The sequence below is a fragment of the Heloderma suspectum genome, chromosome 2, assembly GCF_057233095.1.
Source record: "Heloderma suspectum isolate Gila_16-S chromosome 2, 16-S_ref, whole genome shotgun sequence".
Lineage (NCBI taxonomy): Eukaryota > Metazoa > Chordata > Lepidosauria > Squamata > Helodermatidae > Heloderma > Heloderma suspectum.
In genome coordinates, this window is record NC_139459.1 from 404,416,844 (window position 1) to 404,470,639 (window position 53,796).

Genomic DNA, 53,796 nt, shown 5'->3' on the forward strand with positions numbered 1-53,796 from the left:
GAAGGCCAGGATCTCTTCTCGATCATCCCAGAGTGCGGACACGGAATAATGGGCTCCAGTGACAGGACGCCAGATTCCGGATGAACATCAGGAGAAACGTCCTGACTGTCAGAGCAATACCAGAATGGAACCAATTACCCAGGGAGGTGGTGGGCTCTCCCACACTGGAGGCCTTCAAGACGAGGCTGGACAGCCACCTGTCAGGGATGCTCTGACTTGCGGATTCCTGCATTGAGCAGGGGGTTGGACTCGATGGCCTTGTCGGCCCCTTCCAACCCTACTATTCTATGATTCTATGAACCGAACAGCCCTGCTGCTAGATCAGTCCAAAGCCCCTTTTGGTCCAGCATTCTGTTCCCAGTGGCCAACCAGATGCCCCAACAAGAAGTCCACAAAAAGGACAGGAGCGCAACAGCACCCTCTCACTCATGTTCCCCAGCATACCACTTTTGATACTGGAAGGAGCACACAGCCATCATGATTAGTAGCCAAATGGCCTTCCCCTCCATGAGTTTAACCCCCTTTTAAAGCTGTCCAAATTGATGGCTGTCAGTGCATCTTGCAGTAGCCAAATTCTAGTTTTCAACTGTGCGCTACATGAATACTCCCCCCCCCCACAATCACCTTCATGGGATGACCCCACTGGGCTCTAGTACTGAGGAAGAACATCTCCCTGTCCATCAGCACCATGCAAAGCACTGGATTTCTTTGCATTTTCAGCCCCAGCCCTTTTGCCTTCAGCCCCATCCACAACTGGACTGGGCCCTGAAGAGCCTCTCAAAAATCGAATACAGCACTCATCTGAGCTTCCCTTCCCCTGCTTTACAGGATTTGGTCTTCCAACTGGTGGGGCAGGACCCACTACTAGGCTGCAGCCTGACCCAAGGCAGGTTGTAACATCAGCACTGCCACCTACAAGTATATGGTTAAAAAAAGTAACCACACATTAACCCAAATGCCTGTCTGGAGTAAAGGTGGGTCCTGGGTCTGACGTCTGGAAAGGCTGAATACTGCTTCACCGGAATGTAGCTACCCCACCATCAAGTTAACTGTAGGTTTATGGAAAACTCTGCTGCTGAACTTCCAGTAGGGCAGCAATGGAAGAATTCTGCTTTTAGGGGTGTTGGATAAGCCCACAGAAACAGTGGAGTGTGTTCTTGTGGGTATGTGCATTCCAGTAGCGAAGAACCCACATTACATTTATTATTCTGCGCTGCAGCGTCTGACAGAAGACTGCAGGTTACTTTGAGATTTAGGAGAGCACTATGCAATTTTTCTGTTCATGCAAGGACCTGCTGCAATTGTCTGGGGGATTTCCCCATATCATGCTTTGCACATAGAAAGTGGCTGAAGTTGCTTCTGCATGGGATACACTTACTCATAAGGAACACCACTTCATTTAGGCATCACAGCTTATAACTATGAATTAAAATGGAGCCTTTACGTTCAGAAGTAATGTTCCTTTGCCAGGTAGGGTGACCAACAAGGGAAGAGGGGACGGCTGAAGCCTTCTTGCCCTGGAGTGGGGGCTGCCCACATGCCGCTCACAAGTGGACCCTAGGCCTAATCCGGAAAGGCTGTTCAGGCCTGCAGAAATAGCACTCTGTGTGTTTGGGAGGGAGCGGCTGCTGGAGCAGATCCTAAGCAGAGCAGCCAGCCATCAGTTTTGTGGGCTGGGGGAAGAGGGCAGAAGCCTCTAGGGATTTAGGGCTGGCAGTCAGAAAGCTGTAGACTTTGGTCTTCAAGCTTAGCATTCTTAGATGGCAAGAAGAGCTGCCTCTTCCCCACCCCCTCCACTCAGTCCACACCAGCCTGTATAATATTTTTTTTTATTTACATGTTAAAGAACCAGAAGGTTTAACATACAGTAAGATGAAACACAGCCCTAGAAGGAGGAATGGGTGAGGGGGGATAAAAGGAACAGTAGAAAAAAAAATATACAGTCAACATAAAAAAAACTCAAGAGGGCCACCCCCAGAATAGCCTCCCTTGAGGGGCGAAGAACATGCTGTCTCGATTTTGCCCAGATACGTACACAGTTGCACTCACTCCAGATCCCAGGGAAAGCCAACAATGGGAAAAAATAAAATAAATAAAAGAACCTCACACGCCAACAGGCGAGTAAGAGGAGGCAACCTTTCCCCACATGAGTCTCGTCTCCACTCAGTGCGCCATGCCTGAGCATCTGGGGCACACGCACACCCCATGGCAGTCCCTACCTGTCCCTCCAGGGAAGGAGCGTCACAAAACCAAACTTGCTAAACGCTTTATGAAAACCACAAGTTTTTTTTTTTTTTTGAGTCAACCAAAACAGTAAAACACTGCCCCCCCATTGCTGGAACAAACTGTAACGTCAGAGTGCCCCACGCCACAGCACAAACACAGCAGGGCCAGCTCTCGCCCCATGGTCCGAAGGATGGAACAGGGAAGCCAGCTGCGGAAGCCTCCCTTGCCTAGCTGCAGGGGGAGCCCATCGTGCAGTTCTCTCCAGTTCTGGTCCTGCAGAACCTCTTCCGAACATGCTTCCCACCGGCCTGCCTGCCATTTCGCTGCCACCAGTCTGCCTAACTGGAATCGGAGTCGCTTGTGTCTGAGGATGACGAGGAGGAACTGGAGCTGCTCGAGTCGGAGCTGGAACTACTGGCACTCAGGCGCGAAACAGCCACTTGCTGGGCAGATTCTGGCTTCTCACTGACTGCATGGGGAAGAAAGCGGCAGGGGCTATGATTATACAAAAAATCCCACAGATCGGGAGAAAGAAAAACTGCCCAGAACTGACTTACCCTTCTTGGGGGGCTTCTTGGCTGAATTCAGCTGCCCACTGACATCCTGCAATCGCTTCTCCAGCTCCCGCTTCTTCTCCAGGGCCAGCTCCTCCTTCGTCTTGCCCACCGGCTTCTTCAGGGCTGCAAGGGAGGGACACCTGTTGAGGACTAATGCAAGAGGTCTTCACGCTGCACCATCGCCAAATACAGTCCAGGCTGGTTCAGTCCTGCTTGCTCACCTCCGCATGGGCCCCATTCAATGCCCTATTACAGCCACGAATCTATGCTTGACGGTGTGGGCAGAAGTCTCCAACATGGGGAAAAATATGGCAGGGAGCAATGCTCAAATGCCCTACACCACTGTGGTCTGCTATATGGCCTTTGGCTGCTCTCTAGCAGGCCTTTTCCCAGCTGAACAGCAGTATGGGGACAACTACCTTCATCAAGATTGCTGGGGTGTGGGGAAGGCTCTCCCCACCCCACCCACAGCCAAATGGCTGGCTATATACATGGACAAGCAGGAAAGAGAAAACTGTGTCCCTGCCCACTCTCAGCTCGGGCCCCACCTGCCACATGCAGCCCCTGATCACCACCCCGAGCGGGATTGCAGTCTCGACCCTGAAATGGTTGCCCATCCTCCCCTACGTTTTCCTTGTCCTTCCACCATGGCCTAGCAAAACGAAAAAGATTAAATTTGCATAAACTTAAGTATACAGGTACCAGAGTTCAGCTTTCCTTGGCTGGATGTAGAATACACCCAGCCTACGAACAGGCATGAGGACTGACAGTTCATAAGGAGTCAAAGCTCACAGAAGCACCAGGCTGGAAGGAGCTATGGGATCTTCACACCCAACACATTCCCCTAAAGCAGGACTCTTCTCATATTAATTCCCCCCAACACACTCCTCAAAAAGCCTCCAGGTGACAAGTATTACAGAAAGCAACAAAAAATATTATCCTGGATCATTAAGCAAACTGACTGGGGGGGGGGGGGGAGAGAGTCTATTCTCTTCTATCAGATGTTGGGCAGCACACCCATCCGCCACCACTAAAATACAGCATCTTTGTGACCATAAGCTACAGGTCACTGCCAAGAAGTCTGTCCTCCCAACTGTGCACTGTGGTGGCTTTGCAGACTGTGCTTCTGTGCCTGGCAGGCTGCTCTAAGCAGAGCTCTAGACAGGAGTCACAGTAAGCCTCTCCCTGGCCTATTCTAGAAGCAGCTCTACGTGGGATGTAAGCCCGCCCAGCAGTGCTCTTCCTGTTCCTACAGTCAGAGTGGCTGGAGGCAATTCCCCAAGGCCTTGACTCTCTGCATCTGCAGCACCCTTGCCACTGCTCTTTGAGGCCTCTCCCTCCCCACTCACTCTCACTGTAGGGCTTGCGAGGTTTCTTGCGCAGGCACGACAGCACGTAGCGCTCCAGTTCCCGCAAAGTGGAAGGCTTGAGCGTTTCAAAGTCGATCTCAATCTCCTCTGGGTTGGAGTCCCGCAGGGATGGCTCCCGTGACTGGATGATGTGCACAACCCGGCCCAGCTTCTCTCCCGGCAGCTTGTTGATGTCCAGGCTGAGCTGCCGCTTCTCATCATATGTCATGGGCTTGCTCTCCTCTTCCTCCTCAGAGTCATAGAGCATGGGGACCGGGGGAGGAAGGGCCTTCACACTAGCCTTCTTGGAGGTTCTAGGGAGGAAGGCAACAACAGGGCCACGTTAAGCATGTGTCAGCTGCCCCTCACCCATGGGGGGTTATTGTGCTGGGACAGAGCAGCAGCTGTCAGACTGTCTTGGCTTATTCACACAAAAAATTCGCCACGGTCGATCCGCAGGGGAAAGAGAGTCATCACGCAGCTGTAACAACTCCCTCCCTCCCCTCCCCCAGTTCACACCAAGCCCCACTCACTTGCTGCTGCTGCTGCCACCGCCACCGCTGCTGCCACTGCCACCAGCTGCCTTCTTAGACTTCTTGAGCTGGGCCTGGTGAGCCCGGGCCTCCTCATCTCCCCCCTTGACTTTGCGCTTCTCGGATTTCTTCTTTTTCTTCTTCTCCTTCTTGTCACGCTTCTTCTTGGGCTTGGACACAGGTCCCTGGGAGAGTGCCGCAAGCTGTTCATGCACTGCCCGCAGCTAGTGAAAAGACAAGGAGATGAGACACCATGAGGGGGCTCTCAGTTCCAACTTAGCAGCTTCCTACATCACAGGGAGAGGACAAGGACTGGGGCAGAACCACTTTTCAGACGCCGTCACTGTATCTAGTCATTTCTAATGCAGTTTTTAGCATTCTATTATTGATGTCACTGTTCCAATGTTTTATGTTGCTTCTCATATTGTTTTCTGAATGGTTGTACACCACCTTGGTGGTTTTCAGAAAAGTGGTATAGCTATACTCTAAATACTCTGCATCCACATCTCCCCACACTAACCCCTGGAGAACATGTCCAACACAAAAGGACGGAGCCAGGTACGTCACCTCACCTGTTCCTGGAGCTCGGCTAGCCGGTTGGCTCGCTCCTCCTCCGAGTCTGAACTCTCCTCACTGTCTGATGAGCTCTCGCTGCTGCTCTCGTCTTCGTCCCCCTCTTCATCGTCATCGTCGTCATCACTGGAAGAATCGTCTGTGGAGGACTTCATCAGGAGCCCCGGCTGTGGGAGTGACGTGGAGGGGGGGTTGATGTCTATGGGTTCATCTGGCATCTTGGCATAGCTGAACTCGAAGACATCCTGCGAGAGGGCAGCAAAGACTCTAGGCTTGCTACTGTGGGACTGGGACGAGGAGGGGGACGGGACGTTTATGGGCCGTTAGCCACTCTCTCCACCAACTCACCTGCAGTTTACGAGCCATGGCTACCACATCATGATCAGGTGGGTTGTACTTGTAGCAATTGGAGAACATCAGTCGCACATCAGAAGCAAACTCCTGTGCATCATGGTACTCCCGGTTCTCCATCTTGCGCTGAATCCACATAGGGCGAGGAAGAGAGGGAAAACGACAAGGTAAGCAAAAAGAAGGAAGAGCACCACCAGAAGCTGACGCTTTCAACTGGAAAGAAGGTACATAAACCTGAGAACAGAACTAGGGTCTCAGGTAGCAAAACCTGAACAGAAACGGTCCTAGAAAAACAGAATCTTTATTTCCTAACTTTCTAGCTTCTACGGTTGCAGAAAGCAGTTTAAAAATACAACACAGTTCACATTAAAACGTAGTGGGACTAGGTAGCAGGGATGGGGTGGACCCAGGGTCTCAAATATGCTCATCCTGCCCAAATCTTTCCCTCCTCCCCCACATAGCCAAACCTTCCTTTGCCAGCACCTTTGCTTCACTGTCACATGATCCCCCCACACTACACGAGGCTTACTCATATGTTAACATGACCTTTTGCCTCCTCATGCTATCAACTGGCTGCAAAGACCTCTTGAGCAGAGATTACCTCCCATGCCCTTGCACTGCACTTCTCTACTGCTGGCACTGAAGCAGCAATATTTTGGCATTGGAAATACCAATTTCACATAAATAGCCCTTTAAAAAATAAATGAGGGATTAATTCTAGCAATACAGGTTTTGTGCATACAGTGCACATGAAAGTCAAGGAATTTGGGGCTGTAACACAAGTAGGCAACCTGGTGCCCACCAGATGTTATGGACTACAACTCTCATAAACCCCAGCCAGCATAACCAAGAGTTGGGGAGTAGTCCAAACCATCTGAGGGCACCAGGTTGCCTACCCTGGTCTATGGGCTTAGAAGAAACAAAGCCCACAGGTTTTAACTTCTCAGGGTTAGTTTGGCTATAGAGCCAACGGCGCTCCCTACAAGGGAACTGCCAAAGCCAAACTCTTGTCTCCCAGGCACCTGGCCACTGCCCCCCCCCCCCACCTTGATGGTGCTGAGGTCCATGGGATGTTTGATGATCTCATGGTAGTCATGCAGACCCAGAGCAGAGGCATCGACTGGCTTGTAGAAGGGCCAGGCGTAGGCCGCATGCTTCTTGGACACAAGCTCCTTGAGGATGCCATTGCAGTACTTCAGCTGCTCCGTCAGCTTGCCCCTCTTGGAGGTTTGGTGCTGCTGCGAGTCGGGCAGGTCTTTGCGGGGGGGCTTGATGGGGCGTCCACTCTCCCGCCGGGCAGGAATCTTCGCTGCCTTGACCTCCGGGAGGGCAGCTGAGGGGGAAGACTCTCCACCACTAGTGGCAATGATGGCTGTGGGGGTTGGGGTAGTAGTGTCTGCTTTCCGCTTCACGCCTTTCTTCTGTGGGGACACAACAGAATGGCTTATGGGCACTCAAACAGAAAAAGGTAGTGGGACCCCACCTTCCCTCCCCAAAGTGCAGGAATCCTCCAGTCCAGGACAACCTGGGCAAGACCCGGGCAACTTCCATTCCAGGCCGCTTTCTGGGCTTCCTGCTACCCCAGACAATTGGGCACTGCTTGACCCTGCGCATCAGGCTCTTTCCCAGCGTTGCCCGCCAACCTGCTTGGAGGAGCTCACCTTGGCTACAGGTTGTGCGGGGGCAGGCACCGCAAGCACTGGCTGAGAAGAAGCAGTGGAGTGCAGCGGCTTGAGGAGCGGCGTGGAGATGACTGACGGGTGGGGGATGCTGATGATTGTGGTGGGGATGTCTGTGCTTGCGGGGAAGAGCTGAGTGTGGGACACTGAAGAGATGGCTGGAACTTGCTGAGCAGCTGCACTGGCTGCTGCTAAGAGTGCTGGGGAAACAGAAACCGGCACTTCTGAGCAGAGACAACCCCAGAAGACGCCACAGCAAAGACTGTGCACAGCCACTGCCTCCTCCCAAACCAGCTACCAGGCACCCGAGCCCACAATCCACCTGCACCTCCAAGCCCACCTCTATTAAGAAACTACGCTCCTCTCCCACCCACCCACAATCCTATTTGGGGCTTTCCATTCTGCTCCCCCTGAGCCTTGGCCCCCTGCCCCACAGTTACCTGCCGCCCGAGATGCCCCCTTCTTGTGGCTGTTCTTGGCTACAGTGATCACTATCTCTTGCTCCTCCTGAGGCATCTGGGCCACTTTCTGCAGGAAGATCTTCTCCAATGTTTGGGCCATCAGCACAATATCATCCGTGGGCTGCAAGAAGAGAAGACGCTGTCATCGGGAGCAGAGGGCACTGTAGCCTGTGTCTGCGGGAGTCCGTTCCTGCTTGGCTACTCAGTACCCCCCAATCCCTAGCAGTCTTTGTAGTCCTTCACCTTACAGCTGCCCCCCCCCCCCCCCGTTTCCAATCACTCTCCAGCCTATGTGCCCTGCCTGTCCCTCCCCAGCCATGTGCCCGCTCAGTATGAACTTATACCTTCCGGATCACCGCAAAGGCAAGTACACTAGCTGGCTGACCCCATTCTGCACCCACCTTGTTGTAGATGTAGCAATTGGTGAACATGGTGTTGAAGTCTTGCATGCACTCCGCTGAACTCCAGTAGTAGTTGTTTTCCAACCGCCGCTTGATGGTGCCCATGTCCATGGGCTGCTTGATGATTTTGTGGTAGTCCTGGGGGTAGAGAGAAGCAAGCAAGGCCAGATAGTGAAGCACACAGCAGACTGTTCGACCTGCCCCCCACTCCCCAACCCACACAGCATGGCACAAATGCAAAGCACTGGGCCAACCGACGTCCTGTTCAACGCCTAGGGCGATGTAACATCTAGGCACTCCTGCCACAAGATGCTGGGGTGGGGAATAGTAAGCAATTGATTCTGAGCCCCAAGGCGCCTTTGCAGCCTGCAAGAATCCAGGTGAATGCAAGGAAGAGAGAGAAAATGACTCTCAACTTGCTTAGTCAGTAAGGGATTTTTGCTTCTTTCCTTGGGGATGTCTAGAGTCTACATCTCAAAGATGTTCCCGGAGGACAGCCATTCTAGGAAAGCCTGTCCTGCCTCAGAAATACCATCTTAGAACCCCTACTGTACACGAAGAAGCTAGGCAAGCATAAACCTAGATGGATTTTACCTCTGGGCTTTTACTCCTTAGGTGCCACAGGTGCTGGCCTTTAATTTGGGGGTCACTTGATGTCTTCTACAAAGTCATGGATGGGAATCTGCAAAACGCATTCAGGGCACAAGAGATTAGATTGGGGGGCGGCGTGAGAGCGCAAAAGCGGCTGCATAGTCTCATCCATACCTTTGTAGGTGGCATTAGGGAGAACTGGCTGCTCTGGGTGCAACCCCTGGACAGACCAAGAGCCTTACAGGTTTCAGGGTTATAAACACAGCTAAGCTTCTAATATGGGTGGAGCAAAACTAACTAGGGATCTGGACCAAGCACTGGCAGATGGTGGAGGGCAACTCCAAGCCAGTAGCTACCACACAATGAAATAAGCAGAAGCCAGAACTAGACACAGGTGGCAATAAAGGAACACCCTGAGGCTGTGAAGCAGTAAGAAAGAAACCTCTTACTACAAAAAAGAGGCATGCTTCCCTCGCATCACTGCAGGGGACAGCCTTTCCTGCCAGGTGGGTGAGCAAGGCTTGCTCAAAGGGGACACTGTCAGGTGTGTTGCCCCACCCCTTGTGCTTTAGTGGTGCAGTTCAACTGCCCAGATGTCTACCTCAGCACACAGATAAAACCGGAACTCAGGCTGTGCGATGGGCACAACGTGACCCAATAACCATGGCAACCAATGTATCACAAATACACCAGATCCTCTAGCTCCCCCAGCCCATCTCCCCCACCCCGGGCCACCAGCAAGGTAAGAAAGGGTTGTTACCGGAAGGCCCAGCTTGACGGCATCCACAGGCTGGCGGAAGGGCCAGGCAAACTGGTGCTTCCAGAGGGCTTTCATCACCACTTTGTGGAGGTACTGCAGCTGGTTGGTGACCCTGCCTGGCTTCTTGGGGTTTGAGACCTCTGGGGGTGGCGGATTGGCTGCGGTCAGCTGAAGGGCTGGTACAGACGTCATGGTGGGGCCCTCGAAGCCCTCGTAGAGGAGCGATGGCTTGCGGATCCGCTTCCCTGGTGTGGACTCCACAGCCAGGCCCACGAGACCCACATTGCCCTCCCCCAGGATCCTGCAAAACAGGAACAGACGTGCCATTACCGAGGAGCCGGGACCTACCTTGCTTCCAGGTCTCGCTAGCGACTCTGCTCCCCAATTGTGAGCCAGCAGCTGCAACACGAAGGGCAACCAGGGGGCAACCACCCACCCCCCGTGCAGGGAGTGCTGTTCTCCCTCCAAGTCCCCCTGGAAAAAGAAATATCCAGTTGCGGCCACCGGTACAGCAAGCCTGACATTACACTGATGCTAACTTGCCTCTACGCAACTGCAGTGGATGGGACCCAGGGGAAACTTCCGAAGGCAGGCAACGTTAACTGCTGAGCCATCTGCACCCACTCCTGTCTACCTCAGCACATCGGCATTTCCCGGTTGCAACATTACACTTGATGCCCCACAAAACCGTTACCCCAGTCACTACTCAAACAAAACTCTAAATCAAGAAGCTTTTGCCAAGAAAACCCAATCCCCTCACAGGAAGCCCACCAAGGAAAAACAGACGCTCTCCAAAGAGCTCCCTCCTCACTAAGCAACCCAAGGATTCACAATTTGGGTTTTTCCTCAGAACAAGGAAGCCACGCCCGCAAAGGAAAAATGGGATGGGGGGGCTTCAAAGCCAACACAGTCCCACAACTGGTTAGAGGATGAAAATGACAGGTTGGCATGCTGCTATCCAGTCAGAGACAGACAGCAGCCATGGGGAAATGAATGGCTGTGAAAGCTTGCACACTCCGGATCCAACTAATTGACAATAAGCACTAAGGGGTTAAGCCTAGGTGGGTTCTGGGTTCGGGTGGGGAGGAAAAGAAACAAAGGCCTTGTGCAAGTCCACTCGGGCTACAGACCCAGAAGAGGGGTTTCAAACATGACACACACACCGAATCTGGAGCCCACCAAGCTGCAGAGTCAATAGCATTGCTGATTAAATGTACAAGCAGGGGAACGGAGAGTACCCATGGAAGCAGGTCCTCCCCCACCCCAAGCATCACTTGGAATACCCACAGCTGAGGATTCAGAACAACCACACACCCAGAGCAAGCCTCAGTCACCAGTTGCCATTCAACTTGGCTAGCTTCTTTGGGAACATACGCATATTTTTATTAGGTTTATACCCTGTCTTTCTTCCAAGGAGCCCAAGGCGGTGTACAAGATCCTCCTCCATCTCGCCATTTTATCCTCAACAACAACCCTGTGAGGTAGGTGAGGCTAAGAATCAATGACTGGCCCGAAGTCACCCACTGAGCTTCTAGGCCAAGTGAGGATTTCAACCTGGTCTCCCCAGCCATTGTGCCAATAAATAAATGCTGGAGTGGGGGTCATCACCCAACAAAACCGTGTTCGCCCGCAGTGCATTGGGAACCCAAGGGGGAAAGTGGGAGTCACTCTGGGCACAGGGTCCAGGGCAATGCAGCTGCACCAGGTGGGCCCAGTGTTGTTTATCTAAAAGATTTCAAGGCCACCTTAAGGGTTGTCCCTTTTGTAACTCCAACTCCTTTAAAAGGATCCTAAAACCTGAAGATGTGATGGCTGCAATCTAGGCAGTGCTTGGGGGTGGGGGAGAAGGCTCTTGAGGAGTAGCCCTGAAACGCTCCCAGACTTCTCAGGGGCCGATACGCGGGGAGGGAGCTCAAATGTTGCTAAGCAATTGTGATGTCAAACATGCCTTCGACACCCTAGCCGGGAGGAATCCTCGCCAGTTTAAAGGCAGCGCCAGTCACGTGACACAGCACTTGCAGGTATGCTCCATGCTCACACGCAAGAATCGGAAGTCCTCCCCCCACCCCTGCCTCGCGAAGGCACCCCAAGACCTCACGGCACAGCTTCCCTCCCTCCCTCCCCTTGGCCCATTCAGAGGCGGAAGCAGCAGCAGCAGCAGCCGCCGCCGCCGCCGCCGCCGCCATGGCGGCACCCCGGGCCCACCCCGGCGCCCCCTCCCGCTGGCCTTCCCCGCCCTTCTCCAGGCGGCGCGCTCCGGATTACGTACTTGCCGTTGGGGTTCACGTTCTGCAACATGCCTGCAGGAGCACCACCAGCAGCAGCTCTTCCCGGGGGCCCGGCTCTCTCCCGGGACGGTCCCGCTCCAGCCGCCGGCGCCTCCGTGGCCTCGGGGAACCCCCCCACTTTGCTCAGGTGGCTCGGCCTCGCAGGGGGGAGAAAACACCCTCGCTCAGGGGTGCATAGCAGGCCCCCTCCCGCAGGAAGGGGGAGGCAGGCAGGCGACCGGGTTCAACGCGGACTCTTTATTTGGGGAGGGGGCGTTATTGCATGGGGGGAAGGGGGGCCGTTTCCTCCCCTCCGGTCGCCCCCCACTGCTGATTATTATTAGGGGGAAAAGCTAATAAAATGGCGGCCTTTGCAATTCCAGGGCACTGAGATTGGTGGGGAGGGGTCCCCTCCTGCGACCCCCCCCAAGGACCTCCGACCTCGCCGGGACGTCGGCAATATAGGGCTTCCCGGTCTCCTTGGCGCCTGCCGCGTCCGGAGGTCCCGGTCCCCAGGCGAGTCGTCCCAGTCTGAGGCGCGGATGGCACTGGATTGTACTGGGATTACTGGCGGCGCTCGACCTTTGCTCTCTCGGCGGGTGGGATGGGTAGGGGACAGCAATCGCTACGGAAGCCAAGAGGGGGATCCGCCGAGCCGGTAGCAACAACGATGGCCGGTGACTGGGGGCCGCCGGGCCAGGATGGCTCCCGATTGAGTCCGCCCACCCCTACCCGCACTCTTTCGCTCTCGGGATAGAATCCTTCCTCCGCTCCAGCGAAATGGCGCCTCTCGGCCTGCCTCCGATCGTCCTTATATAGAGGCTATCTCCGCTCCGATTGGCCATAAGAGGCCCTGACATCACCATCCCGCATAGGCACGCCCCTTCGCCGGCTCGGCGGAGCCCACTGGGCGGAGAGGACACAGACGCCGCCTGGCGATTGGGCGCCGCTCAGATCAATCACTCGCCCCCCGTCCACCTCCTGTTGTGTTGTCCGGCCCCGCCGTTCCCGGCTGCCAGCTCACGCATTGGACGGCCCTGCCATTCGTTGCCTCCCGATTGGCCGTCCTGTCACGTGGGGGCGGGGCGACGGTTGGGGAGCTGCCGTTGGCTGTTGTGGTTCTCTGCTCACCGCGGGGGGAAGGGAGGAGGAGAGGAGGGAAGCGCCATTTTGTGGCAGCGAAAACAGCAGGGCGCGGAGCGGGCGAACAATGAGTTGCGTCGCTCCCGGCCCGGCGGCCCTGGCGCCCCCCAAAGGGACGCCGTTCCCGCCGCCCCACAACACAAAACAGGCCACGGTAATGGGGAGAGAGCGTGTAACAGGAAAGGGGGGAGATTCCCCTCGGATTCCTCTTCCCGCCAAAACAGGAGTCGCCCTTGACACGCACCAGAGGCTCCCGCCTCAACGCAGTCGCCCAGGCCCCTCTGAGGGAGCGGGTGGAAACGCCGAGCCGCACGAGCGAGGCGCCCGTCCGATGCGCCTCGTCGGGAGGGGGCCCGAGCCCCCGCCTCCGGCGAGCATAACGCCGCCTCGGCGGCCGCTGTGACGCATGGCCCCAGGCCCACCGCGTGAGGAGGACACACGCGGCGCCCATTGCACTTGCGGGACAAGGCGTTCAGGGCACCGGCGGGCCCGCCGGACACGCCCCGCCAGCAGCCGTCACCGCCCGATCACAAACGCGCGCTCTCGCCGAGTCCGCGCTCGGGCCGTGTGCGAAACGTTACGCTGCTCGGCGTGACTGGCTTCGCGACATCCCCAACAAGAACACGCATCCTCCCCCCTTCGGGCCGCAGCTCACACGAGCCCCTCGGACGCGCGAACCGCGCCGCGGGGCCCCAAAAGCGCAGACGGAAAGCGGGCCCGCAGCCCCGTCGGAGGGCATCCTCCGTCTTCCCAGCCGGTCGACCTGTATCGTGTCAGCCCACCGAGGACCCGCGCCAGCCACTTTCCCCCCGCCGCCCGCCCTCAGCAGCTGCTAAGCGGCAAGCAGCAGCACTCCGCCGGCAACGCCGGACCAAGAAATCCAGACAAAACTGTGACGAAGCCGTGGCAGTCATCAAGTCCCGTTGCCCGCACATTTCGAAGGTATCGCCTGTGCCGCAACTCGCGTCAACCCCCATGTCCTGCAACAGTCGCTCCCATGTTCACCATGCAGCATCCCACTTTCGTCCATAACTCTACGGGAAAAAAACCCAACCCTGTCGGGACAAGCGTCCCCTCACTCCCCACTGACGCGCACGCCGACACTCACTGACCCGCTTTGTGGCCTCCAAAACCCTAGCTTTGAACACAAGGACGGAAGGGTCTTGAAGGCCAAACATCAAGCATTTCTGCTGCCTATCAACGCGGAAACAGTCTAACCCCCATATCTGCCCAGGAGGTACTGACCCATTCCCCCCCAAACTAGGAGTGCCAGAGACCCACACACAGCTGCCTTCTCTTCCCCCTGCCCCCGCCTTTCCCACGGCCGTCGTTTCCTTGAGCAAAAGTCTGGCCTCTCCTCCCCGCCCAAGCAGAAAGGATGAGACCAGGCCCCTTCCTGGGTGGCATGATGGCATTAACCTCCACCCCCTGCCTCTGACAAACATGTGGGGTGTGTCAACTTCCCTTGGACTTTGGCCCCTTCTGGGCCATTAAATAAAAGTTTCGTGTCCAGCTTCCAACGCAACAGGAACTATGGTGGGGTGTGGGTTTGCATTTCACTGTATGTGCCTGTTGCCAGGCAGTGGCCATGTTGGGGGCCTCCCGCCTCTTTAAACAGAAGTAGCTTCTGAGTTCCTCTCCAGAGGGCATGGAAATGGGGATGGCTACTTGGTTAATTTGGGGGGTATGTCCTGATACGGTTTTTCACCCCTTCCTTCTCCTTCCAGATGGGGTCTCTCTATAGCAAAGGATAAAAGGTTGCAGTCAAAAGGGGACAAGAGGCAGGGTACCACTGTCAATTCCACTGCCATCACATGCATGCACACACACCCCAAATCGCCAAGGATTTCCTAAAGAGCAACCAGCCTGCAGTCTCCAAAAGAAGGAGACCATCCAACGGGTGCGCGTGCCCCCTTTGGAAACACAGCTGGATTGTTCTAGAAAAAGGGACAGTCCTTTGAGATGAGTCACATCCTGGCACAGCCACACAGCTTTGCTGAAAGAAGATCTTCTGTCCACAAACGAGGCACCGTGCAGGGTCAAAAGCGGGGAAGGACAACCCCTCATAGGTTTAGTCAGCCTGCAACTGCCCCAAAGCGCCTAACGGCATTGCTCACTCCGTCTCCACCCTGCCTCTCCACCGCAGCCATTTTGCAGGCACGCTTCTTGTCTCCATCAGCCAAGAAGCAACTCATTCAGACACTAACCTCCCCCACAAAGCAGCCTCTCAGAAGAGGATCAACTGGGCAGAAAGTTAGGGGTGGCGAGCGGGAAGGCGGAAGCTCCTCATTTCTTTGTGCTCTCCAGTCTCTCCACCCCTGCCACCACCCAGCCTCCGCTCTAGTCCAAGGCCTGCTTGCCTCATGCAGCAATGACACAGCATTTCCACTGCATCCATATTGGAGAGGGAGGGAAACACCCCAGACAGCTCTCATTTATTAAAGAATATGAAATAATCTCTCCCCCACCCTCCCACCATGGAACCTATTTTTTGCCTTCACCTCAATGCTTACTCAGGATACCCACCAGGCTCCAATAAACTGGGGGATTATTGCACCATTAAAGTCATACACACAAACCCCCACTCAAAATCCCCACTGCCACCTTTAAATATAAGAGATCAGATTCTCTGCTCATCTCAACCAAGATTTTGACGAATTTTCTGTAAATCTCATTTTGAAGAGTGCTGTACATTGGGCCTTGGATTATTGTTTTAAAGGCTCAAGGTCAAACACACACACTGTGCCCCAAGGTGATGCCCAGACTTTGGGGCACTCTCCCAAACTCCTCAAAGTAAGAAAAACAAAAACCGCCCCCCCAATTCTCACCAGTTTTCCTTGGAAGACAACCCCCCTTTACTCCTCTTTTCCTCCCCCCCCACGACCCCAATTCCAGCTTCCCCCCACGACCCCAATTCCAGCTCCCCCCCCGAATTAAGCTTTGAAAACAGATATTCTCAACCATCCTCCCCCGCCCCCATGACAAAACAAAGCCCAACTGGCAGATTGAGATTTACCCCAATTCCTAGTAGGCATTTTCAAAAACAGCTTCTGCATCATTGTAGCTTTAAAAGAAACCTGGAATGTGCCACAAGACACGGGGGGGACGACTCTCCCCCCCGTCTTCGGAAGACGCCCCTCCTCCCCCCCACAAAAATGGGGGTCCCATTGTCAGGCGCCACGTGACAGCCAACTTCTCCCTTTATGTAAGACAGCTGGCCCTTTAAACAGCCACCGCCCGTCCTCGCTTCTGATTGGGCGGACACAGCAGAGGAGGCGGGACAAGCGGCCTGACTGACAGTTTCCTCTCCCCCAGCCGCGTGCGCCTTCGCCCTCTGGAAAGGTCACGTGGCGAGAAGGCACTCACCCCATTGGTCGTCAGCAGGAGGAGGAAGCGGGCGCGCGACCGCGACGGCCCCGATCCGAAGGATCCCATCTTAACTAATTCCGGCGAGTTTAGGCGTCGAAGTAGAAAATGATAAATAAAACATCCAAAAAAATTTTTTAATCCAGCCAACCGCCGCCTCAGCCATGGCGGGAAACCGCAGTAGCGTCTACGTCAGCGCGCCCTGATTGGCTCCCCATCGTCACGTGACCGCCTCGCGACGTTCTAAAAAAAGCCCGGATGGTTGCTGGGGGGGGGATTCCAAACCCCCTGCCCCCGCAAGAAGAGGCGGCGGCGGAGAAACCCCACGAAGCCGGTTGAGGGGGGAGGGGACCAACCGACTCCCCCCTCCCCCGCGGAGGTCTCGCTTCGGGGGTAACGTCAGCATGGCTCCCGCGACGCCCGGGGAGGGCGACTGCGCACGCGCTCTCCTCCCCTTCCCACCCCTTCTCCCTGGGCCGGGGGGCCTGAGCGTGCGCAGCCGGTGCTGCGTTGGCTGCGCTCCGCGGCCGTGACGGTTGTGCGCTGCCCGCGGAGCTGCGGTTGTCGGGGCGCATGGACGAACACGCGCACGGCGCCTCGGTGCCGCGCAGGATGAAATGAAGTGCCTGAGAAATGGAGGATCGCGCTGCAGAGGATGGACCTTGGCCCGGTCCCGCCCGGCTCTCAAGGCCTGGTGCAAGGAACGTCCATTCAGGAAGCCGGTGCCCCACGTTTTAAGTGGGGTGCTTATTTTTCCCGCCCGCTTCACGCTTTGCAGCAGGTTGCAGTGACGCAAAGAGTCACACGCGCTACGCGGCGGCTGTGGCCCGCTAACCAGTTGAGCTTGCGTGAGACCCCTTTGCTTTGCAGTTTCAGGCAGCTGGGGGGAAAGGCATACGCTCTCTGCAGCCAGCCGCTCTTTATCTGGCTGATGAATGGGTCTTCCCCTGGTGTGATATCCTTCGAGGGATAGCCCCTAGGCATGTACAGAATGTCCTTTGTAATAGAATGGCCCTGAGCTGTCTGCCTTTCCCATACAATAGTGAGGAATAAGCCCGTGGCATGTGCCGAATGCCTTTCCTTGGCCCCAAGCACTGTACCCTGCCTTTTCCTTATTATAAGAAGAATAGCCCCATAGACTCCTATCTGGCCGGATGAGTGGTCAAGCAGACCTGTTGCGTGGCTGGTTCTTGCCCTGTTGTGGGATGAGGAAGGGAGGGCTGTACCCTTTTATAATTTAGGGAGACGCCATAGCTCAGTGGTAGAGCAGATGCTTTGCATGCAGACAGTCCTGGATTCTATCACTGTATAGAAAAAGGCCCTCTCCACCTGAGATTCTGGGGAACTGCTGCCAGTCTGAGTGGGTAGGCCATACTGGGTCAGATGGACTCGTAGTCTGACCTGGCATAAGACAGCTTCCTATGATCCTAATGGCTGTTAAGTTATTTCCATTAGGAATGATCTCTGGGCATGTGTAGGCTGCCTTTCCCTTATTATAAGAGCCTTGCCCCTGGGTATGTGCAGACTGCAATTCCCCTATTTATAAAGCACCATCAAGGGACATGAGTCTTTACAGAATAATAGGACAAACAACAGCAGATGTCTCTTCCCCACTCAGAAACTACTGCCAGTCAGATCACCATTTCCCCTTCCCTAGCTGCACTCTGTGCCTTGAACAATTGCATAACAGGCAGAAGATCAGGGAATGCAGCTTTGGTATCATTCACATCTCTGCTAGAAAGGCATTTGTTGAACATCTGCCTATTTGGCAGCTGGAACAATTACCGTTTCATACTAGAAAAGAAGTGGCAACCAGATGTTGGGGTGGGGATTCCATTGCTGTCTAAAAGGTAACCACTTGCTTTTTTTTAACAACTGCAAAGTGTAGTAAAACATCAAAAAGAATCACACAAAGCACAGGGCATGTGTACTTGGACTAGACTGCCTTTGTTGCCATTCAGTCTGGCTCTCATGAAAAAGGTGCCTTAGATTACCTGTGCATTTCGTACCTGGAAGAGGCGCTATATAATATTTATTTATTTATTTATTTCATTTTTATGCTGCCCAATAGCTGAAGCTCTCTGGGCGGTTCACAAACATTAAAACCAAACAACACACAATAAAACAATTTAAAATATATAGAACATTAAAACCACAATATAACAATACAACCACAATAAAACCTAGCAGCAGTACAGGAGTTTAAAATACAGATTTAAAACAGCAAAGATAAAAATTTAGAAAGCTAAAATGCCTGGGAAAATAAAAAGGTCTTCACCTGGCGCCGAAAGGAATACAATGTAGGCGCCAGGTGAACCTCACTAGGGAGCTCATTCCAGAGCCGGGGTGCCACAGCAGAAAAAGCCCTCCTCCTAGTAGCCACCCGCCTCACTTCCTTTGGCAGGGGCTCACGGAGAAGGGCCGCTGATGATGATCTTAAGGTCCGGGCAGGCACATATGGGACGAGGCGATCCTTCAGGTAACCTGGCCCCAAGCCGTTAAGGGCTTTGAGTGTTAACACCAGCACTTTGAATCGGGCCCGGAAATGGACTGGCAGCCAGTGCAGCTGGAAAAGTACTGGTGTAATATAAGCTCGCTGGCCAGTCCCTGTTAACAATCTTGTTGCCCTATTTTGGACCAGCTGAAGTTTCCGGACCGTTTTCAAAGGCAGCCCCACGTATAATGCATTGCAGTAATCCAGACAAGAAGTGATCAGAGCATGGATAACTGTCGCTAGGCTCTCTCTGTCCAGATAAGGGCGCAGTTGATATACCAGCCTAAGCTGATAAAAAGTGCTCCGTGCCACTGAGTTCACCTGTGCCTCAAGTGACAGTTCTGGATCCAAGAGCACCCCCAAACTACGAACCTGATCCTTTAGGGGGAGTGCAACCCCCTCCAGAACAGGTTGAATATCACCTAGCCGGGCAGACGAACCACCCACTAACAGTACCTCCGTCTTGTCTGGATTGAGTTTCAGTTTATTGGCCCTCATCCAGTCCATTACCGTGCCCAGGCACTGGTTCAGAACAGCCACTGCCTCACCTGGTTTTGATGAGAAAGAGAGGTAGAGCTGGGTGTCATCCGCATATTGATGGCACCTCAGCCCACACCTCCGGATAACCTCCCCCAGCGGTTTCATGCAGATGTTAAACAGCATGGGGGATAAAATAGAGCCCTGTGGAATCCCGTGGCACAATTGCCACGGCACAGAGCAATAATCCCCCAGCACCACCTTCTGGAATCGGCCATCCAAGTAGGAGCGGAACCACTGTAGTGCAGTGCCTCCAACTCCTAACCCAGACAGCCTATCCAGAAGGATACCACGGTCGATGGTATCGAAAGCCGCTGAGAGGTCCAGGAGAATCAACAGGGTTGCACTCCCCCTGTCCCTCTCCTGGCAGAGGTCATCCCACAGGGTGACCAAGGTAGTTTCCGTTCCAAAACCAGGCCTGAAGCCCGATTGAAATGGATCTAGATAATCCGTTTCATTCAACAGTGCCTGGAGCTGTCCTACAACCACCCGCTCAAGCACCTTGCCCAGGAAGGGGATGTTGGCCACTGGCCTATAATTGTTAACATCCTCTGGGTCCAGGTTAGGCTTTTTCAGGAGTGGTCTAATTACCGCCTCTTTTAAAGTGGCAGGCACCGCTCCCTCTCAAGGAGGAATTTACATCCTCCTGGACCCAGCCAGACATCCCCTCCTTGTTTGATTTAATAAGCCATGAAGGGCAAGGGTCAAGCACACAAGTGGTCAATCGGACTTGGCCAAGCACCTTGTCCGCATCCTCAGGCCTCAATAACTGAAACTCATCCAATAAAACTGGACCAGACGGTGCTCTGAACGCCTCTACCAATGGAACTGCATTAATGGTGGTGTCCAATTCATGACGAATCTGAGCGACTTTATCCTCAAAGTGCCATGCAAACTCGTCATAGCGTGCCACCGAGGGTTCCACTGTCTCTCTCCCTGGCCCAGAATGTAACAGGCCGCAAACCACCCGGAAAATCTCCGCTGGACGACACTGAGAAGATGCAATGCTGGTGGAAAAGAACTGTCTCTTTGCCACCCTCACCGCCACAGAGTAGGCTTGATAGTGGGCTCTTACCTGTGTTCGGTCTGACTCAGCACGAGTTTTCCTCCACCTGCGTTCTAGCCGTCTCCCCTCCTGCTTCATTGCCCTCAGCTCAGGTGTATACCAAGGAGCTGGCCGGGCTCTGCTCAGAGGGAGAGGGCGCCTGGGCGTGATCGTGTCAACCGCCCGAGTCATCTCTGCATTCCACAGAGCGACCTGGGCTTCGACAGGAGCACCAGCCATACCAGCGGGAAAATCCCCCCGAGCCCTCTGGAATCCATCGGAATCCATTAACCTCCGGGGGCGGACCATTTTAATAGGTCCCCCACCCTTGCAGAGGGGAAAGACCGCCAGAAGTCTAAACCTCAGCAGGAAGTGATCTGTCCATGACGAAGGGACAGATGTTAATTCCTCCACTTTCAGATGAGAAAACCAGATCAAGCGTGTGTCCTTTTGTATGCGTTGGGCCGATGACATGTTGGGACAGCCCCATGGTTGTCATGGCGGCCATGAAGTCCTGAGCCGCCCCGGATACAGCGGCCTCGGCATGGAAGTTGAGATCCCCCAGGACCATCATCCTAGGGGTCCTCAACACCAAGTCCGAGACCACCTCCATCAGCTCAGGCAGGGAGACTGGTGGGCAGCAGGGTGGGCGGTACACCAACAGAATCCCTAATCTGTCCCGGGTACCCAACACAAGGTACAAACACTCAAGATCTGCACTCGAATGAGCAGGAAGCCTGGAGAGGGAGATTGAATTCCTATCGACCACGGCAACCCCCCCTCCCCGGCCCTCAAGTCGGTGTTGGTGCTGCACCGAGTACCCAGGAGGGCACAGCTGGGAGAGAGTGACCCCTCCCAGTTCCCCCACCCAGGTCTCAGTAATACATACCAGGTCAGCCCCCTCATCCACAATCAAATCATGGATGAGGGAGGTCTTATTTTGGGCCGACCTGGCATTCAGCAGCAGCACCACCAGACCCGAGGGCAGACTGGTAAGGCTGCCAGGAACCATCAGGTTGGGGGAAGAACCAGAAGAGGGGACAGCTGTAAGGTGTCTAGCCCCTCTTCTCCTCAGCTGGCCTGTTAATCCCCCAATGCCATACCTCCCCCTGCCCGTGACCACAGTTATTGTGGCCCCTCCCCGACCCCCTGAGTTGCCCAATAGTCCTCCCAGGCACATATTAAAATGTTAGAGTATAAAATGATTCAACAGTATAAAAGAGATAAAAGAGAACAGCAGCAAAGAAGGAGCAGATAAAGTCCACGTTTGCCCCTTTCCCCCTCGTCTTAATAATAATAGAAGAATGCATGGCGGGGGGCAGAGGGTGGAGATGATGCCCAGGAGTATTTCTGTTTACAAGGGCCAGCCTGCGAAACACAGCAAAGCAGCGCATGCTCACGAATCACGCACTGCAAAATCATCAATAGGCCTGCAATATGGAAGGGCCCCCCAGTGTGTCTTTCAGGAGTACGCCACAGCTGCAAGCACGCCACCGATGCAAAATGCAGCCAAGGCAACCAGAAATGCTGCAGAGCACGACAATGAGCACCAGCCGTACTCCGTGCAAAGAAAGCTTTCAGCAGGAAAAGGGGGCAGGTCATGCACAGAATGCAAGGGCCCCAACCTACAGAGCAGAAGACTCCTCCAAGCAGACGGATGCATTTAACGCTGCAGTGTGCGTGAGAGACCCCAGCCCCGCACAGAGGGAGAGGAGCAGGTGGGAAAAGAGCATAATGCAGTGAAAACCTCAAAGCATGATGCGAAATGATGAAACCCAGTGAAACACTGCTCTGCGACCTAGGAGGCCGCCTCTCAAATAGTGGGAGGGGTGTGTGTGATAAAGGCACTCGGAATCCCATTGGTCCAAATAAAATCACATTCACAATTGTTTGCAACAGACAGGACGATTTACAGTCTTACAACAATCCCACAAGATAGGTTGGGGGCAGTGGAACTTAAACAACTCCAGGGCTGAGTAGGCTGTGAGAGCTCTAGTCTGTGGTGCCAAACCCATAAGAGCATCCAAAGATGCCTTACACTGTCAGACCCCTGGTCAATCTAGCCCTGTATCGTTGACACTGACTAGCCGCAATGGCTCTCCGGGGTTTTAGACAAGAATTTTTCCAGCCCTAGCTGGAGATTTATTAATTGTATTACGTTTGTATACTGCCCAATAGCCGAAACTCTCTGAGTGGCTCACAAAAAACCACAAAGTACAACATAAAACAATAGAAAATATAAATGCTTAAAACTACAGTACAAAAGTACAACCAGAATAAAATGCCAGGGACTGAACCTGGGATCGTCAGCAACTGAGCAGATTGATACCCGTTTTAGCTTTGGCAAAGTTGCTACGTGGTGTACAGCAGCCTTCTCCAGCCTGGCTGGGGCTGATGGGTGTTGTAGTCCAATACTTCTGGAGGGCATGAGGCTGGGGAAAGCTGCCATAGAGTCACAAGGCCACCTGATGTGATCATGACCAATGTGAGATTTGAAGCAGAGATGTCTCCAGCCCTGCAAATGTAGTGCTAAGCACCAATCCAAGTCACTTTCCTGCTGCGCTAGCCCCATATAAAAAGCCATCTTCAGGATCACATGGTTGTAACTGCATATCATCAGACCGAGTTCTACTCCAAGGGGTCTGGGGGCAGCCTCAGAACCCAAGTGCATTTCCTGGGAGAATCTGGGACAATGCAGCTTTTCCCGCTGATAGGGGAGGGAGAAAGTACATCTGCCAAAATTATCTTTCCCATCGTTTGGAGGAAACGATGGGATATAAATGCAACAAATCAAATAAATAAATTGGCCATGTGGTGTGCTGTGCATGTCTCATGATTTTACACAAGAGACATCCCTGATGCTGTGCAGTGTTTTCCCAGTTGTCTGTTGTAGCTTGTAAGCTCCTTGTGGGCAGGGACCTTTGTAGTTCTGCCTGTAAAACTGCAAGGCATTGTGGACATTGATGGCACTGTACAAATAATGCATAAAATAATTTCAAGGGGGTTTAATTTCAGAGAAGGTGCACTGAGATACTGACAGGAAGAATATAAGCAGTCCCTGCTGGATCAGACTGTGGGTCCATCTCGTCCAGTATCTGGTTCCCACAGAGTGGATGGCCAATTGGTACCTCTCGGATGCCCACAAGCAGGGCCCAAAGGCAACAACCTTCCACTGTTGCTTGTTCTAGTATTCTGAGATAGGCTGCTGCTGAACATTGAGGTTCCATTCAGCCATCCTGGACTAATATCCTCTTCGTGAATTTGCTGATTCCCTCTACGCTGTGACAGCTCCATGCACTTCGTCCCTCTGGTAGCACCTCCTCCTGTCCACAAAGTGGGAGGCACAGGCCTCACCAGAAGCACTTCCCTTTGCTCAGGGAACGGCCTGGCCCACCACCATCAGCGTCCTCTAATACTCACCCTGCAGATGAGAGATTTGGGTTGTTTTTTAAACAAAATAAGGAACATGCTGAATGGAGTTTAACAAAAGGTCACTCAGAGTATTCGTCTGGCTCAGTATTGCCCACTTGGAATAGTTCTGGTAGCGGCTCTCCAGGGTTTCACACGGAGATCTTTTCCATCGCCCTGTACCAGCCCCAGTTGTTAGAAAAGGAAATGTGGCTTCTCCGGACTCCTTACAAGGAACAGAGGTATGAACAGATTAAGTTCCTCCTGTTTTCCCCAGCCTCATCTCCACCTTCATGCAAAAGCCACAGGTTTAATTGAAGGGCAGCCAAGTGGCACTGGATTTATTGGAACTGCTCCATCCCCCAAACAGGATTTCCTACTTCCTCCTCCTGGGAGAAACCGTAGGGGGGGTACACCTGGATGCTACCCTGTGGTTACTCAGAAAGGGGGTGGTGTCCCATTGTTTTTCACAGGGTCTTTTGCTCCTAGAGAAATGGCATCAGACAGCAGCCTCAATGCCATTGAAACGCCAGCACAACAGGCAGAGTTTGAGCCAGTGAAGCTTTTATATATTTGTTTGTTTATTTATTTATTTATTTATTTATTAAGACATTTCAGCTTTTAAAAAGGTCTCCAGATGACTTGTGTGTGACCTTGAAATTTCCTCCTGGTACACACACAAGCTTGTACTTATGACTCATTGCAGTTTTTACAGGCATGCACACAGAATGGGCACCCAGAAAAGGGAATCTCCAAAAGGACCAGGAAGTGAGAGTGAAACTCCCCTCCCCGCAACACCCCTTGTGGTCAATTTTGGCAGAAAGAAGTACTGTGGGGCCTGGAGCTTCCCAGGAATGTCCAACTTTTGTTTTTTGCAGGCTTCTGTGCCTTTCATGGCGTGCAGACATTTAAGGACAAATTCATGTAGGAATTAGCCATTGTAGCCTACCTCTGAATTCAGTTGCTGGGATGAAACAGCAGAAGGGGTCTTTTGCCTTCATGTCCTGCTTGTTAGCTTTCCACTGGTTGCTGGGGGGGGGGGGGAATCTGGTTAGACAAATTCATGGAGAATAAGGCTATGAATGGCTACTAGTCCTGATGGGTATATGCTACCTCCAGTATCAGAGGCAGTATGCTGGGGAATATGAACAGAAGGATATGCACTTGTGTCCTATATTTGGGCTTCCCATTAGAGCCTCTGGTTGGCCACTGTGAGAACAGAAAGCTGGATTAGATTAACCCTTGTTCTGATGCAGTGTGGCTCTTCTTATGCTCTTATGGTTGGCTTCTATGGGAAAACTGGAATACTGGACTAGATTTGTCTATTTTATAATAACAAAATACGTAAACTGCTTTGCTTCTCCACGTAGAGATGCCTAAAGCAGCTAACGAAATGAAAGGAACAACGTCTAACAATAAACTAACAGTAACATTTCAGTATCAAAAAGATATCAAAAGAGCAGTAGTAAGCATACACATACACCCCCACCCCACCCCCACGAAAAGCAGTACAGGCAGAAAAATAAAGGAACGGAGCAGGATAGAAAAGTTTTCAATTGATACCAGAGCACTGGCAAAGAAGGAAATAGCCTCACTTCCTGAGGCAGGGAGTTCCACATGTTGGGTGCCATTACAAAAAAGGCCTTCTCGTACTTCAGATGGACTTCAGCTACTGAAAGTCCTGTGAGAGAAAAAGAGGGGGCATGCCTATGATTGCCAGTGCTCATTCTCTCCCAGGAAAGGAGTTTTTGCAGCTTCTCAGGGCAGCTTGTCCATTACTGAATGGCTAGAGCACCGCCACTGAAAAAGCCCTGCTTCTCATGCTCCCTCGGCTAATGGCCTGAGACATGGCAGCACAGAGAGGAAGGGGTTCTCCAGTAGACACTGTTTACTTGGAGTTCCAAAAGTGACAAAGTCCCTCACCAAAGACTCCTGAGCGAACTGAGCAGTCATGGAATAAGAGAACAGGTCCTCTTATAGATCAGTAACTGGTTAAAGAACAGAAAGTAGACAGGAGGAATAAATGGTAAATTCTCCCAATGGAGGGAAGTCATAGAATCATAGAGTAGGGTTGGAAGGGGCCTACAAGGCCATCGAGTCCAGCCCCCTGCTCAATACAGGAATCCAAGTCAGAGCATCCCCGACACATGGCTGTCCAGCCTCGTCTTGAAGGCCTCCAGTGTGGGAGAGCCCACCACCTCCCCAGGTAATTGGTTCCATTGCCGTATTGCTCTTACAGTCAGGAGGTTTTTCCTGATGTTCAGCCAGAATCTGGCTTCCTGTCACTTGAGCCCATTATTTTGTGTCCTGCACTCTGGGATGATTGAGAAGAGATCCTGGCCTTCCTCTCTGGGACAACCTTTCAAGTCCTTGAAGAGCACTATCATATCTCCCCTCAGTCTTCTCTTCTCAAGGCTAAACATGCCCAGTTCTTTCAGTCTCTCCTCGTAGGGCTTTGTTTCCAGTCCCCCGATCATCTTTGTTGCCCTCCTCTGAACCCTCTCCAGCTTGTCTGCATCCTTCTTAAAGTGAGGTGCCCAGAACTGGACACAGTACTCCAGATGAGGCCTAACCAGTGCTGAGTAGAGGGGAACTGGTGCTTCCCGGGATTTGGAAGCTATGCTTCTATGAATGCAGCCTCAAATAGCATTGGCCTTTTTTGCAGCCACATCACATTTTTGGCTCATATTCAGCTTGTGATGGACAACAATTCCAAGATCCTTCTCGCTTGTAGTGTGGTTGAGCCACGTATCCCCCATCTTGTAACTGTGCCTTTGGTTTCTTTTTCCTAGGTGCAGAACGTGGCATTTATCCCTATTAAACGTCATTCTGTTGTTTTCTGCCCAGTGCTCCAGTCTATCAAGATCACTTTGAATTTTGTTTCTGTCTTCCAAAGTATTAGTTATCCCACCCAATGTTGTGTCATCTGCAAATTTGATCAGCACTCCCTGCACCTCCTCCTCCAAGTCATTAATACAAATGTTGAAGAGCACTGGACCCAGGACTGAGCCCTGCGGGACCCCACTCATTACCTCTCCCCAGTTTGAGAAGATCCCATTGAGAAGCACTCTTGGTGTCCAATTCTGTAGCCAACTGTGGATCTACCTGATCGTTGTTTCATCTAGCCCACTTTGAGCTAGTTTGCTCATCAGGAGATCATGGGGCACTTTGTCGACAGCTTTGCTGAAGTCAAGGTATATTATGTCCACATCATTCCCACAGTCCACAAGGGAGGTGACTTGATCCAAAAATGAGATCAGATTCATCTGGCAGGATTTGTTCTTGACAATCCATCTTGGAGTCCAGTAATCACTGCATTGTTTTCAAGGTGCTTACAGATGGATTGCTGTATCATCTGCTCCAGAATTTTCCCAGGGATTGATGTCAGACTGACTGGTCTGTAGTTCCCAGGTTCCTCCTTTTTACCCTTTTTGAAGAGATGGACAACATTAGCCCTCCTCCAGTCATCTGGCACTTCCCCCGTCCTCCATGATTTCTCAAAGAGAATAGACAGTGGCTCTGAGACTTCTTCTGCCAGTTCCTTTACTACTCTAGGGTGCAGTTCATCTGGCCCTGGAGATTTGAACTCATTCAAAGTCATTAGGTGTTCCTTGACCATATGCCTATCAGTCTCAAGCTGCAATCCTGCCCCTTCAGCCTGTACTTCGCCTTTGCCAGGGGGCTTATAGACCCTCTTTCGGGAGAAGACTGAGCCAAAGTAGGAATTGAGCACCTCTGCCTTTTCTTTGTCATCTGTTATCATTTTGCCATCCTTAATAGCTGAACCACCATTTCTTTCCTCTGTCTTCTACTATGCACATAGCTGAAGAAAGCTTTTTTGTTGCTTTTAGCATCCCTCACTAATCTCAGCTTGTTCTCAGCTTTAGCCTTCCTGACTCCATCCCTGCAGTTCTGTGCTACCTACCTGTACTCTTCCTTTGTTACTTGGCCTTCTTTCCACTTCTTATATGTGTACTTCTTTGTTTTCAGGTCATCCCTAAGCTTTTTGTGAAGCCACATTGGCTTCTTCTGTTGTCCTCCACCTTTTTTTCTTGTTGGAATTGTTTGTAATTGTGCCTTGAGAATTTCCTTTTTTTAAAATAGCGGGAACCCACAGGAATGGGCATTAGGACCAATGCTTTTCAACCTGTTCATAAATTATCTGGAATTAGGTGTGAGCAGTGAAGTGGCCAAGTTTGCAGATGACACCAAATTATTTAGGGTGGTGAAAACAAAAAGGGATTACGAGGTGCTCCAACAGGATCTCTCCAAACTGGGAGAATGGTCTTCTAAATGGCAAATGTGGTTCTATGTAAGCAAGCGTAAAATGATGCATGTTGGAGCAAAATATCCCAACTTCAAGTATAAGCTGATGGGTTCTGAGCTAGCGGTGGCTGACCAGGAAAGAGATCTTGGGGTTGTGGTGGACAGCTCAGTGAAGATGTGCAGCTGCTGTAAAAAAGACAAGCTCCATGTTAGGCATAATTAAGAATGGAATTGCGAATAAAACTGCCAATATCATACTGCCCCTATACTAATCTATGGTGCAACCACACTTGGAATACTGTGTACAGTTCTGGTCACCATACCTAAAAAAATATATTGTAAAGCTGGAAAAAGTGCAGAGGAGGGCAACTAACAAGATCCAGGGGCTGGAGCATCTCCCCTAGGAGAGAAGGGTACAACAGCTGGGCTTGTTTAGCTTGGAAAACAGGAGGCTAAGGGGAGACATGATAGAGGTCTACAAAATGATGCATAGTGCAGAGACTTTTTTTCTCCCTCTCACATAATACTAGAACCCACGGTCATGCCATGCAGCTGATTGGTGGGAGATTCAGGACAGATCAAAGGAAGGGCTTCTTCACACGGTGTATAGTTAAACTATGGAACTCGCTACCACAGGATGTGGTGATGGCCACCAATTTCAATAGCTTTAAAAGGGTGTTGGACAAATTCCTGGAGGAAAAAGCTATCAATGGCTACTAGTCCTGATGGCTATGTGCTACCTCCAGTACCTGAGGCAGTGAGCCTCTGTGCATCTGTTGCTGGGGAACATGGATGGGAGTGTGCTGTTGCACTCATGCCCTGCTTGTGGATTCCTGGCTGACAGTTGGTTGGCCACTGTGTGAACAGAATGCTGGACTAGATGGACCCTTGGTTTCATAGAATCATGGAATAGTAGGGTTGGAAGGGGCCTACAAGACCATCAAGTCCAACCCCCTGCTCAGTGCAGGAATCCAAGTCAGAGCATCCCCGACAGATGGCTGTCCAGCCTCGCCTTGAATGCCTCCAGTGTGGGAGAGCCCACTACCTTCTTTATGTTGGGATGGCCTGTGTTTGAGACAGGCATGGATTGAGGGGTGAAAGTCTTCAGGAATGCCATGAAATGTTCAAAGCACTTCTAGTGAAGTGATCTAGTCCTATTGCAAGGAAGAGCACAGGTGGGATTTTGTTATTTCAGAGGTTATTTTCACCCCTTTTAAATGAAAATAATCAAATGTATATACAGATAACCTATTTGCAAAAGTGGCATTTTGAATCCATGTGAGGTGCCGTAATTAATGCCCCAGAAAAATGCCCAGAAACAAATGCCCCAGAAAAAAAGAATTCATTGATTCCATTACTACCTCACTGCCTTCCTCTGAATTGCTTGATGTGTTTCTAATAGAATAACTGCTTTTAAAAATCATGTTTACCTCAAGGTGATAAAGAGATAACAGAGAGATGGATGAAAACAATTACCACAAGGGCCTGAACAATCGCATTTTACTGAGAGGAGATAAAAACCAAGCACCATGGCCATATTATTACTGTAACTGCCTACAGTTTGCCCATTGTGAAATAAACAGATCATGAAATGAGGGAAGAAATTTTAAAACACACATTTGTTGTTGTTCAGTCATTCAGCCGTGTCCGACTCTTCGTGACCCCATGGACCACAGCACGCCAGGCCTTCCTGTCCTGCGCTCTCTCCCGGAGCATGCTCAAGTTCATATTCATTGCATCGGTGATGCTATCCAGCCATCTCATCCTCTGCCGTCCCCTTCTCCTTTTGCCTTCAGTCTTTCCCAGCATCAGGGTCTTTTCCAGAGAGTTTTCTCTTCGCATTAGGTGGCCAAAATATTTGAGCTTCAGCTTCAGTATCTGTCCTTCCAATGAGCACTCAGATAGAAGGTGGTTAAAGCGATTACAGCCCAGGCTGCCGGACTTAACTATAAATTATTCCTTATTAATTAATCGTGATTTAGATGGAGATTCAAATTCTCTGGAATTTGTTGTAAGGCTGATTTCAGCTTCAGTGTGAATAAAGTGCTGTTAATATTTTAATGATAGTCTGCTGGTTTGCCAATCTTTTGTGCACGCATCTACTCGCCTTTCATAGCATCCTCCAGATTTACTGACAGCTCAGGCTTAGACATGGGGTTGAAATCTCATAACTCCAGGTGGGGGTCGATTCAGCAGGGCTCTTCTTATGTCCCTATGTCTGCCTTCTTTAGAAGAGGCCCCCACCAGCCTCTCAGCAGGACTTCTTGTTCCCTGCCTGGGTTCTTTGGAAGTAAAAGCAGGGTGTGAGAACGGCCACGGGGAGGCTAAACCCACCTGCCTCCCAGGAAGAACTTCACGGCAAGGGGAGTCCCACTTGGCCCCATCCATCAGCCAGAGAAGGAGCAGCTGCCAGGAGGTTGTTTCCCCCCTTCCCTGCCGGAAAGAACACCTACAAGAACTTTGAAACTAGGAAGTGGTGCCCGCGTTTTGCATTTTTCCTCCTCTCTCTCAATCCCTTTTCCTTTCGCCCTGTGTCTTTTAGATTGTCACCCTTTTGCAAGGAATGCCTTATTTCTTATCTTTGTAAGAGGCTCTGGGAGCCTCTTTTGGCCAGAGAGTGGGGTAAAAATGCTGCAGATAAATAAATAATAAATATATCTCTAAATCCTTCTATTGACAGATGCTGTGTGCCCATTTTTGCCGTTTGCCCAGCAGAGCAAAGTCAGCGACTCATTTCCCCGCTGCCAGAAGCCTCCATCGGCCTTGCTGCGGTGTCCCGAAGTTCCCCGCCCCGCCCGGCCCCCATCTTCTCATGCGCACACGCGAGCCAGGCGAGGAGCGCTTCTGGCTGTCGGAATTGCTCAGAGCCAAAATCCAGCCGCTCCTCCTCGGCAACAGGTGACAGGGGCGCGCAGAGGAGCCTCATTGGCTGGCTGGGAGAGACAGCTCCAGGAGAGGCGAGCTGGGGACGGGGCTCGGCATCTGGCGCTCAGAAGTTGCGCCGGGGCAGGCAGGGTAGGGATATGGGCCCGGGACGATGCGGCTGGGAGCTGGGGGGCTTGGCTTTGCTTTGGGCGGCGGCGGCGGCGGCGGCGGCGGCTCAAGGTACAGATGTCTGTGTGTCTCCTATACGTTGCCTGCTGATGGAGTGTGTACGTGTGTTTGGGGGTGGGGGCACATTGCTGGGGGGGGGGTAATTGCTCGTCTCTAGTTAGACACAGGATCACCTTTTCCACCCTGTGCCCCATTTTTGCTGTGGGCCGAATTTGCCGGCCCCTGGCACGTGGCTGACAAGCCTTGACACCTCTTTTCTCTTGGCAGAGTTCCTAGACTTTGAACATCTGCCAGGCAGGCAGAAATCCAACCAGTGCAGCTTTCCAGGGACTGGGCATGGCCAGGCTGAATGTCGACCCGGCCACTTATATTGCTCTGCATAAGTCAACGAAAACTAGCGGCAGAACTGCTTTGGGTTCCTTGAGTTCACTAGCGCTAAGATGAATATTTCAGGCAAATTTGAAATAGATGCATACATACATACATAATCTGCTTTGACTTTTTCCAGTTTCGAGCACTTCCCAGTTTCACTTTTGCAATTAAACTTCGGGAGGGATACCTACTGAACGTCTTGACACTTGCTGTTGTCATTTTAATGTCGTTATTTAAAGTAGCAATTTGATGGTTTCAGGATTTTTACACCTTGCTTCCCTCGCCTCATATTCCTAAATCCAAGAGCATCCATAATTGGGAATGCTGGGAAGGGGGTGAGTGCAGATTGTATTAGGATAGTGTAATTTAAAATCCCAATGCCTCCACCATTTTTACATGAAGTTTGAACACTCTGCTTTCACACTGAGGGACACAGCCTGAGAAAATCTCCCCGCTCTCAATCACTGTTACACTCACTGAATGCTCTTTTCTCCTGCTATTATGAAGATGATTTACATTTATGTCCCACCTGTACCTCCAAGGAGCCCAAGGCAGCATACATGATCCTCCTCCGCTCCATTTATTCTCACAACAACCCTGTAAAGTAGGGTAGGCTGAGAATCAGTGATTTGTCCCAGTCACTTAGCGAGCTTCATAGCCGAGTAAGGACTAGAACACGGGTCTCTAAACACTACACCACACTGCTATACAAACTAACTGTAACAATTTCCTTTTTAATAATATTATTATGAAATATTATATTATGAATTATTATAATATTATTAATTATTGTTACTATTATTTTAAAATGCACATTGAATAGAAATATTTCCTGTTACTATAACAGCTGCAGCTCAAAACACACTCCACACCATTTACCAGTTTGGGGCACTGGTGTTTTGTGTTTACAGCCTGCTGTTGTTCTTTGTACTGTTTTTATTACTGTATTGGTTCTTACAATATGAGTTTTATTGTTGTATGCCACCTTGGGAGGGCTCTTGCTCTGAAAGGCAGCCAAGAAACATTATAAATACATAAATACAGTCAGTCAGAAAAGAATCCACTTTAGTCACAGCCTGCCTCTGGTCACATGATTTGAAAGCAGAAAGCGTAGTTTTGTTCCTGTTTATAGATACACTAGTTTGGGCGGGGCTGGGGGAGACTCATGGCCCTCCAGATATTGTTGGACTGCAACTCCCATCAGTCTCATCCAGTATTTGCCCATGTGAAGGATGATGGGAGTTGTAGTCCAACAACATTTGGAGTTTCGCAGTTTGCCCACCCCTGTTGTTGTTGTTGTTGTTCAGTCGTTCAGTCGTGTCCGACTCTTCGTGACCCCATGGACCATAGCACGCCAGGCCTTCCTGTCCTGCGCTCTCTCCTGGAGCGTGCTCAAGTCCATATTCATTGCATCAGTGATGCTATCTAGCCATCTCATCCTCTGCCGTCCCCTTCTCCTTTTGCCCTCAGTCTTTCCCAGCATCAGGGTCTTTTCCAGAGAGTTTTCCCTGTACTAGGCAGGAAAAAAACCAAATTTGTCTTGCATAATATGTTCTCATTCTTAAAGAATTCAAAATGAACTTCACTGGCTGAAGGATGTGTAAGATGTGCGCCGGAGGGTGCCTTTATCTCGTGTGCAGGTATTTCCATGCACAGAAATCAAAGATATCCACCCCCCCGCCCCCTGCAAAAAACCAAACCCTTAGATATTTAATCCCTGCAGACTTGGGGGAGGGGGGGAGGATTTGAAAATGCAAAGGAGGAAGCAAAGATCATTCAATGGTTTGCTAGAGACAGAAAACAGGGACTGCTCTTGTTCAAGAGGGACAGTTGGAGGGTATGAAATTCCTGCACATATGCACACACTGATAGGCCTGTACTGAAATTTCAGTTTTTATATATTGAAGAGCCAGGCTGTGCATCCTGGAAAACAAAACTTTTAACAGATTTTTAAAAAATGGTGCATCCACCTTTCCTTGGTTGAGAGGTGGGGAAGGGAAGCCTGGTCACAGCATCTGCTAATTCATTTCAATGTAATTCATTTAAACTTGTGCTCATTTAAGATTTCCTGATGAGTTATCACTGAGACCAGGTTTCTGAAATATGCACGTACATTTAAAGCCACCTGCCCAGACAGCTTCCTCGGTCTAGATGCCAGTGTTCCATTGGACTGGACAGCAAAACTACAAAGGCTCCTTAAAGTGTAAAGGCTCCTTAAGCAGTGGGGGTCATCTACCCACCCTGTGTTGCCGGAGCTTTGTGGATAATCTACTTCCCCTCCCTAGGCATGGCGTAGAATAATACGAATGGAATAATAGCTGAGCCATTATTCCAAGGAGCATAAATGGCAGCATGCCTCTCAGGATGGGATGAGATGTATATGATTGTGCACAAGGGTGAGGATAGAGCTCTGATTATTGTTGCTATTATTATTCTCTCTCCCTTCCACCATTTTCTAGTGGATCCCGTACATCTGTTTTCCAAGGTGTTCTTTTGCCAAAGAGATTCCCCATTTTCTGGCCTGGCCCAAACTCTGGATGATGACCAACTGTTCTGGTTTGACTTTCCGGTAACCCTCTGGCACCCGCGCCTGCCCGAGTTCCAGCCCGAAGTGCAGAACCGGACGTCCCCAGATAAAATCATTAAGCTGAGAGATTTCTGCTACCAAATCCTGGATATCCTCACCAACTTTTCTGATACATATATCCAAATGCCCGAAGCAAAAGGTAAAGGTTTTCCTTGCCCTGTATGGAGGGAGTGGCCTACGGAAACCTATAGCAATGAAGAGGAATAGGAGGAGGAATAATAATAATAATAATAATAATAATAATAATGATGATGATGATGATGATGCAAATAATATGACCATCTTTGTGCTGTTCTAAAGGACTCAGAACATGTTATCCTTAAGTATTGTTAACAGAATGAGGGAGCATTCATAGAATAGTAGGGTTGGAAGGGGCCTATAAGACCATCAAGTCCAACCCCAAGTCCAAGGTTGTTTCTTTTAGAACGAGGTAGAGGGGCTAGGCTCTCCCCCACCCCGTTTTCAGTCGGAGGTCTGTTACCCAGTTCAAGACATCTTGCTTGATTAATCCTATGAGTTTTAATTGCTAGGTAAATTAAATCTGCATAAATTTGAAATGAAGACGCACACTCACTTTGCTTTTAGACGATGCATCAATGTTAACGCTTAACCCACATAAAGAAAACCATACCTCTTAGAAGTGGCACTCCATCCTGCGTGTGAGAAAGAAGGGGTGGGGTGAGGGGAGATGCCCCCTCAAAGATGCGAGGGGTGGGGTGAGGGGAGATGCCCCCTCAAAGGTGCGAGGGGTGGGGTGAGGGGAGATGCCCCCTCAAAGATGCGGTCTGCTTACTGCTGTTCTTGCAAGCACTTGTATCAAAACAGTTAGTGCTTGTTTTTGTTTTTTAATGTGTTGCCCGGCATATCCAGAGGCCTTTCTAGTCACCTGAAAAGTGCTTAATCCATCTAACCAATTTAACATAGTTCTTATATTCCATGATGCCATTTATATCCCATTTCCCCGCCCCCACAAGTTCAAAGTACATGGTTCTCACCCTGCTCCATTTTACCCTCACGACAGCCCTGTGGGGTAGGCTAGATAGCCAGAGTTTTCAGTCAATAAGAGGGGGCTTTGTGTTGAGTCCAACCATTGCTCTGCTCAGCTTGGCCTTCTCCCACCGTGGCCCCTCCAGATATGTTGGACTACAGCCCCATCATCCTTGGGCTGTTGGCCACCCTGGCTGGGGATGATGGAGTTTGTAGTCAAACACATCTGGAGGGCCCCAAATTGAGGGAGGCTGAACTAGCCCAATTTGATCCATTCTGACTAGCCTGTGGCTCTTATATTAATGCTCCCTGCGGACCCATTCAGCATGGTCTGTCTCAAGATCCTGGTTAGTTTGTTTTTAAATTGGTGATGCCAGGGACTGAGCCTTGGATCTTCCGTGTCCACTCCCTGCCAATACCTGTGGCCCCTCCACCCACTAACTTGCACGTCTGTAAAATAAGGGGAATCTTGCAGCGGTTCTTTTCAGGAGCACAAAAGCAGAACGGGATTTCAGAGCTGGAAAGGGGGCCGCATCGGCCTTCTAGTCCAAGCCCCCCTGCTCAATGCAGGAATCTCCTTAACAAATGAAAGGAACGGAGGAGGCCTCCTCTATGCCTGGTGTCTTTCCTTCCAAGGAATATTGTTGGCCCTCCAGAACTGCAGTAGAAATTCTCACCATGCACGGAACCAGAGAGCGCAGGACAGCCACAGGCTAGGGGGACGTTTTGTGCACTGGGCATGTCTCTGCTCGTTCGCTTTTCCTGCTAGAAGCGCTCCGCTTGCGTCATAGAGTGTCACAGTCCTGAATGCTGCTGATTTGGCGTCAGTGCCAATCACCTGACAGGGTCAAAAGGTTGTCCATATCTTTCTTAAAATATGGCTCCCAGAATTGGGCACAGTACTCCAGATGTGTGGCCCGACCAGCGCAGACTTTGAAGAGTGCTCCCATGTCTCCCCTTTAGACCAGAGAAGAGAAAATTAAGGGGAGACATGACAGCAGCGTTCAAGTATCTGTGCAGCTGCCCTGGAGAAGATGGAGCAAACTTAGTCGCTGTTGCTTCCAAGGGCAGGACTAGAACCAACCGGTCGAAATGGCAGGAAGCAGATTTTGGCAAAACATTACGAGAAACTTCGTAACAGTGAGAGCAGAAAACAACAGAATGACATTTAATAGGGATAAATGCCAAGTTCTGCACCTAGGAAAAAGAAACCAAATGCACAGTTACAAGATGGGGGAATACGTGGCTCAACAACACTACAAGCAAGAAGGATCTTGGAATTGTTGTCGATCACAAGCTGAAGATGAGCCAACACTGTGATGTGGCTGCAAAAAAGGCAAATGCTATTTTGGGCTGCATTCATAGAAGCATAGCTTCCAAATCCCGGGAAGTACTAGTTCCCCTCCACTCAGCACTGGTTAGGCCTCATCTGGAGTACTGTGTCCAGTTCTGGGCACCACACTTTAAGAAGGATGCAGACAAACTGGAGAGGGTTCAGAGGAGGGCAACAAAGATGATCAGGGGACTGGAAACAAAGCCCTACGAGGAGAGACTGAAAGAACTGGGCATGTTTAGCCTTGAGAAGAGAAGACTGAGGGGAGATATGATAGCGCTCTTCAAGTACCTGAAAGGTTGTCCCAGAGAGGAAGGCCAGGATCTCTTCTTGATCATCCCAGAGTGCAGAACACGGAATCATGGGCTCAAGTGACAGGAAGCCACATTCCAGCTGAACATCAGGAAAAACTTCCTGACCGTTAGAACAATACGACAATGGAACCAATGACCTAGGGAGGCGGTGGGCTCTCCCACGCTGGAAGCGTTCAAGACGAGGCTGGACAGCCACCTGTCAGGGATGCTCTGACTTGGATTCCTGCATTGAGCAGAGGGTTGGACTCGATGGCCTTGTAGGCCCCTTCCATCCCTACTATTCTATGATTCTGTGATTCTATGATTCTATTTGGCAGTGAAACAGACAGCCTCAGGAGGTGGTGGGCTCTCCTCCACTGGAGGTATTTCAGCAGAGGCTGGGTGGCAACCTGTCAGGGATGCTGTAGTTGTGTCCTACACTGCAGATCCTGCATTGAGCAGAGATTGGACTAGATGACCTCTGAGGACCCTCCAACTTTGTGATTCTATGAACAGAGTGAAATGTTGATCATACATCCTTGCAAATCCAAAACCCTTCAATTCTATTAAATTCTTCTTGGAGGAACTGTAGGACATATATCATTTATTTGTTTTAAAGGCATTTAAAATATCCTGCATCTTTCACAAACTTCCTGCATAACCTGCCGTCATATTTGTACTACCCCCCCATTAAAGAAATATTAAGTCAGTTAATCATCTGAGTTTTAATTAATTATTATTAGCACTGAAGACAATAAAGTTTGTTTTTTGGTTCCGCATGTACATGTCGTGGAAGGCCTCTTCTTAGAAGAGGGATTCGTGTGTGTGTGTGTGTGAGAGAGAGAGAGAGAGCGCCCACAAGCAGAGCTTCCCAAACCTTATGCCCTCCGGATGTGTTGGGCTACAACTCCCATTGTCCCCAGACAGCATGGCCATGGGAGTTGTAGTCCAGCACATCTGGAGGGCACCGCGTTAATCATTCTAACCAAACATCATACTTAGCTTTTCTAAATCCTTTGTGATCCTCTGAAGAGCGTACGGCGGCCTTGAAATGTTATTTCTTTTTCTTTTCCCTCCTTTGTTTGGGACTGAACCTTCTCCACGCAGCCCGCATGTTCAGCTTCTCTCCAACCTTCTTCGGAGAAAAGGAAACCCATATGATCTGCATGACAGTCTCAAGATCCCTCAAGCTGGTCCAGCGATCTTCATTCTGTGCGACATCTTTGGAGGGGCCAAAGGTGTGGGCTGCTCCTCAGGGGTCTCCCTTCTCCCCACAGGTATCCCTCAGGTGGAGGTCTTCACCCTCCAGCCCCTCCAGCTGGGCAAGGCCAACACCCTGGTCTGCTCCGTGACCAATGTCTTCCCACCGTCGGCTGCCATCTCCTGGGAGCATCACGAGCAGCCGGTGCAGCAGGGGGCGACCACCACTCAGATCTACCCCATCCAATTCCTGGACTTCCAGATCTTCTCGTACCTGCCGGTGACCCCCCAGGAGGGAGATGTCTACAGCTGCACCGTCCGGACCCCCCGGGACAAGTTCAGCAGCATGGCCTTCTGGGGTGAGCCACCGGCGCTCGCTTTCATCCTCGAGTGTCCCTCGGTCCCAATCCTCAAACTGACCTCTCCCCATTCCCACTTGTGTCTCCCCGCTGCAGTCCCGAAAGACCCCATCCCCTCAGAACTCCTGGAGGACATCCTGACCGGCATCGCTTTCGGAGTGGGCATCCTCCTCATGATCACGGGGTTCATTCTTATTGCCATGACCACCAGGCTCAGGAGTGCAGGTAGGTCCAGGTGCCCGGGTCATTTGGGGAAGGAGCAGAGCCCACAGAGTTTCGGAAGTGGGGAGAGGATGTCACAGTCCCAGGCAGGGTGGTGGTAAAAGACGACCAGGGTGTGGATGGACTTCGCACCAAGATCTCCGGGCCTGCTCACTCACTCGCCACCCCATTCTAGAGGCTGAAGGGTACAACAATCCACTGTTGAGTAGTAAACACAGAACACTGAATTTCCCTGCATTCAACCAGCCCCTGCATTTTCCCATCTGCTCATGCCAGCCCCATCCTGCCTGCTAATGCATGGCCAAAGCCATTTTCCGGATGGGTGTGGAGTTCCATTTCCCTGTCCCTAAAATATACTTCTGGGGTGCTCAGTGGGGTCACCCTTTTTCGCTGAAGGGTGATTCTATAACATGGAAAGAGGTCCTCACCCTCTCTCCACATCAATCTAGCTACTAGCTGAGGTGGGGGTTAGGGGTGAGGTTGTTTTCGCTTGTAGCTTGCCTTAACTTTCTTGACCTACCTAACAGCTGAAGCTATTTGCTATGTAAGCTCCTTTTAGCAAAGCACCAGCCACCTTCTTGTGGAACATTGTGTGTGTGTGGGGGGGGAGAATTGCATATGCTGATCAGGTGGCAGTGCAGGAGAGGTGGATGAATTCTTTGAGGCAGGGAGTGGACCAGATGGCCTCTGTGTTCATCAGACCTGCTAAGATCCTGTTACCTGCTCAGGCTAGGGTTCTGGCAGACCTCCAGGGAAAAGGAGCAACCTCCCTGTGGAGCAGCTACCTAGAACAGAGGTGGACAGAAGGTAGATCTCCAGATATTTGGAACTTCAACTCCCAGAAGCCTCTGCCACGATGGCCAATGGTCTGGAATGCTGGGTGTGGAAGTGCAAAACATCTGGATATCTGCTTTCTGCCCGCCCCTGACCTAGAAGGCAGGCCAGCCTTCCCCTACTGGATGCCCTACAGATGTGCTGGAGTGGCTGGGGGGTTATGGGGGCCATACTCCCAATGCATCTGCAGGGCGCACAGTTAGGGAAGGCTGATGTAGTCAAAACATTTGTCCATCCAGACCTGTATTGCCATCCAGCACCTCTCCAGGGTTTCAGGCAGGAATATTTCCAGCCCTACTGGAGATGCTGCCACGATCGAACCTGGCACCTGCTGCAGGCAAAGCAGGGGCTCTGCCACTGAGCCATGGCCCTTCCCGGGCCTTCATTCCATGGCCTGCTGGGGCTTCAGAAGCCAGTCTCAGCGGTGCCCAGACGACTTTGGGAAGCTGCGAGGGTGGGGGCAGGGCTGGGAATCGGGAGCTCCTGGGAGGCCGTCACCGCCAGCGCATTTATTTTGATCTCCTCTTCCTCAGACTGACCACAGCCAGTGTGACGAAGACCCCGACGAGAAGCAGCATCCTTTTCTCCTGCCCCTATACTCCCCCACCCACTCAACCCTACAGGGACTGCCCCTGGATGCTGGGAACCCCAGTTTGGTGGTGATGGTGGTGGGGTGTCATTCCATTTATAAGCAATGAGCTGTGGCAGGTTTCTTCCCACCACCCTCCCTGCCCGCAGTGGGCACAGCAAGCTGCTTTGGCCGTGCAGGGCCCCCTCACACACTCACTGCCCGTCCAAACCTCGCCACACAGTCCCTGCGCTCCCCCTCTCCCTGGCTGTGCCTCTCCTTCCACCCTCTCCCCTGTACCTGCTGGCTGCTCTGTAATGAGAGTGCCAAGCAGCAGTAGGGGAATGGGTTTGCTCATGAGAAGGACAGGACTGGAGAACAAAAGTCCAATCTGGTGCGATTCTGAAGTGAAGCAAGGCGGGTGTCAATCCCAGTGCTGACACCATAATCCGCCCACGCGACGTCCTCCCAGCCATGGATATTTTTCTACCTTTGGTTCAGAAATGCAGCCCCGGAAGGCAGGAGCATGGCTTGCTTCCAGATTTATTTTGTAAAAGGCATGGCTGCCATCCATAAAGGGGGGGGGGGGCTCATGTAGGGAAAGAACTCCACCTGGCCTGCTATTGTCCTTTTAACAGAAGTTTGATCTTCAGAGATCAGCAGGCAAAGCTTTTCCTGGACTTAAACATGATCTTAAAGGCACAGCTTTAACAAGGTTCAGACATTGGCGACCTTTGATAGCCCTTAAAACCTCTTTTACTATATCAAATACCTATATATAGGTAAAAACTGAAAGCCATTGTTCTGCTCCTTCATATGGAAATGTATCTGATTGCACTTCAGTGCCTGAGAGCAACCCGTGATTGCCATCTATACATACTTACCTGGGAGTAAGTCCCATTAAACTCAGTGGGACTTTCTTCTGAGTAGACATGCATGGGATTGTACTGTGGGTCTCCATTTTTCCTGAGGTCTTGTGGAGAATTGAAAGGATTGACAGGAACACAGAAAGGAGACTGGGTTGAGATTTTGAAGTATTTTAATTTTTATATTTTTTTTTTAATTAACCCTTGCTTTAAAAAATGCAAGGTGGGCTCTTAAAGAGGATTAAGATACCAGACACCGGCATGTGTACCTGAAGTCTCTTGGACAAGGTAGGCAAGAAATGTGAAATAGTGCTCAATGAATGAATATTTTTGTGGGAGGTTGGGTGGGGGAGAGACTCAGTTCCTCTTTGGTGCCTTAATCTGTGACATAACATTAAAAGTGCCTTATTTTCTGGGGCAGGGTGGGGGAAGAGGGTTTGCTACCTTTCTTTTCTGGCCCCCCTCCTGTGCCTTGAACAGCAGCCTAATTTCTGCATGAAATCCCAACCACAGAGGAGGAACCATTTTTTACAGTTAATCACATCAGAATGATTGTAGGTACTGGGGTGGAGTGATTGCTTCCCTGTGCAAGAATTTATTTGGCTGTGGAAACAGAGAGCTCCCTTCCACCTCTTTTTTTCCCCCACAGCTAATCATGGGATCCCCCCACTTGCATTGTGAAGTGGTATAGTCTTAGGGTAGGAGAGGACCGTACCACATGATTCTTTGGAATGTGAAACTCAGCTGTTTTTAATGACAGGGTTGAGCCTTAGACCTTGTGGTGAAGCAATAATAAAGTGGTGCTCACCCCACAGCTTGGACTGAGGGTGGTAGGGTGCTGGCAGGAGGACTGCCAGGTCAGCAAATGTAAACCCTTGGCAGAATGAATGCCCAGAATCCTCCTTTTTCACCTATTCCATTCTTTAAAAAAAATCAAGCTGCATTAATGACCCAGAGAGAAGAATTTATGTTTCCCTGCCCAATACAAGATTCTGTGTATCAGCTATGAGGATTTCTCCATATGGCAAAGGCTTGAGAGAGGGTCTCTCTTTCTCTGTTGCAATACTAGCTACCTGTTGCTTAAATGCATTACTAGTTTTCATTTGAGGATGTAAACCTATGTACCGCTTAACACTGCAAGTGGGGGCTGTTTCACGTTCCATCATGTGAGCCCTCATCTCCAGTTTGATGTGGTACAGTCCAGGCACAAGTTGCCCACCTCAGTGAGAACTCGGCTGATGTCTACAATGGGATCTGGGTTGGAGAAACGAATCCCAGACCATAATACCAGTATTTGATGAATAGAATAGAACAGAACAGAATAATAGGGTTGGAAGGGGCCTACAAGACCATCAAATCCAACCCGCTGGTCCATGCAGGAAGCCTGATTCCCAGGCAGTCTCCCATCCAAATACTAACCAGGGCTGATCCTGCTTAGCTTCCGAGATCAGGCACATCCCTCTCTGCAGAATTGCAGGATATTCAGCTGATGCAAGGGAAAGGTTTGCCAGTTTAATTCCTACCCAATTGGGTAGCTATTAAAGGCAAGTCCAAATAATGTAAGTTATGTATTTCGCAGGTTGGTTGAGGGGGTAAACACAATAGAGGCAGCAAAAATGGATGAGGCCGGAGGGGAGGGGAGGGGAGGGGTGGGGGAGGTTGTGGCTTTTAAAAAGGGAAGGGCTGGGAGCTGAAACTTGCAAAGAGGCCAGGCGTGGGGGGGGGGGGCTGTGTGGGCGCACATGAAGTTTTCTGATTGTTTTGCTGTACTTAAAGTGAAATCATTCCCATTCATTGACTTGAAATTTTATTTTAATGTTATTACTTGTTCATACTGGCAGAAACCAAATAAAATTATTTTTTTCGGAGGGTGCAAAAATCCAGCCGCTGTTTGTTCATTTGTGTTGGTTTTCTGCTGTTCTCTGTGGTGGGATCCCAAAAAGTCCCAGAAGATCTTAGGATCGCCCTACGGTTGCCGACTTTAGTTTCCGGCCCTCCTTCTGCCCTTATAAGCGACGCTGCATGGGTTCCAGAAATTAAACAGGAGCAGCTCTTCCAAGCATGGATGTGGAAAGGCTCACCTGTGGAATATCTGCCTAGTTTGCAAGGTTGAAATGTCCAGCCAGGAAAAAGAAAAATGGGAAACCCTGAGTCAGGAGTGGGAAAGCTTTTTCCCTGTCAGAGGATTGCACATGCCCTCTGGCTACTTTCTAGAGGTGGAGGTGGGTGGGACTTATTGTGGAAGAGCGGGCGTAGCTCTCATGCCCTTGGGATCAGCGCTGGCTCCAGGTTTTGGAGGGCTCTTGAGCAAGTTATCCTGCCATGGGCCCCTTCCCTCAGTGAGCCAGTGTTGCCAACTGCTCACGCTCTTCCTCCTCCTCTTTCTCATCGGGGCTCCCACTTGCTCGCTTGGCAAGCAGAGAGTCAGGGAGCAAACAGGCTGCAGCATGGGCCAGAGCGAGAGGCAATTGAAGCAGCAGGCTACACAGGTGACAAAAGATGAAATTCTCAGCACTAATAAATGGAAAGTGAATAAATCTCCAGGCCCAGATGATATCCATCGCAGAGCTCTCAAAGAAATACAAAATTGCTGATCTGCTAACAAAGATATGCAGCATGTCCCTGGAAAATGGCCAATTTAAGGCTGTAGCAGCCATATCGGGGGTCAGACTAAGTAGCCTCTTGCAGTCTCATGCTTCATGTTCTTGCTGAGCTCTTTCTCCCTCGAATATATTGTTGTAAGCTGACGAGACACAGGAATTCCTTGTCTTGTCAAAGGTCATACAATTGTATATCTTGTTCTCTGCTGTTCTCTTCTGTTCTCTGCTTATCACGGCTACCCTATAACCCAGTTCTTGTATTATAAACAATGGTGCTAGGAGAAGAAATGTTGAGGACTGCAACCCCACGCAGGAGAGAGAGGAGGAGCCGTTTCATATGTGTCACAATGTCTATAAAAGCAATGTGCTGATGTAAATCGGGGCTTCTGGCTCTTTGGAAATGATTCCAGCCTTAAGCCTGCGCGTTAGATAAAGAATCTCTTTATCCTTCACTCCGTGGTCTCTCTGACTCTGGGTTCTGCAGCATAAATGGTGCCGTGACTCGGATGTGGCAGGCTCTGAGCCAGACAGGTGGCAGTTGCCTGCTCTTGATCGCCGCACCGGGAAGACGAGCTCGGCGCATGCCTCTCTTTCTTGGCACCACCGACCTTTTTGTCGAGTGAATGGGAGAAGGCCTGCACCGGGATCGCCCAAACGGCAGCGAGCGGCAAGAGAACCTTGGGAAGCGGAGGAAGGAACTTGAGCCCTGCCTGTATCGCAGCTGCAATTGCGTTGAAACCCACATTGGAAGCCTTCAGGAGAAAGGCAAGTATATGGGAAAAAGAGGGCCCCGCCTTTAGGGAGAAAGGCCACTGGGCAGAAAAAAAGAGGGCCCCGCCTCATGAAGAAGGTCAGTGTTGGTGGTATACGTATACAAAAGAACCTACTCCTTGCGGGTAGAAGGGGGGCCTGATCACACCCCCGAGTGGGCGCCAGTACCCAGCACGCCAGTACTCAGTAGGAAGCTGGGGAAGCCGCTTTCCGCTCTGGTAAAAAGTGGGGAAAGTGGGTGGCAGGGACATATGGATGCAGTGGAGAGAATGATGATTGTGTGAGTGGCTACTGCGGTTTCTGACGCATACCGTTGACCGTCCGGGTGCCCAGGCCAGTAGCAAAGTGCGTGGTGTGAAAAATCCTCTTGTGTCGGCCAGTGAGACCCCTTCCTCACTGACCAATTCCCCTTCCCTAATTGTGTCTGTCTTCAATTTAAGAGGGAGGCTATGGGTGGTGGGGGAAGCAAACCTTGCACCCCCTTGAGATGTATGTCAAACAAAGAAGGAAAAAGGTTTTTTTAAAAGAGTCAGAACAGAGAGAGAAAACAGCAAAAAGCTCAAGGTCGAGCTGAGAGGAAAAAAAGAACAAGATCTGAGGCTGTTAATTAGAGAAATGTTGCAGGACAGCCTGGCTTTTAACAAAGCGTGGGAGCGTGAGAGCATAAGGCCAAAGAAGTAGCTGTTAGCCTAGCGCGCCGAGGGGGGGGGGGCAGGAAAATTGCCCACAACGTTCTGAGTTGTGCAACATCATCACCTTGCCTAATTGAGATGAAATCCCTAAGAAATGGAAACTGAAAATGAAGACCCAAAAGATGAAGGCAAAATAGAAAATAAAGGTGAAGAATCAGCCCCCAGAGCACAGGCTAGACCCCTCTTCGAGTGGAAAGTGTGCCATAAGACTGTCCCAAAGCAGAATGAAGCGGAAAGACCACGTTGAAGATCTCTGTCAAGGTAGCCGTGTTTAGCTTTGAACTGTGTTAGAATTGCATAGAGCCTGTAGCTACTGACCATCAGCTATATGATTTCTGAAGAGCGTAACCATTAAGCTTTTGCCGTGGGATTCCCTGCAATGAAGAAATCTCACTGATTCGAGTGTCCAGTGTTAGACTGCCTGAGAGTGTGTGCTGAAGAGACCTAGAAACCAGACAGCATGTTCCTGGCCAAGCCAAAATCACGCTACTACCATGCTCCTGGAAGCTGCAATAAACTGTGTAAGCTGGGAGACCCAACCTGATTGAGAAGAAAAGAAGATATTGGAGCAACTGTCTTAAAAAACAATGAGATCTGTGTAGCTGGCTGGCTGACGCTGTCAGTGATGTTACAACTTTAAATTAAGACTGTTTTCCTGTTTGAGACCCCAGCGAAGAAAGCTGACCCGAGTTATTTGTTGCCCCTGCCAAAGCAAAGATTTGGCTGCCCTGCACCTCATCGTGTCCTGTTTTAAGCTTGGGATTTACAAATACAAACAAACTGAGAAGCTTGCCTCTGAAGTCCTGCAAATCACCCCACCGCCTCCCCGAAGATTAATGGCTGCCTGAAAAATGCAAGTATAAGGCGATGCCCATCACCCCCCAGCGTCCTGAGTTTCGGCACTCAGTGTTTCAGTGCTTTCGTGTACCAGGTTAGAAGAGAAAAAAAAAGAGTAAGTTTTTAAAATGTCTGTGAGAGAACCTGACAGAAGTAAAATAAAATTTACAGAGGAGTTGCCCAAGTTAAAGCGTCACGGCTAGAGAGCTGAGCTGTGCCGCTCTGTTTAGACAGAGGCCTTGCTAAAAAGTTAAAGGCCCTTGTCTGTCAGAAGGGGTGTAGGGCCACACTTTCCCTTTTTAAACTGATGCAAAAGTGGAGAGCCTTTGCTGGAAACATCGCATCTTCATTGCCCAGAGCCTTCTCTGTTTGCCTCCATCAATGTCTGGGCTTTTTAGAGACACTCTGCACATGGACTAAAATTTTAAATTGTCAAAGACTTGCCATGGACAGTGCTGTGAAGCTTTGGATAAACTTGAACTCTCATCGCTGTGGACCGTGTGTCTGTGTTTGTAGTCAGCTCAGTGTACAGCAGGCTGAGTTTGATCTATAACTTTTAGATTTCCTTCTGCCAGAACTCATGCAGCATGGAGTTGCCGATGCAAAAATGGTGACCTAGAACTCTTTGCGTGTGTGGGTATGCCCATCCCTTAATTTTAATGGGCCCTGAGCTTTCAGCCAGAAGAGCAGTATAATTGCTGGATCTGCTCCATCATGCCTTACCATGCAAAAAGTGTTTTCCATTCATTGTGTTAAATTGCAGAAAAAGTTTGTTGTGTATATTTTATGATTTCTTAGATATCATTAAATATATGTGATATTTGCAGATTAGTGTTAGTTGCAACTCCAAATGATACTAAGTGTGGTTCCCGATGGATGATAAGGAGAAAAGACAAAAGCAAGTAGAAAAGAAGGAATAGAGAAAGTAGAAGACAGACAGAGAAGAAAGAAAAAAAAAGAAGAAAGAAAAGGCAAGAGGCAAAGAAAAAACATTTGTAGAAAAAAAGCGTGGCCATAGTTGCCCCCAGGGTAAATTAAAAGCAGCTGATTGTGCCTGGAGCTTATTACCTGGGGTAAAGTAGCCACAATAATGTAATAGTTCTTTAAAATGAAGAAAATGTAACTAGAAAGAGAAGAAGAGCCTATCCCAAATGTGTGTCATTGGGACTAGTGTAAGGCAGAAAGGTTTAAGTAAGTGAGTTTAACTTGAAAAAGACAAATAAAGAGACAAGGCTGGTGCATGGAGCAGGAAGTTTTGTGTAAAAAGTTTGAAACATGATCTGCAATATAGGCAGATCAGCAAAGAAAAAGAAAGCAAAAGAGAGAGAAATTTCTCTTCCCATACTAATGAATAAAAGTGTTATCAAGCACTTTGGGAAGCGAAGTTGTTTACAGGAAGCTGTGCCTGAGAACCAAACACTTCTAGCCTATGCTGAAAATGCTTGCTAGTGTTGTGCTGCCTCATGGGTAACATGTATGGTATAAATAACCCATTTAGCCCAATAGCTCGTGGTTCAGAGAAGCTGTCTGATCCAACCATTAAGTACGCCTGTGTGCTGTAAGTTACCCAATAAAGTCTCCTTGTAAGTAACCCCCCCCCCCCGCTAGCCCCAAAACACAAGTGGGGCTAGAGCACCTCACCCAGTATCAAACCCTGCTGTTAGAAGCCATGAAAGCAGGTATGAAGAAGTCAGTTAATATGACCAAAGTGTCTAAAGTGCTGCAAGGTGCCACCGAGGCCCCAGAGCGCACTTGGAGCATCTTTCAAATGCCTATCGCCAGTATACCTCCCTCAACCCAGAGGCCCAAGAAGACGTGGCGTGGACAAAAGAAAAAAAGAAGAAGACCTGGCAGAGGCAAAAGATTCTTAAAAAAGAACCAGTGTGCCCAGTGTGGACAAGATGGACATTAGTGGCATGAATGCCCAAATAAAATAAATCAAATACACAAAGGAGAAAACCAAAGGGGCCAGAACGGGCGAGAGAGAAGACAGCTTGAGAGGGGCCGTGACATTGACTGTGAGGGGCCGTGACATTGACTTCACAATTGACACTGGAGCAGCATCAAAAGCAAGCAAACGTTAGCCTTAAACAAGAAGTCCAAACACTGAGCAAAGTTCTTCAAGCCCAGCGTAGCTTTGTCTTAAAAAAATAAGCCATTCCCATCACAGAAGCTCATCCTTTCCAACCAAGAGTTAAAGTATGAGTTAAAGAGGGAAAAATAACCCTTTGACTCCCAGATGGAGAGGACTGAAAACTGTCATACTTTCCACCCCCGCAGCTATGAAAGCAGCTAGAATTAAACCCTGGATACATTAGACACAAGTCAAGAAAGCGAGAGGGGGAGAGTAGACTGTAAACAGAAATCCTGAAAATCCTTTAAAAATCATTCTGAAAAAGCAGTAAGAAGACTCAGGCCAGACCTTACTGTGGACACACCGGGAGACTGTCCCCCTGCGTACGGTCAGACCTGCAACTGGAGAATTGAAGAAGGGGACTAGACCCTACTGCAGCTTGCCAGGTGAATAGCTGCCCGGCGTACGGTCAGATCCCAAAGAAGATCAAACATGCGTGTTGTAGTGTTAGTAGTGTTGCATTGTGTCTCCTTAATAAGGTGCAAAAAGGGGGGCCAGCCCCTGAAAGGAAAAGTTTGTCCCAGTGATTTGCTGATAATTACTGGCTTCACCTGGCTAACATCACAAAAGTAAAACATTTTTGTTTGCCAAGAGGTATACCTGCAAACAGGCTTATTAGCTCTTGCTTAATACCTGTCTGTAGACATCCTGGGAAAATTCAAAAAGATACCATGTTAAGAGTTTACAGTGTTAAGTTTAACTTATTCCCAAAATGCTAATTGGGGCGTGGTTGCAAAGATACTACCCCCTACAGAGTTCACTCTACGCACCCCCATCGTTGCTGAAACAAATGCTATGTGTGCACGAATGCTTAATTGTCAAAAAATTTTCCAGAAAATATAAAGCTATCCCTGGCCCCCTTCCACTGTAATAAAATTCAAAACATATCTTTTAATGATGCCCACATACTTTTGCCTCATGGATGGTTTTAGACATGTAGTTCCCGCACTTGGTCATTCATTCCTGCCAACTTGTCTAATAACCACCCATGTTGCCTCAGCCGCCAATTGAACTGGTGCCAATTCTTCCCCTGTAGCCCGAAAAAATCCATCGACGGCAGCCTCGAGCACTCCAACTAACTAAAAATTGTAATAGTCATGTGCAGTTATATTTTGACTCAGAAAAATTGGCCTTAACAATATCACTAGTTGGGGTTCCAAGTTTAGCCTTGGCTAATAGTCTGGAAATCAACCGGTTAGCTTGCAGCTTAGCCAAAAGCATAAATGCCACCTCACGAGCATTGTCATTGTTAAATAAAGAGTTGCGTAATCTAAGAGGTGCAGTTCTAGAAAATAGAGCTGGTATAGATTACCTCTTCCTTCTTCATCATTTAAGTTGTGAGACACACCAAAAGCTCTGTTGTTTTAACTTAACTGATAATGGCAATGCTGTAGATAAAAAGATCAACAAGCTGCACAATATAGTAGCTAACAAAACAATAAGACAAAACAATTAGCTAAATTAGTTAACCCCTTGGCTTCCAGATCTTAGCTGGCTTGAAGCATTGTTCATCCTAATTCTACCAGTGTTGTTCATAAAAGTTCTGTTATGTCTCTGCGTTCCTTGTCTTAAGCGCTGTTTAACCAATCTGGTTTATGTCTCAGCTAGTAAAACTGCTGCCCTCTACGCTCTAATAGCCCAACAAAAGGCTAAGTAATATGTATGTCACAAAAAGCTTTGTATGGTTATCAAAAATGCTATAATTGTAATGAAATTATGCATTTAAGGGGGGAATGTAGCAGCCATATCGGGGGTCAGACTAAGTAGCCTCTTGCAGTCTCATGCTTCATGTTCTTGCTGAGCTCTTTCTCCCTTGAATATATTGTTGTAAGCTGACGAGACACAGGAATTCCTTATCTTGTCAAAGGTCATACAATTGTATATCTTGTTCTCTGCTGTTCTCTTCTGTTCTCTCCTTATCATGGCTACCCTATAACCCAGTTCTTGTATTATAAACAATGGTGCTAAGAGAAGAAATGTTGAGGACTGCAACCCCACGCGGGAGAGAGAGGAGGAGCCGTTTCATATGTGTCACAATGTCTATAAAAACAATGTGCTAATGTAAATCGGGGCTTCTGGCTCTTTGGAAATGATTCCAGCCTTAAGCCCGCGCGTTAAATAAAGAATCTCTTTTTCCTTCACTCCGTGGTCTCTCTGACTCTGGGTTCTGCAACAAGGCCATTTTTTAAAAAGGGATCTAGGGGGGATCCAGGAAATTACAGGCCAGTGAGCTTAATTTCTGTTCCAGGTAAATTGGCTGAAAGCATTATTAAAGATAAAATTGGTAAGCATATAGAAGGACAAGCTCTGCTTAAAAAGAATCAACATGGCTTCTGCAAAGGCAAGTCGTGTCTCACTAACCTTTTAGAGTTCTTTGAGTGTCAGTAAACGAGAAGCTCTATACAGTCAGTAAAAACAAGACCTGGAGCTGATGTGGCTCAGAACATGAGCTTCTTGTTGCAAGATTTCGGCTTAAATTGAAGAATGTAGGGGAAACCACTAAACCATTCAGGTATGACCTAAATCATATCCCTTATGAATACACAGTGGAGGTGAGGAATAGATTTCAGGAATTAGACCTGATAGACAGAGTGCCGGAGGAACTATGGACGGAGGTCCGTCACATTGTTCAGGAGGCAGCAACTCAATCCACCCCAAAGAAAAAGAAATGCAAGACAGCAAAGTGGCTGTCTGAGGAGGCTTTACAAGTAGCTGAGGGAAGAAGGAAAGCAAAAAGCAAGGGAGAAAGGGGAAGATATATCCAACTGAATGCAGAGTTCCAGAGAATAGCAAGGAGAGACAAGAAGGCCTTCTTAAATGAACAATGCAAAGAAATCGAGGAAAACAACAGAATGGGGAAAGACTAGAGATCTCTTCAAGAAAATCGGAGTTATCAAGGGAACATTTTGTGCAAACGGGCATGATAAAGGACAAAGAAGGCAGGGACCTAACAGAAGCAGATGAGATTAAGAAGAGGTGGAAAGAATACACACAAGAACTATACAGGAAAGATCTTAATGTCCCTGATAGCCATGATAGTGCAGTCACTGAACTTGAGCCGGACATCCTAGAGAGTGAAGTCAAGTGGGCCTTAGGAAGCATTAGTAACAACAAAGCTAGCGGAGATGACAGTCTTCCAGCTGAGCTATTTAAAATCCTAAAAGATGATGCTGTTAAAGTGCTGCACTCAATATGCCAACAAATTTGGAACACTCAACAGTGGCCACAAGACTGGAAAAGGTCAGTTTACATTCCAATACCAAAGAAGGGCAACGCCAAAGAGTGTTCAAACTACCGTACAATTGCACTCATTTCACATGGCAGCAAGGTGATGCTCAAAATCCTACAAGCTAGGCTTCAGCAGTATGGGAACCGAGAACTACCGGAAGTACAAGCTGGGTTTCGAAGAGGCAGAGGAACTAGAGATCAAATCGCCAACATTCGCTGGATCATGGAGAAAGCAAGAGAATTCCAGAAAAACGTCTACTATTTCTGCTTCATTGACTACGCTAAAGCCTTTGATTGTGTGGATCACAACAAACTGTGGCAAATTCTGAAAGAGATGGGAGTACCAGACCACCTTACCTGTCTCCTGAGAAACCTGTACGAGGGTCAAGAAGCAACAGTAAGAACCAGACATGGAACAACCGATTGGTTCAAAATTGGGAAAGGAGTACGACAAGGCTGCATATTGTCACCCTGCTAATTTAACTTATATGCAGAGTGTTGTTTATTCGGTCAGTCGCTTCCGACTCTTCATGACTTCATGGACCAGCCCACGGCAGAGCTTCCTGTCAGCTGTCGCCACCCCCAGCTCCCCCAAGGTCGAGCCCATCACCTCCAGAATATCATCCATCCACCTTGCCCTTGGTCGGCCCCTCTTCCTTTTGCCTTCCACTTTCCCTAGCATCAGCATCTTCTCCAGGGTATACTGTCTTCTCATTATGTGGCCAAAGTACTTCAGTTTTGCCTTTAATATCATTCCCTCAAGTGAACAGTCTGGCTTTATTTCCTGGAGTATGGACTGGTTTGATCTTCTTGCAGTCCAAGGCACTCTCAGAATTTTCCTCCAGCATCACAGTTCAAAAGCATCTATCTTCCCTCGCTCAGCTTTCCTTATACACCAGGTTGGATGAATCACAGGTCGGAATTAAGATTGCTGGGAGAATTATCAACAACCTCAGATACGCAGATGATACCACCCTAATGGCAGAAAGCGAAGAAGATCTAAAGAGCCTCTTGTTGAGGGTGAAAGTGGAGAGTGCAAAAGCTGGTTTGAAACTCAACATTAAAAAAACAAAGATCATGGCATCTGGCCCCATCACTTCCTGGCATATAGAAGGGGAAGAAATGGAAGCAGTGACAGATTTTACTTTCTTGGGCTCCAAGATCACCGCAGACGGTGACTGTAGCCATGAAATTAAAAGACGCTTGCTCCATGGGAGGAAAGCTATGGCCAACCTAGACAGCATAGTAAGAAGCAGAGACATCACCTTGCCGACAAAGGTCCGTCTAATCAAAGCTATGGTTTTCCCAGTAGCAACGTATGGCTGTGAGAGCTGGACTATAAGGAAGGCTGAGCGCCGAAGAATGGATGCTTTTGAACTGTGGTGCTGGAGAAGACTCTTATGAGTCCCCTGGACTGCAAGGAGGTCAAATCAGTCAATCCTCAAGGAAATCAACCCTGACTGCTCATTGGAAGGACAGATCCTGAAGCTGAAGTTCAAATATTTTGGCCACCTTATGTGAAGAGAAAACTCCCTGGAAAAGACCCTGATGCTGGGAAAGATTGAAGGCCAAAGGAGAAGGGGACGGCAGAGGATGAGATGGCTAGATAGCATCACCGATGCAATGAATATGAACTTGAGCACACTCCAGGAGAGAGCGGAGGACAGGAAGGCCTGGTGTGTTCTGGTCCATGGGGTCACGAAGAGTCGGACACGACTTAACAACAACAAAACATGAAGACAGAGGTGATCTGGTAGATATTGTTTACTTGGAGTTCCAAAAGGCTTTTGACAAAGTCCCCCACCAAAGACTCCTGAGCAAACTTAGCAGGCATGGAATAAGAGGAGAGGTCCTCTTATGGATCAGGAACTAGTTAAAGAGCAGAAAGCAGAGTGTAGGAATAAATGGTAAATTCTCCCAATGGAGGAATGTGAACAGTGGGGTCCCACAGGGATCTGTACAATGCTTTTCAACTTATTCATAAAAGATCTGGAATTAAGAGTGCGTATCGAAGTGGCCACGTTTGCCAATGACACCAAATTATTTAGGGTGATGAAAACAAAAAAGGGATTGTGAAGAGCTCGAACAGGATCTCTCCAAACTGGGAAAATGGTCATCTAAACTGCAAATGCGGTTCAATGTAAGCAAGTGTAAAATGATACATGTTGGAGCAAAACATCTCAACTTCAAGTATAAGCTGATGGGTTCTGAGCTAGTGGTGACTGACTAGGAAAGAGATCTTGGGGTTGTGGTAGACGGCTCAATGAAGATGTCAACCCAGTGTGCAGCCGCTGTAAAAAAAAGGCAAACTCCATGTTAAGCATAATTAGGATGGAATTGTGAATAGAACTGCCAATATCATACTGCCTCTATACAAATCTATGGTATGGCCACACTTGGAATACTGTGTACAGTTCTGGTCACCATACCTAAAAAAAGATATTGAAAGCTGGAAAAAGTGCAGAGGAGGGCACCTGATCCAGGGGCTGGAGCATCTCCCCTAGGAGAGAAGGTTACAACAGCCGGGCTTGTTTAGCTTTGAGAAAAGGAGAGTGAGGGGAGACACAAATTGGTGTACAAAATTATGCATGGTGTGGGGAATGTGGATCCGGAGACATTTTTCTCCTTCTCTCATAATACTAGAACCCAGGGTCATGCCATGCAGCTGATTGGTGGGATATTCAGGACAGATAAATGGAAGGACTTCTTCACACAGCACAGAGTTAAACTATGGAATTCGCTACCACAGGAAGTAGTCAGGGCCACCAATTTGGATGGCTTTAAAAGGAGGTTGGACAAATTCCTGGAGGAAAAGGCTATCAATGGCTACGAGTCCTGATGGCTCTATGGTA

The 53,796-nt window shown here is 49.8% G+C and overlaps 2 protein-coding genes across 13 annotated transcripts; one reads left to right on the forward strand and one right to left on the reverse strand.

Annotated features, from left to right (window-relative positions):
- Nucleotides 1-1,812: 1,812 nt before the first annotated feature.
- On the reverse strand, nucleotides 1,813-16,684 carry BRD2 (bromodomain containing 2). Of its 10 annotated transcripts, none has more exons than XM_084831885.1 (12): nucleotides 16,258-16,684; nucleotides 9,482-9,782; nucleotides 8,131-8,268; nucleotides 7,709-7,850; nucleotides 7,251-7,468; nucleotides 6,636-7,010; nucleotides 5,587-5,715; nucleotides 5,238-5,405; nucleotides 4,666-4,889; nucleotides 4,133-4,446; nucleotides 2,784-2,906; nucleotides 1,813-2,695 (listed from the first exon to the last, which is right to left on the reverse strand). In XM_084831885.1, the coding sequence occupies exons 1-12, from the start codon at nucleotides 16,260-16,262 to the stop codon at nucleotides 2,565-2,567; spliced, it is 2,268 nt and encodes a 755-aa protein (XP_084688011.1). In that variant the 5' UTR covers nucleotides 16,263-16,684; the 3' UTR covers nucleotides 1,813-2,564. The 10 variants fall into 10 exon arrangements, with proteins under 10 accessions (XP_084688011.1, XP_084688009.1, XP_084688014.1 ...); XM_084831883.1 differs by having other exon boundaries at nucleotides 5,238-5,483; nucleotides 16,258-16,683; XM_084831888.1 differs by lacking the exon at nucleotides 16,258-16,684 and adding an exon at nucleotides 15,908-16,197.
- Nucleotides 15,879-44,094, forward strand: LOC146356713 (HLA class II histocompatibility antigen, DM alpha chain). 3 transcript variants are annotated; one of them, XM_084831932.1, is made up of 6 exons: nucleotides 15,879-23,983; nucleotides 30,688-30,905; nucleotides 33,893-34,159; nucleotides 37,911-38,192; nucleotides 38,289-38,417; nucleotides 39,782-44,094. In XM_084831932.1, the coding sequence occupies exons 1-6, from the start codon at nucleotides 23,949-23,951 to the stop codon at nucleotides 39,784-39,786; spliced, it is 936 nt and encodes a 311-aa protein (XP_084688058.1). In that variant the 5' UTR covers nucleotides 15,879-23,948; the 3' UTR covers nucleotides 39,787-44,094. The 3 variants fall into 3 exon arrangements, with proteins under 3 accessions (XP_084688058.1, XP_084688060.1, XP_084688059.1); XM_084831934.1 differs by lacking the exons at nucleotides 15,879-23,983; nucleotides 30,688-30,905 and adding an exon at nucleotides 30,945-31,112; XM_084831933.1 differs by lacking the exons at nucleotides 15,879-23,983; nucleotides 30,688-30,905 and adding an exon at nucleotides 30,945-31,112 and having other exon boundaries at nucleotides 38,289-44,094.
- Nucleotides 44,095-53,796: the final 9,702 nt, after the last annotated feature.

Coding starts and splice junctions, on each gene's coding strand:
- BRD2 (XM_084831879.1), bottom strand. CDS start 14,336: ATGTTTGTCAGAGGCAGGGGGTGGAGGTTAATGCCATCATGCCACCCA. Junction 7,469..7,708: donor GGGGGCATCTCGGGCGGCAG/GTAACTGTGGGG, acceptor CTGTTTCCCCAG/CACTCTTAGCAGCAGCCAGT. Junction 7,011..7,250: donor CCGCACAACCTGTAGCCAAG/GTGAGCTCCTCC, acceptor GTGTCCCCACAG/AAGAAAGGCGTGAAGCGGAA.
- LOC146356713 (XM_084831932.1), top strand. CDS start 23,949: ATGTGGCTTCTCCGGACTCCTTACAAGGAACAGAG. Junction 34,160..37,910: donor CCAAATGCCCGAAGCAAAAG/GTAAAGGTTTTC, acceptor TTCTCCCCACAG/GTATCCCTCAGGTGGAGGTC. Junction 38,193..38,288: donor CAGCAGCATGGCCTTCTGGG/GTGAGCCACCGG, acceptor TCCCCGCTGCAG/TCCCGAAAGACCCCATCCCC.